At 51.0% G+C, this 62244-nt stretch overlaps 1 protein-coding gene across 2 annotated transcripts; it reads left to right on the top strand.

The window, feature by feature from the left end:
- The first annotated feature begins 32111 nt into the window (after positions 1-32111).
- On the top strand, positions 32112-60323 carry TP53INP2 (tumor protein p53 inducible nuclear protein 2). Of its 2 annotated transcripts, none has more exons than XM_067307566.1 (4): positions 32112-32335; positions 49998-50362; positions 55634-55766; positions 58027-60323. In XM_067307566.1, exons 2-4 carry the CDS (start codon positions 50239-50241, stop codon positions 58277-58279), a joined length of 510 nt encoding a protein of 169 aa, XP_067163667.1. In that variant the 5' UTR covers positions 32112-32335; positions 49998-50238; the 3' UTR covers positions 58280-60323. The 2 variants fall into 2 exon arrangements, with proteins under 2 accessions (XP_067163667.1, XP_013816986.2); XM_013961532.2 differs by having other exon boundaries at positions 55424-55766.
- Positions 60324-62244: the final 1921 nt, after the last annotated feature.

Raw genomic sequence — 62244 nt, 5'->3', positions numbered from 1 at the left:
GCTTGTAGTGGACAACTGATGACAGCCAGTGGCAGAGAGGCAAACAAATGTACAGATTTTTCCCTCTGCCAATGACCTAAACCTTGTCACCAAGCCAATGATTTGCATTCATTTTCATTGCAACATACCTACACTGTACAAACCCAATCACTGTTAGCAGTTGATTCGGTGTACATATGATGGCGTCACGAGCTGGATAGCTATAACGCTGGACATATTGTATGTTGCTACTGTAATTCTGTTAGGTGTAATTATACAGCCTGTGATGGCTTGGGGGGGAGGGTTGGGAGTTACTGGGGTTAGCAGTAGTGTGTAATACTGTCAAATCTTGCCAATCTTTTTGTATTGTAAAAGCTCAATGTTATTTTAAACCACTGGAATACAAATTTAGATTTTGTATTCCTTGGAAATAAAGGCAGTAGGAATACAGGTTCCACCCTGTTGTAGTTACAGTAGTTTTAGTTACAGTGAAAATATTACAGAATCACAGAATCACAGAATGGTTGAGGTTGGAAGGGACCTCTGGAGATCATCTAGTCCAAAACCCCTGCTCAAGCAGGATCTCACCTAGAGTGCATTGCACAGGATCACATCCAGGCGGGTTTTGAATATCTCCAGAGAAGGAGACTCCACAACCTCTCTGGGCAACCTGTTCCAGTGCTCTCTCACCCTCACAGTGAAGAAGTTTTTCCTCATATTCAGATGGATCGGATGCAAAAAGGATTTCGTTATATCTCAGGAAGGAGCCATTGTGGACTGACATGTCCTTCCTAGCCAAATCTTATGTTTGTATTTAAAAGAAAAGTTCTAGTAATGTCATTCTTTCTAAGTATGCACTACAAAGCCTGATTCAGCATTTTGCACAATTTTTGTTACATTATGATTTAGGTCATTACTAGTGCTATGTCATCCAGAGCATAGCTATAGTAGGGGTTGCACAGACACAGGCACTTGCTGTTGGAACAGGCAAGAGAAAGGAAGGGGCTGTTTCTTTCACAAATGGGAAACTAAAACAGGAAGAGCTGAAGCATCTTGCTCCAAATCACCCAAGGAGCCTATACTGTAGGTGGCAACTAAATCTCCAGACTGTGAGTCCAGCTCCACTCCACTACCCTAGTTCCTCCTCTTTAGGAGACAGGACACAAAGTGTGAGAATCTGTGCTTTGCACATGGGAAGGCAGGAGCACATGCGTGTGTTGATGTGTCCTGTGTGATGAGATGGACACCAGAGCTGGTATGGGTAACTAAAGACAAGTGTCATTTTCTGTAATGCTGCAGAGACAAGGGGAAAATTTCCAGGAAAGGCCACCAAGCTAAAATAGTATGACTGAGTCATGCCTGTTACTAAAATATGATAGCCTTTGACATTGCCAGCACCTGGGAGTGTGCTAAGGAACAAACCAGTGCAGAGCAGCCTCCACTTTGGACGGGATCAGCTTTCCAAGCACTGTGCTGGCAATGAGAGGCAGGCCATGCTAGCACCTGTGGTCTCTTATTATTTACGAAGAAAGAAAGAAAAATGCGTGGGCTGCAGGGTCAGCAAATATTCTCCCAGGCCAGTGCTGTCCCCTCCTCTTCTCCTGGAGCTCGGCTGTCAGGGCTCCTGTGCAGCCCAGCTCTCCCTCCAGGTGTGAGGCAGGTGGATGTACTCAGAGCGAAGGGAGAAGGCAGCTCTGGACAGTGCCCAGGACGTGCCACTGCCCAGTGCTGTGACAGTGCAAGGTAACAGGAAAGGACCTGAGTGGTCAGTGGGACTCCCTCACCCCTGCCAGGCTTCTCTCTGCTGCTGGCTTGCACGGGTGTGTGGCCGGGCCAGGAAGAAGTTGCCCTGGTGTCCACGACAGGAGGCTGTTGAGCAAGAAAGGCTCCCCTCAGAGCATAAAGTGCCACGGGGCATGGATTTTATTTCTTTTTTAGAGTGAGCGTGCCAAGGACTGAACCTGGGCTGGTTTCCTGCATGCATGGGTCCCTGAGGCCCCTGGATCAGTGCAACACTTGAAATCCCAACCTGCCCAGGAGCCTGGGCACCTGTCCTCCAAGCAGGGGTGGCACCCAGCCCTGCACAAGAAAGACATTATGCTTGTATGGAAGATGAACGCACCCACTATTATATTAGATAAAGAAGAAAACACTTGTTCAGGTAGGGCCAAGCTCAGAGGCAGCCAGTAGGAGCTGGGAGCCTCTTGGGGGGCAGGATATTCTCCAGCTGCCCATTACAGGGAGGCAGCACCAGCTGCAGTCGTGTCCAAGGATGGATAACAGGCAGGGCATCCATCCCGTCGTGCTGCAAAGCCCTGATGACTGGGATGAGACACCGTGTAGCACTGTATGTGACAGTGGCCTTAGCGGGCAGGCGGGGGCAGTCTGCCCTCCGGAGAGAAATTCAGACATTGTCACAGGGGTTACACAAGCTCTTGTGCTGCAGCGAAGGGTGCATGGCACTTAAGTGGCCACTTCTCCATTTGCTAGAGAGCGGTGGGGATGGATGCTGCAGGGTAGCGACAGCCCACTTGGGTTCTTTCTTTTTAGTTGTGTATGTTCTTCTAAACAAGCCACAGGAAAGTTGCTGGAGTTATTCTAGGAGAAGCTGTGCGTTTGCACAGCAAAACTGTGCTGCTTTCCAGCTTCTTCCTCAAGTGGAGTGAGATTTGTAACAAAAACAAATTCTCAGTGATTGTCAGTCGTGGCAGAGATTGCTCTGGCCTAGAAGAAAAAAGTTCAAGGACAGACATCAGATTTCTTAGAAAAAGTGTCATCTGTGCCTAACCATCAAACACCTTGGTCCCAGCATTAAACCTTTTGATTTACATATTTATTTAGCTTTAAAGATTTGTGCTTCTTTTTCAGACCTGAAGTCAGTGTGCCCAAAGCCTTTTTTTTCCCTGCTTACTCTAAAAAAGATATTACCTCTCTCTACAAACTGCTTCCCCTGTTTTCAAATGCATTTGTAGAAATTCCCACTGGTTATATGCCTGCCACAGCACTTAATATCTCTTGCTTTATGGGCTAACATGAACTTTACAACTCTCCTACATTATAATACAAGCATGAGAGGTTATCAAATGTTCACTTTCCAAGCATCTCAAAACATGGGCTATTTCACCAATGCTTTTCAAGGACAGTTGATGCAAAAACTTCCTAATTCTTTTCTTGTATTTTAAACCCAGGATATAAATGCATTGCAAGATTAATTGTTCCTCTTAACTACCGTCTTCACAGGAGCCAGGGTTCTTTCTTTTGTTAAAGTAAATCATTAGATACATATTCATTCTGAAGTCCAAATACCACCTATGTCTTACTAACAAACATTTTAGGTCAGACTTTTCAAAGCACATATTCATTTCTATTTGCATACCTATTACTGCAGAAAGCCACACTACCAAGAACAAACAGCACAGCCAGCTAATAGATGTGAGGAGGAGGTAAGGTGGGATTTGGGAGCCCAAGTCTGTTTAGGTATAGACTCAACAGTTTCTGTAACTGCTGGGCTTTTAGGGGACAAAAATTGGGCTAAAATACTGATTTCATCTAGCTTGCTAGTTAACTGAAGTATAATAGACTGAAACAATAATCAAAAAAGAATAAAAGCTTACCACAAAAACATCTGAAAGGTTAAAAAAAATGGTGATATAATTTTTCTTGTTTTTAACATAAATGTGAAAACTGAAAATTGCAGGTAATCCTGAGCCTTCAAATAATGAAACATTTCCTGGTTTGGTTTGCACTGAAATGGGAATGCATTGATTTCAAAAGAAATGTACATTTTGCTTGGAAATCTTTGTTAGGAAAAGCACTGCCACATTGTCACTCTCCTCTGTGTGATTCCTCTATGACTGCCAGCAATGTTGCAATGGGTGTGTTGGAGTAGGAATGCAGCAGTCCCATCTCCTCCCAGATGCTGCAGATCCTGAGCCTGACTCTTGCAGTAACATGAGTGTTGGCTCTACTAGGAGCTCTGAGGCTCAACTGCACGAAAGACACCTGCTGAGGTCTACTAAATAAATACAAAGACTCTCAGATGATAACTGTTGGGGACCAACAGTGAAAACTAAGCAAACTAGCTTATTTCTCAGGCCTGTCCCCCAGACACTGAGCAGAGCAGTTTTCCGGCAGTAAAACACTTTTCTTCCCCCCAGTATGAGAGACTGAAATTGCCAATGACTCTCACATCTCCGCTTCCCATCAGAGAGCTGGGGCTTCAAAACCAGGTGATGCTAACCCAACCAACACTTATTTTAAAATCTAAGGTTGAATAAATATATGTGCACACACATGTGTGCACACATGCACTCACAGACTTTTCCTGTCTCTTGTTTTCTTCCTTTTCATTCCCTGCATCTGTAAGGACTCACCGTTTTGCTCTGCTCTTGGGCAGACTGTACGAGGGCCGAGGCTGGCTCCATCAGGCGCCCAATAAAAAATTGCACTTGTTTATTTTTCCAGTGTGTGATTCAGAGTTTAGGAACATTTTAATGGTAAAAATAAAAGAGCAAAATGACGTTCACATAATGAATAAATAAACAGACAACTGAGGGAGCAGTTAGGAGAAAGGACTTCAGTTTGAGTTGCTTTGCTCTGGCTTTGGCAGTATGCTTTGGAGTAAGTGCCCGACTCATTCATTGTGTCTTCAAACTGATCCAAATCCACTCTGCTATTGTTCAGGACATTTCGTTAAACTGTCTTTGACAACACCTGTGTGTCCAGAGAAAACACTGGCAAATTGCAGGCAAAAATGGCTCTGTCACTTCCAGGAATGGGTCTAGTGAGAAACACAGCCGGGTTATACAGCGCTACACCAGGGTGCCATGCTTTCTGCATGGACGTGCTGTGTCCAGGGGATGTCTCCAAGGGGAAGTGGGACATGGAAGCACGTGCATCCTTGAGCACCGGATCTAAAGCTCACTCTCTCCCTTGATGCAGCTTGGGCAGGGAGGCGCTGGGAGCTAACTCGTCAGCACACTGCTTACACATGGGCCGTTTTGCAGGTGCTTGCTCCCTTTAGTAGCCTGGCTGTAGTATTTTCTGGCCACCATCCCTGCTGGCTGGCCTCCTCTCACCGGGACTCAGAACTGCGTCAGAAGAAATCACAGTCAGCTCTTCTCGTGGGCTGGCCAGGGCTTACCAACACCGCTAGCAATGATTCTGCCGTTGTTAAATCCTCGCTGGTGACCTTCTGGGATGTTAATCTGAAAGTCTGTTAAATTTGAATTAATTACTCTTGATGCTAAAACTGAGATTTGCAGCCACACTGAGATAGACCTCAGGGAGTTTAGGTCAGGGTTTCAGAGCTGCCTCCATAGTTAGGAGTGCATAGCAGGCCTGATCCTGAGTGCAGGCACTCTGCTGTGACCCTCTGGAGATGAGGAGCAATGGAGGGTCTCCATGAAAGGCACGTTCCTACATAAAAAATCCTTCACCACAGACATTTTTCGGGAGCCAACTTTTCCTTAGCCAACACAGTCTGCTCCCTCCTGGAGAAAGGGGTGAAGCTGGACTCCATCTGCCAGGCAGTGAAAGGGGCCAGGTCACTCCTGAGGGCTCTCGCTGAGCCCTGCCAGCACCCCAAGCTCCGGCATGACCACAGCCCCGTGCGACCACAACCTGCAGCTGCCCACTCCAACCTGCTGCCACCCACCTCTGCTGCTGCACTGCAGCTTCCGCCGTACACGCAGGGCCACATCAAATCCGGTCCCCCTTCAGATTGCAAGAAAACATGGCTGAGCACTTCTGTTTGATTTCCTCTCCTTTCCCCTCCTTCCCGTCAGCAACTTCCCCACCAGGGCTCCAGGCTAGGGTGATCGCTCCCCCTGGGCACGGCTGAGCAGGCCAGATGCTTCCAAGCATGATTCTGAACACTGGCTGCCTCCAGCTTGAAAATATGCTGGTATTTTTTATTAGAAAAGTCCCAACCCCACAAAGCTGACATAGAGATGAAACTAGGCCCCTATAATCAGCTCCCCTGTTTCCCAAGCAGGTGGGAACTTCAGCACTTGAGGGGACAGAATATTGTGGCTGAGATATTGTCTCCCTCTGTATATGACACCCTGACAAGCCTGTCAGACCCTCCCTGAGGTCCCAGCTTCTCTGGGTGATGTGTGATCCTGAGGACTTTGGGACTGAGGTCTGTGCAATGTTCCTAAACCGCAGCACCGTAAGGAGCTCCATTCCTGGCCAGTTTGGTTACACCAGTCAGGCTCCCGCAGATGACGGCATAACTCAGCTTCAGAGTAGCTAACATCCGCTCAGTGCAACCATGCTCAGTCCCACCAAACTGCATGGACAGGGCCACAGCCATGGGCTAATGTTTTATTCCTCTGGCAGCAGATTCTGTTTCGGACGTTACTGCCTTCCTCCCAAGGCTTCATGTTCCTGTCCCTTGCCACCAGCCAGATGTTTCCAGGCTTTTAGGGTTTCTGCCTTCCTCCAACCTGGTGTGAGGTGGTCCTCACTCACAGTCCAGCTCAGGGCACTGGCTGTGATTTTAGTGCCCAGCATTTCAAACCCGAACCGATGGGACTGTGATGCTGACTGAGGTACCTCTGTTGGCTGAAGTGCATAGGCGAGGGCTGCTGGCATGAACTATGTCTCACCCCAGCTCTCCCCATGGCTGCGCTTTCACTGGTGGGCTTTGGATGGGGAGGCAGGGCCCAAGGAGCCAGCCTGGCCCCCCCGTGGGCACTGGGTGGCTTGGGTCCTCTGAGCAGAAGACTTCCAGCTCCCTCTCCTGGTGCCAGGCTAGCACTGATGGGGAGTGCTCCTTTGCAGCATTGCAGGGGGATCCTGCTGGACCCCAGCCGCTTCACCCGAAGAGCCTGTCCCACCTGGGCACAGCTTTCTCTGCTGCCCCAATCCTGAGTGCTCGTGAGGGAATTCCCGTGTGTTTCTGGACGCCAGCCTGGTGGGGGTAGGTCCTCCTGTCACAGAGGAAGGTGTCTGTAAGAAAAGGAGAGGGACTCCCATTGCCAGGGAAAGGCCAGAAGTTTGGTCACAGTTGGGACTATGCCTGCAGGAGGCCTAGGAGGTGATCTTGGGAGCAAGGATGGAGGGTAGCTGAATGGCTGGTGCTCAGGAGCATCAAGTTGGCCCTTGGCTCTGCCAGTGACTCAGCTGGTGATCTCTGGTCCTTCTGTCTCTCCAGGCCTGAACCTGGGGCTATTCAGTCATGCACTTAGCGTTCGTGATGCTTGACTTGCCTGGCCGTGATTTTGTCACTGTTTCAGATGCTTAGCATCCTCTCTGGATGCTGGGCCTTGTGATCCACTCTCTCAGAGGAGTCACACACCTGTTTTTTCCTGTGGGACATGGCACTTTGAAGTCCATGCTGAGTCCATCCTTTGGTGTATGAGTCAGCTGCAGACTGCCTTGGCCTCCGATGAAACCTTTCGCTCGTGCCCATCAGTCATTGCCTCAGGTACCCACCACAGAGCTGTGCTCTCCTCCAGGGCTCGGCAGCACAATGTGACGATGCAGAGGCTGGCTGGGGTGGCGGCAGTGGGTGCCAGAGCCTGAGCTGCTCAGCAAGGGAGAAGGGTTTGCTGCTGCCTCTCTAGGAGAGGTTTACTGTGCTGAGAGCAAAACTCTGCCCGCAACATAAGTATTGGATAAAGGGAGGCGCAGACCTGAGCTGCTCTATCCCCTCCTGCCTCCTCCCAAGTCCAGTAATTTGCTGCTGGGCTATGCCTGGGGCATCCTAGGGTGGTGGATAGGTTTGTGCCTGCCAATGTCGGGAGCAGATGCAGCCCTTCACTCCAGCCCTGTAGCGCAGCAGCAGACGCAGGAGCAGCCATGCCCTGTCATTGCTGGCCTCGGCCACTGCCTCACGGGGTCTCTCCACCTCTGAGTGGTGAGCTCTGGGGAAGCAAGTGGGCATTTCTAGCTAGCACCTGGGAGTGTCCTCTCATGAATGACACAGCTGCTGTCTTCAAGCCCTTTAAGCTGTTTACTCCAGTGTCTTGTCTGCATCATTTCTCCTTTTCTCCTTTCATAAAGAGTCCCCCTGCTCCCCTTCCAACTGCGTCCTTTTGCACAAACACCCAGTAGTGAGGATAAAAAGCAACAAGCCAAATGAACAGTGTGGCTCCAGTTTATACAGTATAGCTCCTTCCCTCCATCACATAGGAGTATGTCTTACACTAGAGAGCTACAGTCCTCCCAGCCCTGTTCTGTGGATCCCCCTCCTTCCTGCCCTGGCCACCCACCCTTTCTCACCTCCAACAAAAGACAAGAGCTTCAGGGTGTACCAAGCCCCCCTGGAGCACAGACCAGACCAAGACAGCACATAGGCCATGGCTGCAGTTTTCAAAAGCACTCAGGATGGTACAGTGATGTTTGCAAATGCTGCGGGACACATACCATCTCTGCCTGTCAGTCAGGCAGACCCTCAGCTGCACACTGCATCAGTACATCCTGTACTTGGTCTCTTGTCTTTGGGCTGAACCTCCAAAGCTTTCAATTTTTGAGAAAAACTCACTGGAAAAATCTGCCAACAGGCAGCTTTTCTAGTGAAGAGATTCCTTCTCTCTCTTCCTAGCAGCTTCAGTGGCTGGGCAGCACAGCCCAAAACAGGCTCTGCTGCTGCTCTGCCTCTCACCAGTGCCAGGGCCAGAGTTCAACCAAGACCAATGTCCAGGAGCAGCAAACACCAAGTGTCACCACTGTCAAAACCATACAGCACCCACTCTGACCTGGCAATATCATAAAACCCTTTCTGCGCTGCCCTGAGGACACCTCTCCTGCTGAGAGTCCCTCTTCTTCATGGGAGCAGGAGAGGCACCACTGCTGCTTGGCAGACCTGTGGTGTCAGAGGTGGTGGGCTCCTGTGCTGCTGTAAGACAGCCATGCACGGGGATGCGGGACTGTGCTCTACGGAGCTGCAAGGCAGAGCCTGCCAGGGTCTCTGTGGAGGATGCCCCAAGGAGAACTCACTGTCACCCACTGAGCACCTGGCGAGGTTTGTGACCCACTGTGCTTTCTTCTGTATGTGCACACACATCTGTATGCAGTTTGTCTACTCAGCTCTACGCATTATTGTATTCCTGCCCTGACTGGGGTAGTGTCTCATGTGCAGGAGAGTGATGGGCCCATGGAGCATTAGCCCCATGCAGGACCTGGGTTAACATGGTTCACCAGGGTGGTGGGATTATTTCAGACACAGCACTGTGCCGATGCCGCTATGGCACATTTCATCCTGGTAAACCAGGAGTCGCCAAGTATGGGGGCTCTGGCTGGTGTGTTAGGCCACTCTGTGACTGTGTCCTCTTCTATTTGCTCCAGTGCTGAACTCCACCAATTGCTAGGATTTCTGCTATGATAACCATGGGAATCTGACTGCTGGAGCAAGTCAGTGGGTTTTAAGCTTAGGAAACTGTCTCTGTGCAGAGTAGAGGCTGAGGATCCCACTCTGATTTGCTTAGTGCATGTCCATAATCAGGCCCCACAATGCCCTCTTTTTCTGTTTTCTTGTAAGACCAGTTTAGTAGGTGTCCTCACTCTGGGACAGCATTTTCTGAGGGCCAAGGAAAGGTCAGTACAAGTTCAGCATTGCCCATTGCCAATGTGAGGCCATCTGCTCAGCTTTTGTGTCTCTAGTGTAGAAAAGGTTATGCCAGGAACACTAACCAATCCTTGTTACAGACATCTCCCAGCTGGAAGTGGCAGGCCTAGACCATGCAGGCACTCTAAAGGTGGGGGGAGGACAAACGGACACTGTGGGTCCTCTGCTGTACTCCTGCATCTTCCTGCACCACTTGTTTTGCTTGTTCTCTCCAGGGCAGCCTCAGTGCACTGGTGGGGCTTGATGGCAGGACTCAGCATGGACTCAATGTGTGGGTGATATCACCATGGAGGGATCAGCCCTGGCTGAGCATGTTGTTTGTGAAGAAGCTCTAAGTAGGAGCCATTCCTCTCCCAAACCTGTCTCTCCTGCTCCTCACCACCTCCTGGCTTTACTTGCCCTTCTGGATTGCTGAGTCCTTCTCTCAAGTGTCTCTCTCCGTTTTTTCTCTCCAGGGCAATACAGGTTATTTTGGTTTGAGCCTGTCCTGGCTCAACTCCACGCACTCACAACAGCAGGAAGAAGCAAAAAAATTGTTAGACATGGACTTTGGTGGTGTCCTCACTGCTATGGGGCCACCAGGCACATCCAACACTAGCAGGCCCCACAGTACCTCAGCCACTGTGACATTACTGGAGTAGATATTCATGGAGAGGATCCTGAGCTGCCAGACCAGGACTCTGGGCTTGGCTCAGACACTGACCTGCTTTCTCACCTTTGACAAGCTCTTAGACTTCAGGAAAACAGGGACAGGATGTGCATTTCCCTCCTACGGAGTGTTAGTCAAATTAATTCATCTTTATTCAGGTTCAGCTTTATTCCTTAGCCCTGACAGAAAGAAGTAATGAAAATACCACCTCTACCTTCCTAGCGCTGAGTATAGGAGGACACATGAGCACACGGAGTCCTATTGACTTCAGAAATAAGTTCCTAAAGATAAGCATGTATTTAAGTGCTGTCCTGTATAATGGCAACTTCTGTAATCAGAGTCACTGATACCAGTCCCAAAAGGGAAAATGGTAGTGTTAGAGTTACAATATTACAGTTTGATCCCAATGCAGTATTTGGGATGATGAGCCAGACACATCCAAAACCCTTCTTGTAATCAAAAGCATGGTTTCTACCCTCCCCATTGCTTTCCTGTGTCCTCTCCCTTGTACAGAGGGAAGCAAGGTTTGGAAAGGATCTCTATTCCTAGCTTTACTTTCACACCAGTTCAGAAAATACCCCTAGCATTGGCTTTGCCTACCTGGGGCAGGAGAGCTGAGCTAGCACCAGTGGTGTGTGCCTCCCACACCTGCAATCAAAGCCAGGTCTTGCATCATCTGGACAGCGGCCCTCAGTTGTAGAAGAGCAGGAAGTAAAAAGGTTTTTTTAGCAACCTGACTTATATACACACAAATTATCAGACGGGGGCAAAATGGGTTTTGCAGGAGAATCAGTTCTGCAGAAGCCCATTACTTAAGTGTGTTTTGGTTTAGAGGTGAAGAAATTTGTAGTCATAAATGCACTAGCTGTCCTAAAATGTTTTCTTTTTGTTGCTCCCCTGGTGTCACTGCTTTAATTCAGATGAAACCAGGGAAAGATCTTATTGAAATAATATTCTTGTCTAAGGCCAACCCTGTTGCAGGGACCTGGGGTTGCTGAAGCAGGGACAGGAGCTGGGGATGGGGTTAAGGATATGGGTGTGATTTTTCCCACTGGACTCCCATGCTTTGGCAAGTCCCTCGCGTCCTCCCCCCCACCATGGATCAACCCCTCTAAGAAACTCACTGTTTTCTGTGCTTGCTCAAGGGAACCTTTTGCCTAAGATTAACCTCACCCTGGACACATGGGCCTGATCCCATCTTAGCTATGTTGTTGGGACACCAGTGAAAGAGTGATGGAGTGAAGCAGCATCATGGTGGAATTACTCCCAATGTTGCCAGTAGTCTGGTATCAGCCCAGCCCAGCCCCAAACATCAGCAAATCTGACACTGTGCATGTGCTTTTCTGGCTTAGGGTCAAGGTGCCCTCTGTAAGGCAGAATTGAGCCCCAGATTAGCCTCCCAAACTTTCAAAGGTGGATGGCTCAAGAAAGCAGGAAGCAGAGCTCTTGGTTTTCTGACTCAGAAGCTGGGTGCATGTACAGAGCAAGGTCCTTCCACCTCCCCAGGGCAGGACAAGTCACAGAGCATCAGCAGAGCTCACCAACAGGGTGGGAAGAGCCTTTCGTGCCCCTGGTGAAGCACTGGCAGACCTACCACTGATTCAGTGCTGTTTCTCTTCGTTCCATCTCCAATTTTGCTGAACAACAGTGGGCATCCTAGTCCCTAAGCCCCGTCTTGGAAGAGAAATAGAAAAGGCCTCCCTAGGCCCTGCCAGCCAGCTGGCTTGCAGAAGACACAAGACCATTTAGCCTTTTGCCTTTCCCATCCAGGAAACCTGGGGGAGGACATGCACTGAAAGGAGGCCCTGTGAGACAGTGAACTTTGTGAAGGGGGCAGTTCTGCGAGCCCAGCTGCCCCTGCTTCGTGCTGTTCCCTCCTCCATCAGCAAGCTCTCCCTGCCATCTCCCTGCAGCACTGCGAAACCCTCTGGTGCCCTTGCAGTGAGGTGACGTGCTCAGGAGCACTGGGCCAGTCATTGCACAGTCATTTGCCCTTGCTTAATTACTCACGTGACTGCAGTGTTTCTCCTCCCAGTTCCTCCTCTGGGTTGCTGGTGCGTGTTAGCTGTCTGCCAGCCACCTGCTGCAAGCCAGCAAGTTGCCTGTGGCAGCATATGAACAAACCTGCTGGATGATTCCCTCCGCCTGACCTCTTCTCTCAAGTCCCTTCCTGGACTTAATTATAATTACAGGGTGTCATGATCCCATCAAGGATGGCAAGAACAGGAGTGTCTGACACTGTTTGTTGGAGCTAATCTCTATGATACCGTGACACAATTTTTAGGAAAGAAGTAATTAAACATGCGAGCCAAGCCCCGATGTCTAGGAGATCAGGAAAAGGCCTGGTCACAGATCTTAGAGGTCTGTTTGAGTTTCTGACGTCATAAAATGAGCTTCCTTGGTGGCCAAATCTGTGCTGCTGTGCTTGAAATCAATAAGAACGGATGTGAATTGAGACCAGAAATGCAAGGAACACAGGTCAACTCTTTAGGGAAATACCATTGGGAAATGTTGCCTTCTTCACATTCCCCATATGCTGAGCAGTCTGTGACAGACATGCTTGGCAACAGAAATGTGTATTTATTTAAAATCTGTGAGCAAAGTGCATCTCTAAGCATTAGCTGATTAAGTCAGCCTCATGTTCTAGGTGTGACTTGTTCACAAAATAGATCCAGCTGCAGCAGATTAAGTTGTTTCTTGACAGGTTTCGTCCAATGCTGCATGCAAACAAGCAGCAACCCCATGCCCAGAGAGTGTTCCTCCAGCAGGGGCACATGTCATGTGCTACCCACTGCCTGGGACGTCAGGGGCCCAAACCAGATGAGACTGTGCCTGTGTCCCAAAGGAATGATTTACCTGGGGGAGTAATACCTGGTGATGTGTAGTGACAGCCAGCAGCAACGGAGAAAGGTGCTGAGCTTGCTAAGGCTCTTTCTGACTACAGTTAATGAACCTTGAGGACTTCAGATGATCTGGACCTGTTTCAGGAAGACCTCCCTATTTCATTTCAAAGCCTCTGTGTCAAGACCTGGCCCTGTCAGAGACTGTTTTCTGAGCTTCCCTCTGTCATTGCCTTAGTTCTCATCCTCGGGGGAGTTCCCAGGAGCTGGTAACTGAAAATCAGGATTATCTTTGGAGCCCACATGGGGCCCTGGAGATGAACTCCTGGGCAAGCAGTTCTCTGGTGTCTGGGGACTGCCTGCATGGGGGAAATTGCCTTCCTCCCTCCCTATGTCAATGCCCCATAGGGTTGTGTGGTAGGAGCAAGGAACAAACCTCCTCCCCTCTGCCTGCTGTTGTTTACCTCTGTTCCCCCAGGCTGCACATATCCTGCCTCAGCCCACTATGTGGCTTGCCTCCTGGATGGCCAGGTCACTGCTGTGCTTGAATGGACCAGGAGAAGGGCAAATAGCATGCCTATCAGGCAGAAATGCCAACCAGGGGGCATAATTAAGCTGGCAGGCCTCAGGAGGAAAAAGCACCCCGACCTCTGGCTTCAAAACACCAAACTGGGCAAGCAATTTTTCTGGGTCACCAGTCACCAAAGCCTGGCTCTTCTGCCTGGTGGGCTGCCTTGTCAGGACTGCGAGGTAACAGGCCAGGCCTGGGATGCTCATGTAGCAGGAGGCAAGTTAGGTGCCCTTCAGCCAGAGGGAAATACCTGTCGGTGCTCTCCTGCCAGCCTTGCAGGGAGATGAGAAGGGCACAGTCCTTCAGCATTATGGTTAGATGAAACATTCATCTGGTGCCAGAAGCTGCCCTCACCCATCTCAGCTAGCAGCATCCTTCTGCTCCTCCTGGAAACACACAACCGCAAACCCAGTGCAAGTCCAGAAGGGAGACAAGCGGTCTTCACAGCCCCTGGGGAGAGCTCGACTTCACAATGTCAAGGACAGCAATCCCTCTAAGACCAAAGAAGCCCCCTGCGCACAGGGCTGCCTGGGAACACCCCTCCTCGGGCATTTCAAAGCGTTTGCACTGGGCCATCATTTTACACCATGCATGGCAGAGGGCAGGGTGCATTTCCTGCCTCCGAGGTGTTACAGCCAGGGAGTGCTTTTACAGCACTGTAAAAGCATGGAAAGTTTCCTGCTTCATGTTGTAAATGGAGTTGAATGACCTGCCTCAGATAAAAGGAGCCCCTGCCTGCAACTTGCCCTAGGTTAAACTGTCAGCAAAGGCATTTCTGAACTTCAGACTGATTTGGGAAATAGTGTTGTGGCTAGGGGACATGATTCTTGTGCAAAATCCTGTCACATTGCAACAGCAGAGACACGGCAAGCAGCAGCAGAGTCCAGCTGATATAGCTTGGGGGGATCAGGAGTATTCCCTCCCAGCAATATCACCAAGTGGTTAGTGTGGTGGACAAAGACCCTGGAGGGTCTGCTGGATCTTGACAAATCACTTCTACCTCAGAGGCCCTGGTTGTAAAACAAAGATGATGTTGTTCCTTTGAAAAGCAAGTGCAGATCTGTTATTGAAAAGCTCTCTCTATAGGAGAGGTGTTCCCATGCCATACTCATATTTCTTCTTTGACCTTGGAAAAGTCACATGGGCTTTAAGGAGCAGCATCTCCTTTGGGCACTGAGGGGAAATGCTTTAGGCTGAGTTTCCAGAGGGCTCAGCAGGCCTGATACCAAGGAAAGTCAAGGGGAGAGATAGCACTCTGGGAGCCCCAAAAGTCAAAAGATCTCAAGTTCTCCTGCCCATCACTGCAAACAGACCCCTCAGCTCATTGCCTCAGGTGAGATGTTCATGCTCTTTGTGCTCTGGTATCTTTACAGTGGCGACAGTGTTAATTAGCCAACTTTCTGAATGCTCTGAGACCTGTTGCAGAGCAATGTGAGGCTTTATCAGACTGTAGCATTCCTGGCCAAGTCATGAGCAGGAAGGCTTAGCAGTTGCAGGAGTAATTCCAGTCTAACGAGTAGATCGACTGAGTCCCTTTGGGTCTTAACCCTGCCATTGCCTCAACATCCTCCAGCCACCCTCTGCTTTCAGAATCAGCATTAAAAAGTTTTGCACCAGGATACCTTCTTCCTTGATCCCTGTGGCTACCCAGAGCCCCTTTTCAGCCTCGTGAAATTCAGTCCACTGGATTGCACATGCTTCTGTCTGGACTGGCCAGTCAGGCTTCAGTGGCAGGAAGGTCCCGATGGCTCCAAGATGGACAGCACTCCTTCCCATGGATGTAACACCTACTGCAGCCTGCTTCTGCCTGGGGCTTTCACAGGGAGATGCTGGTGACAGAAGGAAGGTCTGCATCCTTCGCATTCGTGGTTTATCACCCAAGCGTCTGCCTGAACCTTTGCCTGTCACAGATATGAGTCTGTTCCTGTGCTGCTGAGCACATCAGCTGGGATGGACATAGGCCTTTAAAAAGTGCGTCTGTCTGCAAATGACACTTAGCTCTGTGAGAGAGCTGGAGGCCAGGCTCACCAGCACTGCAGCTGGGGGCCTAAACTTTTTTGTCTATATTTAGTGCATTTTTCAGATAACCCTCTTGTTCTATTTTTGGACCATGTGCTGGCTTATGGCCCCTTTTTGCTCTTGTGCTCAGTTATACTGCAGGTTCAAAGCCTTTTAGTTTTTAGTATCCTCATGCAAGCATTTGAAAGGGATTTGAAAAGAAGGCAAGCAAATGTACTGTTTGGCTTCCTTATTAGTATCCAGATAAGGCCAGAAAATAATTTTTAAAGCACTCTTTTTTTCCTCCTTGGATTTTCCATCAGAAATTCAAGCCTGGTTGGCTCTGGTTTTCCCAGGACTGTCTATCAGGGTTACCAAAATGATGGCATCAGAGGTACCCCAGCAATGAAGCCCCATTCAATAAACAGAAGTGTTATCTTCATTCAAGTTGTTTAAAATAGTCTGTCTTCCTGTGGTTATCCTATTTAATGCCAGTGCTTTACAACTGAGGGAAAGCAATTCTCATTGCTAAAGATGAAGCAAAATCATCTCTGCAAAAATGGCCATGCAAGGCCTCTGCCACTTCATGTTCTTCAAAAGACTCTTTCAGCAAGAGTAATGAAAACCTGAGGTTCAACATGTGAACGAAAGTGAGAGGGGGAGGGAGTTATTTTCTGACTTAAGTGGGTTTTCAAACAAAATTTTTCATCTCCATGTGCATCATGAAGAGAGGAAAAGGGTCACAGTCCAGTTTCACTGTTACCTTTGTGGGTCAGCCTTATAAGGCTGCTATGAATGGGATTGGTAAGAAAAATCCTCCTGGTGGGAGTGCTTGGCAGAGATGGGGCCAGGATGTCTGCCAAGATGAATGGAAAAGCTTGAGAGCAGAAACCTTCAAACCAGCAAGTGTTTTGCTCTTTTTAAGGTCAGCTCCTTGGAAAGATCAGTGCTTGGGCAGGCCACTGTCTGAGGTGAAAACTGACAGGCACAAATGCCCACACCAGCCTCTTGCCGATGAGAAGGGCCACTTCGGGTGGGAGCTGCTAGTTCGCTCCTTGGATGGGCTAAAGCAGTGGGAGAAAGTCATCCTTTGACCTTTGTGTCAATGGAGTTTCACCCTCTCTGGGACCATTAAGGCTGGTTGTGCTTTCCCTATTACACCAAATTTCTTTAATGTTTCCAAAGCCAGTTACACCAGCCAAGGTCATGGGGAGCAGAGACCTGGGGGAGTGCAGCACCGTCAGCACAGCACTCCTGCAATTCAAAACAAACCAATCTGCCCATCCTGCCAGCCACTGCTTCTCATCTGATACTGGCATGCATCAGCTCCCAGGGCTAAAACAAGCAGAAAAGACGTGTGACTATCTCCCAAAAAAAGCATCGTGGGTTCAGCTCAGCAGGGTGCTCTTGGACTGTGAACCCAGAAAGATCCAGGGAGAGCTAAAGCTGCACGCAGGCATACATTGCAGTGCTGAAGCTGTGTCTTCCATCAAGTGCTGCATTTGACCTGTAACCAGTATCCAGACTGCATATATCAGTGACCCAAAGGCACACTGTGATAAGAGATTATAGATATTTGTTTAAAATCTTCTGTATATGTCAAAGGTCTTGGGATGGTGCCCAACGAGGCAAGGAAAGATTGTCCCCCTGTTCTCTTCTATCCTTGAATTTGGAGTCCCAGTCTTCACTGTCACTGTGTTGCTGTGTCGCTGTGATCCTACCTCCTCTGCTGGGTGCCTGCAACAGTGACGCAGCCCTTCAGTGAGGTGCCAGGGTACACACGATGGGACTCTGACTTGCAGGTTACTGCTTACATCAGTCATCTGGGGGAGGATTTTCAAAATGCCTCAGAGTCCTCGAAGGCTTTCAGTCCTCTGTCACTGAGCTCTGTGGTGTTTATTACCATCCCAGTTTGTGTGTGGTGAAAAAGGTTTCACACAGCAGAGGTCAGCTCAGGACTGACAGAAGGGCAGAATTGCTTTATCTCATCAGTGCTGCACAGTAGTGACTTAGGTCCCAACCCGCAGCACCCTGGAAAGGCCAGTGGTGGCACAGCCCAGCTCATTCTATCACCCAAACAAGGTGGGCCCTCCCAGGAGTCCTCTCCAGCCCCAGAGCTGGGCTGCTGGAGGATCCCCTGCAAGCAAGACTAGATGCTTGGCAGCATCTGGAGCAAACACGGCCATCACACTGTCCTTTTGTGATTGCAGGCAAAAGGAAGTGGCCTGCCCTCAGTCTTTGAAGAGTCTGCTGATGATAATAAAGCGTAGCTCTCTGTGGAAGGGCTTGCAGGAGAAGGACACCGGGCTCTCGGCCAAGCACAAAGCAGCCCAGCTGCAACGTGGTGGCAGTGCCTGGGTGCAGCCGTTCCTTGGGAGAGGTGCAACAAGAAGAGAACTGCAATTTAGAGCCAGGACAAGGGTGAAGGAGGAGACCAGGACCCAGCTCTTCTGATGGGACTGAGTGTCTTTCATTTGTCCCAGTTTGTCTGGGATCTATAGGCCCCACAGCACTATGACTATCAGTTCATTTTGTGTAAGACGCTAAATGCACAATGGTGTTGGTAGGAAGTTTCGCTGTGATGGCCCTAATGTAGATGTGAACCACGGTGCTGTCTCACCCCTGTTGACCTGTGTGTGCACACAGCCATAGTTTAATGAAAGGGATTGCCCAGAAATTCTGAATGGCTTCAAGAGTGCCAGAAAATGGAGCAGACTGGCCATGCCAGGGATGGCTGCACTCCTCAGCAGTGCAGAACATGTTCAGACAGGCTCCCAACCTGCCTGGCTCTGGGCAATTTGCTCCATGACTTGCCAGTGAGGCAACTGGATCTGCAGTCCATCTCTCCTGGGTGCAAGTCTCATGCCCAAATATCTGGAGACATGGTCCCAAGTTTCATATCTGAGCACCTGCAGGAGCTGTACTCACTCTATGGGATGGGGCTGCAGCCATGGTTCACCCAGGCATGCTATTTTTGTTGCTGCCAAGCAATGCCTCTGGCCTGGCTGAAAATATCCCTAAGCTAATTTTAACCTCTATGGTGTTACATTTTTCAAGTCAACGAGGAAGTGGTGGGGAGCACAGGGCAGGGGCATGCTAAGGACATGGTGTCTGCAGGGATGTGCACACATGGGCATTTGCACACACAAACTCAGGGGAAGCATCCTGGGTCTTTTAATAGGGAATCTGTTCCTATCATCTCAGCACAAAAACAGACTGGATTAAGAGAAGACTTTAGTGTTCCCTTCCTCTCCTCAATAGAGAGAAACCTGCTCAGGGCAGGACATTTATAGCTGTCCTACCTTATCAGGAGCTCTCTTGGGTTTCATTCTGCGTGACACCTGTGTGTGTAGGTCTCTTGCTGGCTGTAGACAGCTGGTAAGAGGATGTGGTAGTCTTGCAGCCCTGAACATGCTGCACAGACCTCAGCTTTGCAGTGACAGTGGTGGGCAGACTCCATGGCACTGCTCTGGTTTGGAGCAGTCTTTGTGCTAAGTGCTGGCATTGTTGTGATGCTGGGCATCTGCAGCTTCCATTTTGTACCCCTCTGACCTCTGAGCCACCCCACCTCTCTACTCCACAGCCCCTCTGCTCCAGCAGTGCAGAAGGGGTGGGAGATGGGTTGCCTCCCCTTCCTACCCTGCGGTCATGGGCTCCGCATCCTTTCTCCTTCATGGGGTGAAGAGTGTCCTGAGAGGGGTATGAGTGAAATCAAGAGCTATGTTGTGGCAGAGGCTCCTGTACCCAAAGGATGGAGGATCCCATGCATGAGCTACTGCCATTACCAGGAGGGATCTCCCTTTCAGGGTGGGATTACTGAGGCACAGAGAGCAGCAGGCCAAGGAGATCCTTTGTCCAAAAAGCTTCCTGATATCATGATTCTTCTGTTGGTATCTGTGCCATGAGACTCTACAGACACTGATCAGAGTGACCATAGCCTTCACTGCAGCTGTAGGAGCTCAACAAGAAAGAAAGCCTCTCCTTTGGAGAGATGCCACATGCAAGGAGGTGAACTTGCTCCAGGCTCTCCATCAGTTCCTCAGGTTCCTCCTCTATTTTTCAGACCTGGCTTATCAGTCTTGACCAAGAAGGACCTAATAACACTGCTAAACAGGGTCCTGTGACTAAAAGGGTCTACATGGAGAGACTCTTGGCTCAAAGAGCCTAAAATGGACAGAGGAATCCTAAAGGGGGACAAAAGACAAGAGGTATCAGAACTCTTCCAGAACCACTGAGCAGCACATGGGCAACAATGGGAAATAACGCCAGGTATCCAGTCCCATGTCTACACAGCCTCCATCTCTCAATGTCCTCGCTTCTCCTTTACGTGTTACTCTACAGCCAGATGCTGTGGGGTCAGGGCTCTGCTGTGAGTGGCACATTACCGGATGGAAAGCAGCTGGCCCTGCTCCAGGCCATAGAGAAAGGCAGGCCAGGATTCATTACTGCTGCAACACAGTTCCTTCTCAGCCCAGGGTTCCAGCAGTTACAGAAAGCAGAGTCCCACTTGGCTACTCTCTTATGACCCAGGGAACAAGGAGTCAATGTGGGTTTGAGACACTAAGATGGGAGCAGCCATCTCTTCTGGCTAGCACTTTGCAGTTTGTAGACAACATAAAAATGGTCAAGACAAACTCTCCACAAGGAGAGACATCAACGCAGAGCTGAGAAGGAGCCTGGACACTGCCTGGAACAGATGTTCCAAGATTATTATTTAAGGCTCAGGGTCAAACTCAGTGCTGGATAAAACTCTTCTTGTCCCAAGGGATCCTACTGCAGCAAGCAACTGTTAAGCTTGCAAAAAACTCACAAATGAGAAAAGAGAAAGTAGGGTGGGCTTAATGCTGGTGACATGGCCAACCAGCTAAGTGCAACAAAGCCTTCCCAGAGCCAAACCCATCCCTCCTGTGGTTGCCCCCTGCCAGCCCGTCCCAGCACAAGGTACATGGTCCCTTCCCAGAAGAGTGCAAAGAATTCTTTCTCTCCATATCAGAACAAAATCAAACTTCAGGACAGAAAACTCCTTCAGCGGGGTGGGAGGAGGCTCACTTTTCCCAGCAGTACTTTGACTCTCCAGGATGAGGATGACCATGATTAAGCTTTGACCACTCAGTCTGGATGGGAGAGCACCCAGGGAGCGTTGGATCCTGAGAAAAGCCACAGTCTTTGGAATCACAAGAGTGCAGCTGTGTCTCAAGCCAGAACCAGACCCATGTCCCCGGCGGGGGCAAGCGGCAGTGTCCCCTGCTGACGCTAGCTGCTGGTGAAGGCATGCTGTGACTCTCTGTTGTGGGTTAATAGGGAACAAAAGGGAAGAGGCACTAGCAAAATGCAGGACAACAGGTCCAGCTGGGATACACTGCTCTGACTAGGCCCACCACTCCAAAAAAAACCTTAGCAGAGCAATCAAGGCTGGACACAATCCATCACACACACAAGAGTGAAATAATTTTCTCACCTATAATTTTGTCACTCTCTGAAATGGAAGACACAAGTCTGATTTTATTTGTTTTAGTTAAAGTCAGTTAAAGTCCCAGGGCTCCAAATCAAACAGGCAAGTAATAAGCAGATCCATACTGAAATTCCTGTGGAGCAGCCTGGCTGGATGACTGAAGGGTTGCTCTCTCCTTCATCTGCAGGCTCCCTGTAGTCCAGCATCATTTTTCCCTCCTGCCATGGGAAGGCCGAGTTTCCCCCTGCCTGGCTGGATCTCCTTGGGCTCAGTGCAATTCTCCAGCTTGACCAAAATCCAAGACCTGATCCTGCACGAGACAAATATGTGGCAGGAGTCAAAAGAGCCAGAAATCCTCTCCTGTGAGAGCTGACAGCTTGCAGGTTGATAGATTCTCCCACTCAGCCTGGGAATGCAAAGGGCCAGCCCCAGTGGGATATCCACACGACCTGCCCTAATTCACTGGCTGTAACACCAAGCATCTGGTGAGCAAGGCATGGCCAGGCTTGAACTTGCACTGACCCAGGGTCAGCTTAAGTAGGGTTTAATCCTGACACTGAGGAGGTCCTGAATGATGGTTCAAATGCTCAGACTCCTTCTGGGCACATGGTTGAGCCTGGGGACTTGCAGAGGAAGTCAGGAGCTCTCTTTGCAGCTGACGTGACCCCAGACCCCTGCCAGGGCCATGGGTGCCCCTGGCCAGCATCTGTCAGGCTGCAGCTGGACCATACCTGGGCGTGAGACTGCCTTCCCTCCTGTGCATGTGGGAGGGAGGCTGGGAAGCTCAAGCGGAGTGTAGCCTTGGCACGCTCTGAGCAAGCACCTGCTCTGGAGGACTGCGGTGTGCAGAAGCACTTTTGAGTAAAACACTGGAGGGCAGAGCCCTGGTCACTTCATGACACCTACTTATATGGTGTTACTTCCAACCAGGAGCAGACAAAAAAGCCAAGAGACCAGGAAACCTGAGAGACCAGAAGCACAGGAATCAGCTCCTGGAAAATCAGACTGCCCTGATTTATAAAAGGCTGCAAGTGTACAAGACAGCTCCCAGCAAAGGGGCAGACTGAGGGACCGGAGGGGCAAGGCTGGTTGCCCCCTCTGCCCACCTGCTCCCCTCTTGCTGCAGACACCCAGCATCCCCAAATTCACCTCAAGCACTCCCTCGTGCGGGAGGGAGCTCCCTCCAGGTGCCTGGCCAGGGCTTCACTAAGAGAGGGGCAGAGCCGCTGCCGTGGGAGAGCACACGGCTGAGCACCTGGGAGCTGGTCCCTCTGCAGAGTCCCCCCCCCTCTGCAAAACTCTGGAAATCTCCTCGCCGCTGGCTCCCAGGCGGCACGTGTCATTGCTAAAGCTGCTCAGGGGTGTCACAGAGACAGGCAGGCACCCGTGGGACGTGAGGGTCCTTGTCCGGATGGGTTCGAGCAAGCATAACCGGGGGCAGCGTACCCTGCGGGGCTACAGCGACCGGCCCCGGGCAGCGGCTCCTTCCTCCCGGATCCTCCCAGGAAGGGCAGGAATTAGGTATCTGAGCCAACGGCAGGCTGGGCAGAGGCAGTTTGGTTGGACGCCGCCCCGCGCTCGGCAGCAGGGACAAGGGACGCTACCGTGCGCCGTTATCGCCGTCAGCACAGGGCAAAGAGCCCGATGCCCCTGCGGCGCTCTGGAAACCAGGCAGCAGCGGGAGGAGGGTGAGGGAGCGGGTGTTTGCGGGATGCCGGGAGGAGCGGCGCGCTCAGCTCGCCCGCGTCCTGCGCTTCCCGCCCGCCAGCGCGGAAGGGAGACTTCCCCGCTCCGGCGTAATTCTCTGCTGGGCTCACGGTTATTTGTCTGGCTGGAATTTTCGCAAAAGCTGCAGATTTGGGTTAAATGAAAAGTTAAGACATTTTATAGAAGCAGGTCAGCGAGGCCCTCCCTGGAGCTGGCTTGTGAGAGATGTTTGTCTGGCTTGTTTGTACCCGAACCTGTTCTTCAACGAGGGAGCTTCTGTCTCCTCCCCAGGCAATGCCCCACTTCTCTACTGCGAGGGAGAACTGCCTGATCATCTTAGGAAATCGTTTCAGTTATATAAAAATAATAAACAGAGGTGATTCTGTGCAAAAAAATAAAAAATTGCTTTAGTTCTTTCACAGCAAAATATGTCACAACTCCACTCAGGGTGTGAGCTGCTTGAGAATCTCCTTGCTTTTTAGTTTTTAAAATCAAACAAACAAACAAAAACATTAAAAGGTCAAGACAAAGTATTTCCTTTGGGGCTGAACAAAAAGTTTTCTTCAGCATAAACCCCTTCCCCTCATTTGCTTTCAGTTCTCAAAGAAACGGAAAGAACAATCTGTTCTTTGTCCCAATGTCCTAGATGTCTCCCATCTGCCCGTGTTTCAAGCCTCTAGACAAGCTAGTTGGATATTTATTTCAATAACTAGCATTACAGCTACAGCTTCAGCTAACTTTACTGCTATTAATCATTGGCTGAGGCTTGAGAAGCAGCTACGCTGCGCTGCCGCCCTCCTGACCCCGGCCAGCAAAGGTGGCCTGGTTTCAAAGCCATCGCTCAGGCGGGGGCTGCGGGGATGCACATGCTTGGGACTGGCACTGCCGTCCCTGCCTGGGCTGGCACCGCTGCTGCCGACACAGAAACAGGCAGGACGGTGCCGTGGCTGAAGGGACACAGGGCTGTTGCGAGACTTCTCCCAACACTGGATGCAGGTTCAGCATTTCCCCCGGACTAAGGCACTTCTCTCTGGCAAACCACATTTTGGGTGAGAGGAGGTACATCTTGAACATGTTCCCTCCTGGGCTGCGGTGTGGGGAGCTCCTCTCCCCCCTGCCCTGTGCTGCCCGGGGGAGCAGACCGAGGCCTGGGTGCAGCAGCTAGCAGGGCAAAGACTGGGGCTTTTGGCAGTTTGTCCCAGCTCACCTGGACACCAGTTTTGCTCAGCTCAGTTTGCTCCTACCCCTGCATTAGGCAGATCCTTTCCTGAGGGCTCCCCCTTTCTCCAGGTACTTCAGGAGAAGGGAAGGGCCACCTTCTGCACCTGGGGGGCAGGTGGAGGGCCAGGGATCAGGGCCACGGCTGGATTTCCAGGAGGGAGTCTGGTGGGAGAGCAGCTCACAATTCTAGTGTCACGTTGCAGACGCAGAAATGTCAGGACTGCGCAGCTCTCGTTCCAGTAAGGACAGCTCTGTCCTTTGCTCCCCCAAGGCAGCTTGGAAACTTTAACTGCACTGGAGCTATTTCCACAGGAGGTCTGAAAACACCAGGGCAGCACGCTGGAGTAACCACCATGTCCTGCGGCCAAGGCTGCCCTTGAAGACCCCGCTGGGCTGTGCACACGAAGCCATGCTCGGTGGCAGGGCTGGCTGTGTTTCAGCTGGAAGCAATTCCAGCGGCGGCTGTGGAGGCTGCTGCATTGACACAAGACACAAGGCCTCTGCGGTCGGAGTCTTTCCCTCATCCTTATTCCCTCCGCTTTCCTTCCAGCTGCTGCAGTGCACAGTGGAGAGAAGCTGGCAGCGGGTGTGTTTGAGCGAGGATTGGAGAGGACAAAGTTACACAGTCGCTACCTGCTGCCCAAACTGTTTTGATCAAGGCTAGAGAAAAGAGCTTCCTCGCTCCCCTTCTGGGCTGCTGCTGTTACAAAATCACTCTGTTTACCCCACTTCCTTGAACAAGTCTTAGTGCAGCAAATAAAACCCATTAGTGCTGCCAGGAGAGCTCCAAAAGATGCAAAGGCCGTTTTTGGGGGGTGAGGCCAGGGTGGGGAGCCTGAGGGGTAAATACTCTTGTACAAAACCACTCACCCAGCCCCACACAGGGAAAGGTGAGAGCCAAGAGGATGCAAAGACTCAAATAAGCAGTGGGAAGGAAGAGGCAGGCAATTCACCCCCAGGAGGCAGAGGGGAGCCAGGGTGTAAGGTGGGAAGGTCCCTTTCTCCCAGACCTTAGGGAAGATGGAAGCCATATATCAGCCACGTTTGAGGGGATCTGTCACTGAGAGATACCACTGAGGGCAAAATTTTCCTACTAAAACATGTCCTGTGGCCTGTGGCTGTTACTGGAACAGGAGCTGAGTTCCCTCCTCCTTTTTCTGCAGTGCAGGCAGGGAGAGGGCAAAATCTTGCCTGGTCTTCTTGTTTGTGAAAGCTGCCTGCGCCCACCTGCTACTGCCCCAAACTCTGGCAGAGGAGGGAGAACTGGGGCTGCCGGGGTGCTGGCCATGGCAGCTGGTGACAGGGCACCTGTCCCACCCCACCAGGACTGACGGCCAAGAGCCACATGCTGAGCCGGCCGGAGGGCAACGAGGAAGATGCTGTGTTCAGTCCCTATGCCAGCCCATCACTGTATGGGAGACGATTCCTGGCTGACTGCACTGAGGGCGGCAAGGTTATTCCATGCTGAGACACACACCCCAAAATTGCCCTGGGTAAAATTACTGGGCTCATCATAACATCTCCTATTTCCTTCTGTCCTAAAGCCAAACAAGAGTCTTGTAAAAAACAAGAACGTGTCAATCAAACCATCCACTGAGTCAGAGAACTCCTGGGCTTCGATCACGTGTGGGTGCTCATCAGGACGTCCTGGCAGAGGCCATGAGTGGGCTTTCTACAGCAGTCCTAGCTAGGAGAGAAACCCCCACTGCAACAGTGTATGATTGCAGAGGCCAGCCAAAATTTCCCCTGATGAATTCCCCAAAGTATCTGCCTTCCTGGGCAGCCTTCCCAAAGGCGCACTGCTGACCTGCTGAAACCCATTTTGCAATCCTTGTTTCAAAAGACATTTTGGTGCTGGCTGGCAGAAAGTTGATGGCTTCTTACACAAATGGATTTAGGGACAACTGACCCAAATTCTAAATACAGAGCAAGTCCATTTTTTTGTAATGACTGGAAAATATACATACCACATTCATCTTCAGATAAATATGTCTTTTTTTCAGAGAAGTGTAAATGTAACACCCAGATTTATTTCAAGTGAGGTCATCTCCTGACTGTGGGCATTTTCTGAGTGTTCTCACAGTTATTTGTTTTAGGTAAACTCCTCCGCACTCTTTCATTGCTGGAAAGCCATGCTCAGTACCTCCAGCAATGCCTCCAGGGCTGCAGCACTGAATATGCTGGGCATTGCACCCGTCAGGCAATGGGCAGCTCCTTCCTGGGAGCAAGCACGGCGTGCTGGCTGCAGCTCACACTCCCTGGGCAGAACGGCCTGGAGAGGGCTGGGCCAGGTCACCCAACTCTCCCTGGCAACCTTGGGCACTGCACAGGCTACTGGTGTCTCCTGCCTCTCAGAGACACAGGAGCTTTTTTCAGGCCACAGGACTGCAGTTGCACCACAGTGTGATTGCTGGGAAGCAGCATCTGTGCCCTCCTCACCTCTTTCCTTTGCTCAGGCTGGTGTTTCACATCCAGGCCCAGGAGCAGGAGCAGGTAGAGCAGGTCCTGCTCATTGCAGTGCAGATCAGCTGTTGCAGTCCCGCTGGCAAACATATGAGGTGGCCCCAAAGGAGGAGCTGTTCCCAGCCTTGAAATAATCACTGGTTCCCTCCTGCCAGGCTCCTCACAGAGCCAGAGGGAGTTTCAGAGCACTTCTCCTGCATGGGCTGAGAGGGAGGGTGGGAGTCAGCACCCACCAAGCATGGGCTGAAAGCCAACACCAGCAGCGGAGAAAGAGCAGGAGGAGACTGGAAAGCTCAGTGCCTGGAGCAGGAGGGCCCTCAGTCCCCAGAAGCAAGTGACTGAAGGTCATAACAATTCCAATTTAATGAGCACCCGGGGCCACATTGTATCCACACAGTCCTGGCTCCCTCAAGGACTGAATCTAGCCCTTCATCTGTGTGTGTCAGTCTGGCCTAACAGAGTCAAGTTTCCCTTTCAGTGACCCTTTGATGGCAGAGGAAAAGGAAAGCAGTGAGGCGAAACTGTTCTGCTTTCAGTACTTTGAAGCCCAGTAGACCTGGGATGGAGAGAACTGGGGACAAACTGGGTCTTGGGCAGCAAGGAGGGAGCAGAGTGGTAGGAGAGAAGTATGCTGGGCCTGTTATCCAGAGGTTGAGGGACCATCTTCTGACCACTAACCTCCAGCAAGACTCCACTGAGATTTCTTAGGAGCTGGTAATTTTGCCCAGTTTAAGTGAATTTTGACAAGAGTGACTAGAGGCAGAGCTCAAACCCAAGGTGATCCCCATGCACGTTTCCTATCCTGGTTCCAGAGCACAAGGGGCCTGAGCTGCTCACAAAGAACAATGAGGATTTTTAATGTTGTAAAACAACATATTTTCCCCTAATCTTGATCTAGGAAACAGATTAATAACTTCAGCTAAGAACTTCCAGGAAATTTCATCCCAAGAGACATCCAGCATGAAAATATCAGCCTGAAGAATTAAAGCATGGCAGACACAGAAATGACTGAAATGAGGTTTATCGCTGGAATCTCCCAGACCACTGCAGTGGGGGACAGGGAATGAATAAGTGGTTAAAGAGTAAGGTCACGAGGCACAAAATCTGGGGTTACTCTCCAGCTCAGGAAGGCAGAGCACATCTGTGAGACCAGGCAAGTAATTTCATCCCTGCTTTCAGTTTCCTTCATCTTTAAAGATGCAGCTAATAATCCTCTCTGGAGCTCTTCTCCAGGTTAAACCTTCATCTCCCACTCCATTCCCACACTGTTTTTTGGCTGCATGTTCACCTACTGGGTTGTGGCTGTCCAGCAGAGTGCAAACTCCTGAACAGGGCTCTTTCCTGCACTGCAGTGTGGCGCTTGGCCCCAGTGCTCTGCTCCTGCGCCGTGCTCTGTGCACTCCCATCACACTGAGGCTACTGCAGCTTCCCAAGCTGAGAGGTGACCAGGCAGTGAGACAGTTACAGATCCGAAAAATCAGTTCAGGTAGGGAAAAAAATGAGCAGTTTGGTCTTCCTTCAACAGGTTCCCAATGGCAGAAGAGATGGAAGGGTTTCAGGCTTTCTGGGCACCTCACAGGCCACTAGAGTCAGCGCTCCTGAGGTTTGCAGTGGAATCGGGGTGACCTGCATATACAGTGTACCTCCTTTTGGAAAAGCAGAAACTTCTTCTCATTTCGTTTTCCTCTTTCTCTACTGCCTCGTGTACTGCATGTGTTTAAGCACTGTCTTGGTACGTCACACACACTTCTTCATTGACCGCTGTTCCCAGGTCCAAACTGATGAGCATACAACTCCCAGAATGGGAGCAAGCCACAGGGCTCACATTGATTGTGACCTGCAGGCACCTCAGACCTGCAAGGATTTTGGCTTGCTTTTGACTTATATCCCCAGGACATACAGGGACATGGTTATGAAATCCTTCTTCATGGTGCTCAGCAGTTACTTACATGATACTATCATCAGCCAGAGATATAACTGGGGCACTGCTCACCAGGCTTAGGGAAGCCCCATGCCGCTGATGCCATGACCAGCATCTGCTCAATATGCAGCGAGATGGTCACCCTGGAGCACTACAGGAAAGTCAGAGCAGACAAGCCAGGGTTAAGATGCCTCAGGCTTGACCTGGATGGGCAACCTGCGATATTTTGCTCAGTCCATTCTGATCACTGGGGTCATGTTCTTGGAGGATTTCGCAAAGATCCAGTCAGACTATTATTTCCTGATTTTTTATTTCTTCAGAAGTTTTGGGTAGCTGGACCCAGCATCATTTTTTAATAAAGGACAGGAAAATAATATAGAGAGCCCTGACTGATTTGCATGTCATTTGTTGGGTTGCCAGTGCTGAAGGGAAGCACATGCTTTACATTCTGGCCCCGGACCTTGCCAGCATCTGTCAGTGCTGTTTCTCAAAACTGCTTCAGTGAAGCAGAGGCCAACCTGACTAGCCTATTTTTAACAAGAGTCACCCAAATACACAGAGTAACACTGGTTATACATCTTTGAGAAGCAGAATGTTATGCATCTGCTGGCTAGGAAGTCTGTAGTTTCAGGCCATGACATACCAAGGCTACAGTTAACTCTCCATTACCTGCAGGCAGGTAATTTGCAGAGTCACGTGCTTGCTTGCTCTCTCCAGGTAGAACCATCTTGAGTCTTGCAGGTCTACTCACTCCATGTATCATGCCTTTCAGAGCCCTGATGTCCCTGGCTAACCTGGAGCTGAAGTTAGGTTATCCCATTTGGTAGGGTGGGTGTCCCTGCATCCCACCCCTGGAACACCAAAGACAAGTCACTGTCTGATCTTCTTTCCCTTATTTGGTGTATTCTAGAGACTGCAATTGCAGAGAGCTGAGCATATGGTCCTCACAGCAAAGACAAGGGCCACTCCAATACGTGTAGATTCTCCCTGCTAGGCCGGTAGCACATTCACAAAGGCAGAATGATGTGGACACGAGCTCAGGGTGGCAGCTCAGTCACCGCAGGCCTGTAGACACATGGAGGCTGTGCAACCACAGCTTCCTGACCGCTCTTCCCTGCACTAGTGAGATTAAAGTCTGCATTTCCTGCTGCCACATAGGCATGACTTTCAAAATTAGTTTCAGCCCAGCAGCCCCTGGCACCCAGGCCCCAACCCAGCAGCTACCAGCAACCTCTGTTTGAATGCTCTGGGCTATCTGCTGGTGCAAAGTTCTCTCTTCTGCTTTATCACATTTGTGGCAGTTTCCCTCCAGCAATAAATCACAGTAGCTAATAACTACCCCTGGGAGCCCCTGGAACTGCCTCCTTTCATGCACAAAAAGACCAGGGCAGGATGCAGCAGAAACAGAAGCATTTCCCATCCCAACAGGGAGAGGTAGAGTCCCTCAGTCATCCCATTAAATCAGTCTTTTAGCAGACCTGCCAGCTTTAGTGCAACAATTTAGCCTGGGATAAGTTTAACTCTAGCAAGATTTGTTCCAATGTTGTATTTATTTATACCCACTCCTGTCCAGCAACAGGATTAAAGGGTAATTTCTACCACTCCTGCTATAGCCAATTAGAACCATATTGTAATCTTTCCATGCAAAACAAGTAAGCAGCCAAATGCAACCCCACAAGCAGTGTCACTTCATGTATTCAAGCGGGAATCAGGGACAAGACCCCTTGATCCCAGTCCCTGCTCTCCCACTCCCGTTTGGAGTCATTCCTTGACCGTTACCATCCTTTCTGGGTGTCTCCTGCACACCACACCTACGTTCAGTGGTACTGAGCACCTCCAGCTCTTTTTGGCATCAGTGGAACCTATCATTGCCAGCCCCACCATTATTGTGCTGAAGATGCCCTACATGGGACATCGCCAGTGAGTAGATTTTTGCCTTAGAAATATTGCAGACTTCACACACCACCTGTTTCTGCTCACCTCCTAGCAAAGTGGGGTAAGAGCTATGCCAGGTGGCAACTATCCTTCAGAAAGGGTTTGCATGCTTCTGCAAGATTCTTCAATTATAGAAGACCAAATATTATTTAATTTATGACTGCAGGTTGAATAAGACTCAATTAAATTCTGCCTCTTGTGAATTCATGACAGGGAATTCTCACCTGCACTGCCAGATGAGTCCTAACTGTACACCATGCATGACTCAGACACTTAAACTGCTTTATTAATGACTGTTTCAATAAATGTTCTGTCTTTATATGGACAAACAATTTCCTTCCTTCCTCCTGCCATGTAACAGGCTTGGGATGATGCCAAACAAAGTCTTGGTCCACGATCAGACCCTACTGAGGATGAAGGCAACCTGATGCCACTGAGCATTTTTGGGGCTGCAACACTCGTGGGATACCCCTGGTTACAGTTCACACGTACCAGTGATTGCTACGAGCCACCACAGCTCTTTAAGCAACGCAGTTGTTCTGAAGTCAGAGGGCCATTGCCAGGGACTTTCAGCCCGTCAGTCCTGTCCAGCCCTTTCATTTGTGCCTGATCAAAGTTTCTCTCTTTGAATGAGGCCTCATCAGCGTAATGGGGAAAAGGGGAAATGAGTGACCAACTGAGCCCAGAGGCTGCTTAACCTCAAGAAGCCTCACGCTTCTGTCCCTCATACCCTCTGTCGTGTAATGCCCCTTGCAGTCGTTTCCTCCAGCATTTGGTCCAGGAGGCCAGGCACATCTTATCGTCCCCACCGCTTCCTGCCTCCCCCCGCTTCCTTGGGCCACTGCCTTCCCTGACACGGGCCTGGTTGCAGTGGGATGGGCTTTATTTCTTCAGCTGTTCTTTTTTTGATGCATTTCCTCCTTCTCTCCACTCCCTTTGTTTCCTGACTCAGGAGGTCTTTCCTCAAATAGACTTAATGTTCTTCCTGCTCTTAGCTTGCTCCCTGTTCAACAGCAGCTGTTCCAGAACCACCTCATCCCTTTCCCATGGAGTTTGCCATTGAATTCCTAGAGCCACACTCTGGCAGCACCCAAACTCGGAGCCAAGACCAGGCGCCCTACGGCCAAACGTTCAACACCAGCCTGGTGCCACCCAGCTCTGGCGCGCTGGTGCCCCCATCCCTCCTGCTCTGCTCCAGAGCTGAGCACCCCAACGAGGCAGCTCTGCTCCAGCGGCCGGGGGGAGCTTTGGGCTGGGCTCCCCCCACGGCCCTTTTGTCCCCCCACTTGCTAGCCAAGCCCCCGAGCCAGGAGACCCACCATGCTTCGGCAGGCAGCAGGCGAGGGCAGGGGGTGCCGCGCCCCGGCGGCATGGGAAACGGGGAACCCAGCACCAGCCGGGGCTGCCCCATGGGCAGGGCCGGTCCCTCAGGGGCCACATTGGGCGGGCAGGGAGAAGGAGGACAAAGAAAAACCACGGACCGCCTTCGGCCCGGTGCCCAGCGCGCCCCGGGCGATCGCGGCAGCTAGCGGTCACGGTGCCGTCCCGGGCGCCGCGGCAGCCCGCGGAGGCAGCGCAGCCCCCGCCGCGCCGCGCCGCGCCGCCCCCCCCGCGGGCCCCGCGCTCACGTGGGGCGGTGCCGGCTCCCCCCGCCCGCGGCTCCGCCCCGCCCCGACCGACGCCGCTCCCCATTGGCTGCTCCGCGGCGGCTGCTCCTCCGGCGGCGGGCGGGCCCCTTTGTGACGTCACAATCAGCTGTTTGAACGTTCTAATTTCTGCTCCAGGATCAGCTGGGCGAGGAGCGACACCAGAGGATACAGCGGCGGCTCGGGCGCGCCCGCCGCTCGGCTCTTCTCGCCTCTGCTTTGGGGGGTGTTTTTGGTTCGTGTTTTTTTTTCTTGTTGTTTTCAATTAAAACTACCTCAACAGGCTCTACCTGAAGCTGGTGCTTTACTATATTTAAAATCTCGTAGGCTTTCTCGTGGTGTTCTTGTTTACAAAGCAGCCGATGATATTAAAGGCAAGGTAAGTGTCTCTCTCCGTGAGCCGCGGCCGTGCGGGGCCCCGCGGGCGGGGGCCTCGGGTGGGCGCTTCGGCTTTCGGCGGTTTTGCTCGGTTGACGCTTTGGGGTGTGCGGAGACGGGGCCACCTCTCCTCCCGGTGTGCGGAGCCCGGCAGGGGGCTGCTGGCGGGGCAGGGCAGGGGGAAGCCCGAGGGGCTGCTGGACGGCAGGGAAGGGCGGGTGGCCTCCGGGTGTTTGCAAACAGAGCTCCCAGTCCGGATGACCCGAGGGAAAGGAGCGTTGTGCGTGCGGGGAGAGGCTATGGCTGACCTCAGAGGCCCCCTTCCGCTCGGTTCGCCGGCAGCGACGGAGAGAAGGAGTGGTGTCACGGCAGGGTTGAGGGCAAATCGCCCGGTTAACCCCTAAGCCCCCCTGCAAAGGGCGGCGGTTTTGCCTGGCTTTAAACAAAAGGATCACTTGGTGGGCAGAAATAAGGCACGGCGGCCCTGTCCCTGCCTGCCTCGGCAGCAAGCAGGGACCTTTTGTCTGCTTTCTCAGAGGGGGACGCGGCGGTGTCCAGGCGGGGGCCGAGCAGGGACCCGGTCGCCGGCGGCGAGTGGGAAGCGCCCGTCGGACTTAGCCGCCGGGTAGGGTGGGGGGGCGCAGCGCTGGCCCGGGGCCGGGCGGGGGACCGGGGGCCGGGGCGCCGCGGGGCAGCGCCGGGGGTGCCGCCGCGCCTCCCCTCCCCCCCCCCGCGCCTGTTGTTTGTTTCTTCATCCCCGGATTAAGACTCGAGGCTGCTCTCTGCTCCCATTGGCTCCTCAGTATTGGAAGGCTATAGTGACGTGTGCGTGATTTGCATATGACATTGAGACGTCACAAGGCCAGCGCACCCCCCCTCCGCGGCGCGCTGTCCCGCCGTGACCCCGCGGCGCAGCCCGGCCGGGGGCCCTGGGCGACCTGCTGGCGGGCAAGCCCGAGCCGCCCGCTGTCCTCCCCGCCGGGAGGCTGCGGAACAAGAGCGCAGCTCCGGCAGGGAGCTGGGGCACGGGGAATGCCAAGAGAGGCTGGAAAATGTCCGATGGTAAATAGTGTTTAATGTATAACCAGCCAGGCTGCCCCGAGATTGGATTGCACCAGTAGCGGCATGCTGCATAAATAGAAAGTTATTTTAACATCTTTCCGGTGTCTGTACAGCTGTTTCATAGAACTGCCTTACCAATGTGTCTCTGCAAATCCAATCTAAAAATTCTGTGTTTGTTCTCTCCCCCTCCCCCCAGCAAGTTTCAAATGTACAAGTGTCTCCCACTTGAGCTCAGAGTTGACAGTGTTTTCATTAGAGATTTGTTTTGGTAAAAAATGCTGCTTTTTGAAAATGGAATGTAAATATAGCTGTTTGTATTTACATATCTACACTTTGTATTTAACTAATTGCTTTCTAGCAAATAGTTGAAGTTTTGAATACCTAGATCTTTACATCTTGATTCAGCAAAATACTTAAGCTTGTTCATAAATCCCGTTAGTTTTAATGAGCTTTTGGCGTGTGCATGAATGTTTCATTAAGTTTAACTACCATGAATAAGGAACCATGAGTGTGTATTGCTTGGGCCAGGTGAGGAAAGATGCAGGCCCTGGCAAGCTCAGATGGGTGCTGCAGCCTCCCTGGTGCTACAGAGGCTTACTGCAACCATCGCAGCCACATGCCTCTCTGCACTGCAGCTGTGTTTTGGGGTGGTGAGCCTGAGATGTAGCGGATGCTATTCTTATTACCATTCAAAATACACCTGCTTTGGAGTACATCAAAAATGCCAGAAGTCTCAGAGGGCTGGCTTTTTTTAATGGATTTTTTTTTTGCCTCTTAGCTAGGTACCTAAGTGGGATGGCCAACACTACAAGTCCCTGGGAACTAGGTGGGGTTTTTTTGTATGTGGGTTTTTTTCATTTTTTAACTTGCTCCCACCTGTGGGATCTCCTCAACTGAAAAATTGACTGCTGGACTCTATGGCGTGTAACTTTTTTTATGAAACATGTTAAAATGGGCATTATTGCTCTCACTTTTTATTCATACATGCACACACATTTCTTCTTTTACAGGCAAGATACAGTCTTCTTTAGAGACCCTAACCAAAGACACAGGCACCTTGGCTTGAAGGTTGTTCAGAAATACCCCTTGCTGACAATGGACACCAGCAAGGGCTGAGCTGAGCAGGTGCCAAATGCTGTGTCTTACGAATTTGGCCAAGGTATTGCTGTGATAGGAAACCATTACTTTTTCTCCACCAGGCTTGGTTTCCGAAGTGCCGAGAACAAACTTCTCTAAACCTTTTCCTCTCTGCTTTTTTGTTTTTCTTCCTTTCTCCAGACAGAAAGGAGAGATCTCTGCTTTAAAATCATTGTCACCATTAGTAATACTTGGGCTTGCATTAGATTAGTGATTATCTGGAGGAATACAAAGGGAGGAAAAAAAATAGTGGAAGTTTTTCCTTCAAGAATAATCTTAAACCAGTATCACCTGCTCATACCAAGACTGGAAAAACCTGAGGCATTAACTCTTAGATAAGAGCTTTTTAGTGCTAATTGTACAGCATGTCCTGCATAGGCAAGTCTTGTGCTGACACATGTGGCCCCAAGGAGGCTCAGAACAGACCTTATGGTGAAATTAGGGCTTCTGCATTATGGAAGTCCAGCTTTCCAATTAGTATTCAACCTCGCGTGATTTACATAGGGTGTAACTTTTGGGCTGTTCACCTCTTGATATGTATGCACACTCCTAGCGATATTTTACATGGTGCATCCCAGAGAGGAAAATATCTGGGCTTTCAAAAAGTCGTATGATGACCCCTGGCAAATCTAAAATTTCTGCTTGTTGAAATACTGCTGGCCACCAATGTTTTTTTCCAGGGCTCTGTGTAGTTGTATGCAAGGGCTTCAAACAGTAATAGATTAAATTTGTCCTTGGGGCAATGACCTTTCCTGTAGCAGTGTTAGACAAGGGACTGAATATGTGTTACGCTGTAAGTGAATGCCCAGGCATTTACACCAGCTCCAGGAGGAACACCCTCCCTTTCTACTACCTTGAGCCCCTGCTCTTCAGGTGAGATTTGGAGGAGCCTGTAGGGAACACTGACAACACTAAACTCCTGGGCAGGGCAGAGCAAGGAGCTTTCTTGTATTGCTGCCAGCTGCATAGGCCCTTTTTGCAGAGATTACGTTGGCACTTGGGTACTTTCTGTGCTGTGTGGGAGGTTTGTTTGTCTCGAGTTTTGCTTGGTTTGTGTGGTGAAACTAGATGATCGGTGCGATCAAAGCCAAACAGGTTGCTTCCCATTCATGGTAAAAGTCTAGCAGTAAAAACTTTTCTTCCTCTCATATTTTCTATTACCTGCCTTCTCTCATTTTTCACTACGAGGCAGTGGAAGAGGCTCCAATCCTGAACTGGCCTCTGGTTTGATGGAGTCTGTCTGCACATGCCAGCAGCAGGCTTGGGGTCTGGCTCTGCCCATCCTGCTGGTGTGGCCAGAGCTTCTCCAGGGAAACCCCTTAACTCAGGCTGCTAGGGAGGCAAATGGATAAATGCTGGAGCTGTGGTGCAGATGTCTCCAGCAGTACCCAACTCACTGTGTTAATCCAGCCCTGCGAAACTCTCCTGAAGGTGTACAAGTCCACAAACAGTTTGGTTCCCTTCCCTTGGCTAGTGAGGGACAGAGGACAGTGCCAGGATGCTTTACTGGCCTTTTCTGGGGTGGTGAGCAGAGCTCACCCTCTGAGCTGTGTATCTGAGCCCTGCTGGGCTGGGACAGGGCCCTGATGTGTCTGCTCTGTGTCCCAGGCACGTTGCACAGAGCTGCTCCTCTCCTGTGAGGCTTGGGGCTGCCTGCCATGGTGTCTGCAGGCCCATGTTGAAGAGCTGCTGTTGCCTGATGGCCACTGGCAATTCTGCTAGTGCTTCTCAGACGTGACCTTTAGGATCCTGTGGAGTTAATTTCCTTCCCAAACATCTCATCCTAACTGCTTTAGGGGGGTGAAGGGGGTTGATCCAAGGGGTTTCCTTCTCTTCATGTTTCAGTGATGGTTTTAGGATTTTGATTAGCACTGCAGGGAGAGAGCAGCCTAGGATGCACATGTCTTAATTTGGTAAAATGAGTTGAAAATAACAGGCATTGGAGGTATAAATCAGGTGCATTCCTCCAACACACTTGGGAAAGGTTGTGATGACTGCACAGGGTATTCTTAGCTCTGCTGAGGAAGGACCATTTCTGCTGTTTGTCATCAGTATCCCTCCTGCTGCGTAGTATTTATGGAAAGTTTCAGGGAGCCTGATGCCATTTCCAAGCAGAGTTGTTGTTACTGCAGCCTGTGACTAGGGATCTGCCATTCCTGATAACTGCAAAGCTGAGACTCCCACTCCAGTGGGATCCTTGCACATCACAGGGCTTTGTTGCGGTTTCTTTTGCCTATTCTTAGCTCCCAGTGTTATTTGCAGTGACAGTGACTCAGAAAAACTAACTATTGTGTAGAGGTCTCTTGGAGGGGAAAAAAAAAACCTCAATACATCATGGTTGTCTTACTCCTACTTTAACTCTTTTTTAATATCCTCCAAGTTTTAAGAATTTGACAGTTGGAATTTCTGGAAGAGTTCTGATAAACTCAGTTCTTTAAAAAAAAACCTATCTGTCCCCAGGTGAGTGTCACTTGTAAGCTGTCTCCCCTTGCTGACAGTAGCAGGCCTGGAATAGGGTTGCTGTTCCAAGTAAGGGGCATGGTCTAATTGTAGAAGCCCAATAAGGTTGGCAGCTGTGCCATGGAGGTGACCCAGCCTTGTGGCTGGGAGCCAGGCAGGGTGGAGGGACAGCCATGGCAATGCAGACAGGTTTGGAAATCACAGCACTAGGACTGTGGCAGAGGAGCTCAGAAGTGATAGCAGCCTCCTTCTGCTCACACTGCTGAGGGCAAGGAAGGGTTAAGACAGGCCAGGTCATCTCTTGAGACAGGACTTCATTCCTCAGCAGATGCCAGCCTCAGATGGAGGCTGTAGTTGTACCCTTGCTTGGGAGGAGAGCTGCTCTGAGGCCTTGGGTCTCAGACCTTTCCCAGACCCCTTATTTCATGCTAAACAGCTTGGTGGCCACTGTGTCAGGGCTGAAGGTGGTGGTGGGGGGAGTAAATGAAGCTTTTGTCCATCCACCCAGTGCAGCACAATGCACAGATCCCCTACTGTTTAATGCTCCCTAGACCCTTTCTCACATGGGGTGCAAGGATCCTGTCGTTATAGCACACAGGCTGTGTGGACTAGATGTGGAAGGGGGTGGCTGGACTTTTTACTGAGTTGCAGTGCTCCCACAGGGCCCTGCTCCCTGGTGAAGTCTGGGTTCCACACAGGACTCCATCTCCTGAGGAGCACCATGCAGGCCTCCTGGGGCAAGGCAGAGCATGTGGGCTCACCCAAGCCTGCAGGGTGCTTACTACCCAAGTGCTGGTGCTGCCCAGCCCTGTTTTGCCCTGGAGCTGGTTGTGTTTCCTCAGCAGATATAGTAAGTCTTACAGATACAGCATGAGATAGAAGAACCCATCTGAGCTCTGACCAGCTCTGGCCACTGGAGATGCAGAGAAGTTGCCTCCCAGCCCAAATTGATTCTGTAGGCACCTTTTCTGCCTAGTTACAGGTACTGCTTAGACAGCAGGTTAGTTGTAACTTAAATCCAGTTCTAGAGACACTTCCAAGTCCCTTCCATGAGGCTGCCTACCCTGGTTCCACTGGTGTAAATGGGGCAAATGTCTGCTGCAAAAAAAGCAGAGGCTTTCCAAAAACCTGAAAAAATTAGGAGCTTTATCTGCTGATGTCTGTGTTGCATCCCAGCCAAAGAAGGGCTTGGTGATAGGCTGTGCAGGGACTGTGATGCCTTGGGGTTGTCTTGCTGTCCAGATGCTGCTGGCAGCAGCTGGCCAAAGAGTCTTTTGCTGTGTTAAGGGGTGAGAGAGCCACTCCCATCCTTCACTGACAATGATGCTGGATATTTGGTATTTTTCTGTGGCCTGGAGCTAATTAAGGATGATGCACTAATCACATTGGCTAGGAGCTGTTTCCAGTTAGGGTGGAAGGGCAATAAAGAGTCTGCTCCTGCCTCTTTAATGCAGTGTTGTCAAGAATTTCAGAGTGAATGGAATAAAGTGAGGGTTAGGATTAAAGATCATTTTGGTACCTGTTGGTCTGCTAGGGTCTAAGTACTGTTTTCATCCCTCAGGTTTTATTCCAAAGGCTTTCCCAGCTGTGCCTACAGGAATATCACTTGTAGCTCCCCAAATGCAACCACTTCTCAGATGGAGAGTGGGGCAATGGCCAGCCCTGGCAGAGGTGCAAGGGCGCACATGAAGCCTTTGCACTCTTCCCATGGAGGCCTGTCTGATCACACTGTCTGTCCATCTGCCCAGTGCTTGTGCTCTGGCTAGGACAGGCAGCCAAGGCAGAGTCTGGCCAAGCAACCCAGGGCAACCCTTTCTCAGGAAATTGCAAGTCACTGTGCACAGGAGAACATCCTGTCTTTGAGGCTTTGCCTGAAAGCTTGCGCACTACAGGGAGCTAGTTGTCAGTCTTTCAAGCTTTACAAGATGAGCCAACCTACCCAAGGTCCTGTTTGGGATCCCAGGGTCCCCAGGCGTTTCAAACCTGTCCTGCAGTGAACTGAGCTGTCCCTGAGGCATCTTGTGTTTACTTTGGATTATGTTATAAAAACCCAGGCCTTGTAGGATGTTCACTGCCTCCCACTTGGATGCTGATAAGGGGGAAGAGATTAGGCTTTAAAATGATCGTGTTGCCCAAAAGGACTTGCTAAGCTATTAGCTGTGGATGTGTCTCCACTGCAGTGCTAGCTTGGGAGTTTCCAGGGTGAGGGAGCTCCCTTGCTTTATCTGAGGGGCTGATTCTACAAGCTTTGCCCTGTGTGTGTAATTTGGCCTTGCCATGTGTGCAGCAGGGTGCAGCTCTCAGAAACAAGCACATGGTTTGCCTCCAGAGAAGAGCTGCTGCATAGCCACCAGCACAGGATGCTCCTCTTGTCCTGTGGGGAGCCACAAAGGTGGGAGCTGGCACCCCAAAGTTCTCTTCAGAGGCCCCGGGCCATACTCAGTTATGAACTTGCTGCAACTTGGCATAAAGAAGCTGTTGAAGCCAAGAGGAAACAACAGAAATGCAGCACTGAGGTGAAGAGATGCCAGTGGGGAAGCAGAACAGTTAGGATGGGCAACTGAAGTTCATATGTTTCAGCTTCTGGCTATTCCATTGATATGCCATATGATTTTTTTGGGGGGACCAGTCTCTAAACATCCTGGTGCCTTGGGAAATAAATTCATGCCCAAGAGTAAGGAAGATTGAGCATCAACTAATGTCTGAAGTACTTTGCTATTGTCCAGTGAAAGTGGCTGTCAAATTTTTTTTTAAGGAGGCTTTGCATTCTCTATTTTGACTGCCTAGTTTATTATGTGACTTTTAAAACCCCCCTAGAGGATGAACTTCTTGTCTGGAGCCCTCTCTAGGCAAAGTCTGTAGGGTGTAAAGGAGAGACCCAAGGGGCAGCACTCCTTTGCTTCATGACAGGCTGTCAGACAGATTCTTTGAGCCCCAATGGGATGTCCTGGGGGAAGGCAGCACTAACTGCTGACTGGGTTTTGGCAGAGCTGTAGCTTGCAGAGGCAGCCAGTAGTCCAGCAACAAACTGCTAGACTGACTTTCTGAGATAAAATGGAAAAATCTTTCTGACTCAGACCTTGGCCTTAAGTAGCTACTTGAGTGTTTTGCTGGATGAACTTCCTCTTGCAGCAGTACTGGGACTACCAGCTTCCTAGTCTGCCTCAGATATGCCAGCTCTTCTGTCTCCATGATCTCCAAGAGCTGTTAGTTGGCAAAGGACTGCAGAGGGAGCAGGGCGTTGAGCTGTCTTTGCTGTAGTTTGACATAAAAACCTGAAAAAAGTAATCTGTCTGGAATTTTTATGAAGTCCAGGCATGTTTTCAAGGTCCTTCAAGGTGCCCTCCTGAGAGAGGCTGGTTTGGGCTCTAGTATCCCTGGCTCTTCCAAGCCCACTTCAGCCCTGTTGTATCGCTCTGAGAAGCTGCACAGTTATGCTGAGGTCATCTTTGGCCTGACGCTTTTGCTTGCCTGGAAGTGCCACTGGGCACAGCTGCCCCCACTAAAAAAGGCACATAAGCCTGCTCTTGGGAGTCTCCCACTTGAACCTACAACAGGATGTGGCTACCTGTGGTCCTGAGGGCTTGGAGTCCCTGTTGGTGCCACATGCAGACTGGCCCAGGATTCTGCATGCTCCCTGCCCTGTTCCCCTTCTGCTCAAGGTTTTTAGGAAGATCAAACATCCTGAAGTCCTAAGATATCAAGAGTGTTTTTTGGGGGGCACTAGAATTTCTTCCATGAACTTTGCCCACACTGCTCCCTGTTTCCCTTTTCAGCCTGAGACCTGGCTGTTGGCCACGACCTCTGCTTTGGCAATTACTGGGGCGAGATATGCTGCGCAGGGGATGTGATCCATCTTCAAGGCTGTGTTGACTAGGAAAATCCATGCATGTGGCCCCTGAAGAAACTCAACTGACTTCTGCCCTTGGCAAGCTGGAGTATATTTAACAAATGTGCTCCAGCCACCTGCTAAATTTCAGATTGGTTGTAATGCCTGCTTGGAACAAGTAGGGAGCTCTGAGAAATGGCATGGAACAAAACCACTGGCTGTGACTGTTTTTACTGCTGACTGCAGGGCAAGCCTGGCTGTCCTTCTCCAGCCTGGCTCAAGGAGGGCAGACTAGAGCTCAGCTCACTCTTCTTGCTCCTAATGCTCACATTTTTCCCACTGTGTGGAAAATCTCCACCACAGTCAGTGTGTAGAGCATTTGAGATATAGCTGAACAGTCTATTTTCCATTCATTACTTAACAGAAATATTGGCCCCTGTCTTTGTTTCCCTAACTTATATTGTCAAATTCTGTGCTCCAGGAAGGAGGATGTCTGAGTAGTTTAATTGTGATAGCACTCCAGAAGGACGACTGAAACCCCATGGGCTTTCCTCATCATGGCTATGATCAGGGTCCCAGGGTGAGGGGTGCCTTAGCTCAGCTCTGCCAGAGCCTGCAGATCTTTCTGTAGTCAGAGAAAATGACTGTCATTTCTCAGTGCCCCCAAACCACCCTCCTCCCCCCCCCCCAAAAAAAAAAAAAAAGTTTAGTGCTTTAAAGGGAAGCCAGAAAGCCTTTTAGGACAAGGAGCGGGGAATCCTTGCTGACCTCCAATTCATTATGCCAGGAGACTCCTTGAGTCCCAGCCAAGTGCGTTTTGAACAAGCTGTCCTAGCTGTACCCATCTCATTTAACTGCAAACTCTTCCCCCACATCAATCTCAGCACAGGATGTGTGTGGAAAGAATGAATCATGGCTGTGGCAGGGGGAGTGGAGATATCCCAGAGGGAACTGGGCCTGTTTAGCCTGGAGAAGAGAAGACTGAGAGGGGATCTTATTAATGTATACAAATATCTGAAGGGAGGGTGTCGAGAGGATGGAGCCAGACACTTTTCAGTGGTGCCCAGCAACAGGACATGAGGCAATGGGCACAAACTGAAACACAGACAGTTCCATCTGAACATGAGGAAATACTTCTTCACTGTGAGGATGAGAGAGCACTGGAACAGGTTGCCCAGAGAGGTTGTGGAGTCTCCTTCTCTGGAGATATTCAAAACCTGCCTGGACGTGATTCTGTACAATGTGCTGTAGGTGACCTTGCTTGAGCAGGGGGGTTGGACTAGATGATCTCCAGAGGTCCCTTCCAACCTCAACCTCTGATTCTGTGTGTGGAGCCAGAGGGAGATGCAGGCTGGAGGGACAGGCCCACAAGCATCTGGGGACCTGGAGCTGTGCACGGCAGACCCATGTGTGCGCACATGTGTGGGTCCACCTGGCCTGCAAGTTATTCCTGTCCCAGAGCCTGTTGTTCAGGTATGGTACCTGCAGGCTGCCCTGGCCTGTGGGGAGTGGGCAAATAAAGGTAACTAGGGCCTGAGACATTCTAGAGAGGACTGCTAATGTCACGCTGCTGCCCCAGCTCTGTTAGGGAGCAGACATAGCTGGCCCTGAAAGCCAGGCAGGAAAAGGTATACAGATGATGGGTGGGATTCAGGGCTGCTTAGTGCTTCAGCACCCAATTCTGCATCCACTGAGGTCCAGGGCATCAGACTTGTGGGAGAAGGTTCCCGTGGGGGGGGGGGGGGGGTTATAAATTATTTTGCCATGTGGAGCAGGTATTGTGCCTCCTAATGCAACTAGAAGTGAGAAGCCCAAATGCATGGTTATCCCAGAATGGATAAATACAAGTGTGCCAGAGTCTCAGAACAGGAGCAAGCACCCAAACTCATGGCACTAATAACCATTTTGTGAATTTCTGCTGGCCCTGCTGGTCTGGGAGGGGCTGGATTTAAATGGCAGCAAAGATGCAGCTCTGCTGTGCAAGCCCTGCTTGGTCTCCCATGGAGCTGCCTTATGAATGAGCTGTGTTCCCACTCTCATCAACCAGCTAGTAGTTGGGGACCCTTCTCAGCACCTGCAAAGCCAAAATGCACCAAGAAAACCTTATCTCTGGCCTGGGAAGCTCGCAGGTCTTGTAGGAGGTCTTGAAGTACTGTGTCCAGTTCTGGACTCCTGAGTATAAGAGATATGGAACTACTGGAGTGAGTCCAGTGAGGGGCCATGGAGATGATGACTAGAGCATCTCATATGAGGGAAGTCTGAGAGAGCTGGGACTCTTCAGTCTGGAGAAGACTGAGGGGGGAATCTTATCAGTGTGTATAAGTATCTGAAGGGAGAGTGTAAAGAGGATGGGGCTGGACTCTTTTCAGTGATGCCCAGTGACAGGATGAGAGGCAATGGGCACAAACTGAAACACAGGAAGTTCTGTCTGAATCTAAGGAAAAAGTTTTTTACTGAGAGGGTGACTGAGCACTGGAAGAGCCTGCCCAGAGAGGCTGTGCAGTCTCCTTCCTTGGAGATATTCAAAAGCCCTCTGGATAGATTCCTGTGCAACATGCTCTAGGCGACTGCTTGAGCAGGGGGTTTGGACTAGATGATCTCCAGAGGTGCCTTCCAACCTCAACCACTGTGTGTTTCTGTGAGACTGTATGCTGCCTGGCCCAGCCAAGAGGTCCCACAGCTGGGTCCCATCTCTCTGCTGGCTCTAGCTCTGTGCGAGTTCCCCCTTGCTTGGAAATACCCCCAGGCCAAGTTGAGCTTTGGGGGACAGCTTTGTCCCTGCCCCAGAGAAAGTTGGAGGCTTTGTCTCATGTGGATGATGGAGCCATTTTTCATTCTCCCTTTCTTTTTCAGGGCTGCTTTGTGCTCTCACCAGAGCCCTTCTCTGCCTCTCCTGATGCTCCAGCACAAAGAGCCACCCCAGTCCAGCCATTCCCAGTTCATGAGCAGTGGGAGGAAGATGTTAATTAGATGAGCAGGTTGTAAATCCATTATGGCCCTTATTGAGAACAGACTAGGACTGGTGCAAACCCACCAGGAGCTGGGGCCTGTGCAGACATTAGGAAGCTCTCATGATGAGAGATCTCTCTTCCCTGTCTTGCACCTTTCCTCCTAATTGCATCTGCATGGATTGCAAGGGTATGGTAGTGTCAGCTGCAGTGCTTTCCTTTCAGGGCCATGGTAAAGCTCTGTTGCTCTCTGATCCCCAAGTGCTGGAGAGATACCTGGGGCAGGAAGGCATGTGTCCCAGGCAGAGTATGGTGCTGCTGCTTACCCCAGAGGTGTCTAGCCCTAGAGCCTCCCTTCCTAGCACAGTTTAGCTCTGAGTGGCCCCTTAGCCCTACTTTATAGATGCCTGAGCCAAAGCTTGAACTGTTGGAGAACTGGGACTCATGTGGACCCTCAGTGAGGCTCCCTGAAGCCATCTGCTCCCCTGAGTTGCCCAGTGGGTTCCTGGGGCCTCTCTGTCTTTCCTTGCTCTCCTGGTAGCTCTCTAGTGCCTGGCAGCCATGGGGTTCCCTGCCACTATGCCAGCCCCAGGCACTTTGTACCCCTCTGTACCCTTCCCATCCCAAGCTGCTTGGAGAAGCAGATCTTGACTTCTCCAGCAGGAACAGTGGGGTCCATTTGCTGCTGTGTAGGCTGGTGAAGAAGAATCCAGTACCCCATCCAAGTCCCACAAAGCCCTACAACATTCAGCTGATCTTATAGTCAGAGGTGTCCACTTTCCCAGCGCAAGTAGTGATGGGCTATTCCCTTCTACTATTGCTTGTTCCCAGGCCTTGTCAGAGGGTGAAGAGATGCCTTTATTCATAATCAAAATCTCTTATTTTGGAGGCAGGGAGCTGAAAAGTCCCTTTAGCCTGGGTGTTAAGCTCACTTTGTGAATGGGGAAGACCTGCTCCAGGCTTAAGCACAAGCACCCTCATGAAATGAGAAGGTTGCCATAAGCCAGCTCTGTGCTGTGGAACATCAGTAGGCTGAAATGAACAGCGGGGCTTGAGAGGACCTGGGCTGCAGGGCACTTGCGCTGGACTGAAATAGGGGACCTGGCAAGTGCTCTGGGTTTGGAGGGCCCTGATGCTCAGGGTGTGGAAGGGCCCTGTCCCAGAGCTGTGGCTCCAGGTTCAGGACTGCAGAATGTTTCTTTGGGACCTCAGCTCTCCATTTCTAGCCCTAATGGTTGTGAGAAAACCTCCAAAGGCCTTATGAAAACCTCTAATGACAGCTCTGAGAAACAGCTGCCCGCTTCACCTTAATGGGCTCGCTGTCTCCTTTGCTTTCTATTAATTTTTTTTTTTTTAAAGACACCAAACTGATGAAATGGGATTCTCTCACTAAAATGAATTTTGAGTCCTGGCAGCAGGGCCTGTAGCCTGGCTCTGTTATTTGTTTCAGTCTTTGAAGAGCTATAGCGTTTCCCAGTCAGCTGCACTGAAGCGTGGTGGCACCCTGACACCACTGTGGTGCCAGGCTCCTGCTCATCTCCCCAGGCCGTTGGTGCTGCTGCCTGACATGATGCTCCCTTGCCTTGGGGCTAGACCAAAGACCTGCTTCAAGAGCCAGAGCCTTTCCTCCTGCTGAGGGATTCTGACAAGCCTCTGAGCAGCCTTCTCCCAGCCTTCCTCCTCTTCTAGAGGGAATGTGGCAAATTTCCAGCCCTGTCTCCATCATGGGCTCATCTGGGGATTCCTCAGACCCAGGCTTCAGGGAGGACCTGTAGAGCTGCTTGCAGGCTCTAAGGCACCTTCCTTCAGAGATTGACAGAGCCATAAACCAGGGATTGCCCTCTAAATACACTAATGGCTATGGGCCAAGCAGGGCAATGCACACAGCTGTCCCAGCGAGGTGCTTTGCTTTTCCCTCTGTCTAGCTCTTGATGGCATTTTAATGCCCTTTTATGTCACTCAACTAAATACATTTTCTCCACGCTAATAATACTTTGCACCTTGTGTCTGCCATCTGTCTGTAGCTCTCCAAGAGCTTTAGGAACATTAATAAAATTGGATTCCTAACCTCTCCCTAAGCTGTAAGGACTTTGTTTCCCCAGCAATAAAACTATAGCGGTAATGAAGCATAAATAGCTAAGAGACTTGCCCGGACCCTGGCAAGCCAGACCCAGACAACAAGGCTGGGAGAAGGTAGTTCTTATCCTGCCTGGTGCTGTGCTGCTGCTGACAGGGGGTTGGCCCCTCACTGCTGCTGCCCAGTCCCTCCTGCACACTAGTACTGGTGTGGCCAGAGGACAGGACTGAGATCCAGGGCTCTAAGGCTGCCCCTACCTGCTCTGAAGGGCCTGCATGTGCATGGGGCACGCAGAGTGCATGTGGCAAGGGAGCAGCAGCTCAGAGCACTGTCTGCACTGGGAACTCCTGCCCTGTTGTCACTGCGTGTTTCCTGTCCCTTAGCCTGGTGAGACCGGGTTGGGGGGGGCCAGCATGGTGTGGCTGCCTCTGCCCCTTTGAGCCTGTGTTTCTGCCCTGTGGTGCTGGGTGGTGAGCTTTGGAGACTGTTCTAAAATAAGAGCATGGTATTGTCTCGGGGCAGTGTTGTGAAACAGCGGTGTGGGGAGTGGGGCTCATGTGTGACAGTGTCATCAGCCGCAGCTGGATGGTGGCAATGAGAACATGTGCAACTGCATTAAAAGAGCATCTCTGCAAATACACACAAAAATAACACATGACAGTAATAATTTTTAGAATTAAATCAACCTAAAGCAGATATCAGCACAGACAAATTTCAAGCAAAATGGTAGCAAGGTCTTTTGATGGGGAACAGAGCACTCTCTCTGTTTGGTGTCCCAAACCTCCCCAGAGCTATGCGGGGTGGCTCTCCTGATCTGCACTGGGACAGCTCCTCCCTCTGAGGCTGCTGTGTTGCGTTCCCCTGTTACCAAGTTGGTATCCAGGGCTATGAGGAGCCCTGCTCACTGCAAGCTGAGACAGGCCCTATCCCAGCGCTGGAGGACAGCGGGAGGTGGGCACAACCTTGCCAACAGCTTTGTTAGCTTTACAGATGAGGACTGTCTTGTGGCTACACTGAGCTTTCCTGTGCCTTGCTGTATGGGTAGGAGACACAAGAACGTGTAGTTCCTGAGGTTCCCCAGTGCTGGAGAAGGGCTAATGGTCACTGTGCAAACTGTTGAGATAGGTTAGGCTGTAACTGTCACTCCCTCCTGTTACTAGGCTGCAGGGCAGAGACTGGGCGTGCAGATCAGCCTCAGCAGTGCTGCTGGCAAAGGCTGTGGCTCCTGACAGGTGTTACTCACCTCTTGCCACCCTTCCCTTGTCCTGGTACGACACTGAGCTGAAAACTCCCGCCAGAAGGGAACTGGCCTGGTCACCGCTGGGACAGTTCCCCACTCTGACTCACCGTGAAGCACTAGTGCCAGCCCAAGGGAAGGTGTAGAAGGCTTGGAGTCTGTTCCCAGCCAGCTTTTATTTCTAATTAAAAAAAAAAAAAAAAAGTGTCCTTTGCAACTTCCCATCCTCCAGCTGCACAGTTTTGGTCCTTACCACATGCTTGCTAGTTTTTTTGGAAAGTAAGAAGCAGCAAGCCTGGCTGGACCATCTGGCAATCCAAGTGCCTGTTTTCTCGCTGGTCAGCTGCTGCCCACGTGGGGAGGTGTATATTCACAGAATGGTTGAGGTTGGAAGGGACCTCTGGAGATCATCTAGTCCAAAACCCCTGTTCAAGCACAGTCTCCAAGAGCAGGCTGTCCAGGACCATGTCCAAATGGCTTTTGAATACCTCCAAGGATGGAGACTCCATGATCTCTCTGGGCAACCTGTTTCAGAGCTGTCACCCTCACAGTGAAGAAGTTTTTCCTCATGTTCAGATGGAACTTCCTGTGTTTCAGTTTGTGCCCATTGCCTCTTGTCCTGTCGCTGGGCACCACTGAAAAGAGTCTGGACCCATCCTCTCTACACCCTCCCTCAGACACTTATACACATTGATAAGATTCTCCCTCTGTCTTCTCTTCTCCAGGCTGAAGAGTCCCAGCTCTCTCAGCCTTTCCTCATAAGAGAGAGGCTCCAGTCTCTTAATGACCTTAGTGGCCCTTCACTGGACTTGCTCCTGAAGCTCCATATCTCTCTTGTATTGGGGAGCCCAGACCTGGGCACAGTACCCCAGGTGTTGCCTTACCACTGCTGAGTAGAGGGGGAGGATCACCTCCCTTGACCTGCTGGCAATGCTCTTCCTAATGCAGTCCAGGATACCATTGACCTTCTTGGCTACAGGCGCACATTGCTGGCTCATGGTCAACTTGGTGTCCACCAGCACTCCCAGGTCCTTCTCCGCAGAGCTGCTCTCCAGTAGGTCAGCCCCCAGCCTGTCCTGGTGCATGGGGTTATTCCTCCCTAGGTGCAGGACCCTGCACCTTCCCTTTATTGAACTTCATGAGGTTCCCCTCCGCCCACCTCTCCAGCCTGTCCACATCTCTCTGAATGGCAGCACAGCCTTCTGGGGTATCAGCCACTCCTCCTGGTTTCATATCATCAGCAAACTTGCTGAGAGTGCACTCTGTCCCTTCATCCAGGTCATTGATGAAGAAGTTGAAGAAGACTGGACCCAGTACTGGCTGACCCCTGGGGGACACTGCTAGCTACAGGCCTCCAACTAGACTTTGTGCCACTGATCAGAACCCTCTGAGCTCTGCCATTCAGCCAGTTCTCAATCCACCTCACTGTCTGCTCATCTAGCATTACTTCAGCTTGTCTGTGAGGAGGTTATGAGAGACAGTGTCAAAAGCCTTACTGAAGTCAAGGTAGACAATATCCACTGCTCTCCCCTCATCTACCCAGCCAGTCATTCCATCATAGAAGGCTCTCAGGTTGATTAAGCATGATTTTGCCTTGGTGAAGCCATGCTGACTACTCCTGATCATCTTCTTGTCCTTCATGTGCCTGGAAGTGGTATTCAGAATTAGCTGCTCTATAACCTTCCCAGGGATGGAGGTGAGGCTGACTGGCTTGTAGTTCTCTGGGTTCTTCTTGCTCTTTTTGAAGTCTGGAGTGACATTTGCTTTCTTCCAGTCTTCAGGTACCTCTCCTGAATGCCATGACCTTTCAAAGATGATTGAGAGTGGCCTTGCAATGACATCAGCCAGCTCCCTCAGCACTTGTGGGTGCATCCCATCAGGTCCCATGGACTTAAGCATGTCCAGTTTGCTTAAGGAATCCCTAACGTGATCCTCTTCCATTAAGGGAAAGTCTTCATTTCTCCAGACTCTCTCTGGTTTCCAGGGCCTAGGTTTCCTGAAGGCCAGCCTGTTCAATGGGCTGCTTTGCCATCTTGCTATGAGTGAATTTTTTGGACCAACCCCTCTTGCACTGCAGCAATCACACTGACCCCCAGAAAGCTCACACCATGTAAATTCACATCCTGCAAAGCTTGAGGGGTGACCGATCAACCCCATCACATAGCTGTGAAGCATATCATCTCCAAAATGCAGACTACTTCTCTTGGAGGAAAGAGAAAAGGTGGGGATTACAGCCTTTTGGGCAGAGGGAGATGGTCTGCCATGGAGCAGAGAAACCCTTTTCTTGGAAAGTTTCCCCAGAAAGTCAACTGTGACTGATGCTTTCCAAGTCCTGGCACACTGGGGTCCTGGCCAGTCCCTACCCTTCCTCAGCACTAGCTCTTCATAACAACAGCAGTAGCAAAGATAACGTTTGACAGAAGAGTATGTTTCCTAAATGTGAGTGCCCCTTTCGCTGTTTGCCAGGGCAGGACAGAGAGGACCAGGGGCTTTTCCAAGGTCAGCTAGAAAAGCTAGAACAAGGCTGGGACCAAAACCTGCCCTTCTCCCCCACATCTGCTCTTCTCACATTCCCCATGTGTTGGCTGGTACAAATCTGAGTGTTGGCACAGCAATGGTGCTTGTTTTGTTGTCTAACATTGCGCAGGAGCAGCTGGGGCTGAGGGAAGAGGCTCTCTCAGGTCACAGTGTGGGCTTGGTGCAGGAAGCGGGATCCGGCACCAAGCCCGTCGCAACTGTGCTTTCAGACACAATATCATGCCCTCCAAAAAGTGAATGGCTGGAGCTACCAGTGGCAGAGATCAGTGCTAGAGTCACCTCTCTGTCCTCCACTCCAGCCCATCTGAGTCCGATGGGGTGCAGGAGGGTCAACCTTTCCAACGAGTCTGAATGAATTTCTCGTTTTTCTTACAGGCCTTTGCACTGAAGCCAAGTGAAGAACCTCAAAATTGCACTATACATCATTTAACTCAGCTAAGATTTTGCTAGCTGTGAAGCATCTCCTGCCACCGAAAAGGACTCTTCCACCAAGATAGATACCCTAAGCTCTGTTGTCCTTCCTGGCCCCTGCCTGTGACGCCTGTCTTCACGCTTTGAGGCCAGCACTCAGTAGTAGCTTCATTCTTCTTTCCTCCCATCAGACCATTCCCCAACCATGTTCCAGCGTTTCACCAGCCTCTTCTTCAGTGACAGCAACACACCAGAGGGCCTGGAGGAGCCCAAACACTTTGTCTCTGAGGAGGAGGAGGAGGATGGATGGCTCATAATTGATCTTGCAGGTGAGAAAAGCAAGGGGGATTGGTTTCACACAACCTGTGATGTATCTTGTTTCTCCAGAGCTGGCCAAATCCCTTCAGACGACATCAGACCTTGCCAGCAAACTCCAGCTGAGCTTCCATGACATGTGGTTAGCTCTGCCCTTTATCCCTCCTTCCCTGGTTCCCTCTCACCTTGTCCTGTACTCACGGCTCCCAGCCTGGGCCAGGCATAGAGATCTCTGTTGTCGTTGCAAAATACCCCAAGCTGACTCCTCTTCCTTTCTTTGCTCTCCCAGTGGTGATTCCTGACTGTCAGCCAGCTTGGGAGAAAATGAGTAACAGCAGCCACTTCCTGGGCCAGGCCATGGATGCTGGCTGTCTGCCTGGGAGCCTTCAGGCACTGCCACCCAGCTTCCCCAGGGACAGGAGTATCCCTCCTCACTCCTTTTTTATCTCCAAGCAGGCCCAGGGGGAAAGGTGTTCATAAAAAGACCACCAAACTTCAGATGAACAGAATGTGTCCCACTGGCCCAGCTCTTAACAGGGCACCCTGGACAGGATAGTGAGGGAGAAGGTCTAATGAGACCCAGCAGGAGGGGACAGGCCTGATTTTGCACCTTTGGAGGCAGTGACCAAGCTGTGCTTGGCACCAGGATGGTGCCTTCACCCAGCAGCACTGACCCTTGCCTTTGCAGGAGTCAGTGAAACCCTTTCATTAGCAGTTTTCAAATAGCTGAGAAAAGTATTCCTCTCAGAGCGTGCAGCTGGGATAAAATGCCCGATAGCTCTCTTCATGTGGCTGTAATCAAGGACAACCTAGCTTCAACCAGGCACAAATTCTTTAGCACTTAGAGGAGCCTGTTTGTGGATTATGGACCAGATCCAAGGATCTGCCCTGAAGAACAGTTTGCAGCTCCCAGAACTTACTCCTGTCCATTTAAACAGCAAGAACTAGAGATCAGGGAGTTCACCCATGATTTTCCAGTTCGTTCCTGCCTGCTGGGGGCTTGGTGGAGTGGAGAGATGCCAGCGCACACAGGCTGTTTGCCTGTGTGCTGGGTCAGAGTGGCATGACCTTTGCTAAGCAAGGCTGTGGCGTGGGCAGCGGTAGCTGCCGGCACACCTCCAGGTAGGAGCTGCCAGCTGCCTGGCTAAAGGCCAACCTCCATTGGCAGCCATGGATTGGTGTGGTGCCCAGTGTGGTCAGCTGCAGTGCTCAGCCATGTGCCCCTGCCCTCCCTGGAGCTAGGCTCTCTGGTTGTGTGAGTGCAAGGAAGAGTTAGGGCAGCCTTTTTTGCAATTTGCAGAAGATGCTTTTAGGGACAAGTCATGCCCTGTTAACTATCTCCAGAGCATTCTGATCGCAGCATGCCCTGCTGGGGTCTGCCCTGGCAGTCCTGCTTGGGGAGCAGCACTTTGCCAGGCTCAGCCCCAGAGGAGCTGGGCTCAACCTCTCCCCTGTGATACCCTGGCTGCAGTCAGTGCTTCCAGCTCCCCAGCCCAGAGCCTGCCTAGCAAGGGGGAAGGAAGGCTGGGTGTTCACCTTATGGCCTGCCAAAATGCAAACAAACCTGGAGTCTGTTCACCAGTGGGAAACCCTACTCCCCGGGCCCTGACAGTGAGCCAGGGAGGCTCACACAAGGGAGGGCAACGGCAGGTGATACTGCAGTGGGCAGAGGCCTACAGGGCTGTGTGCGGGACCCATGTATGTGTGGCTGCAGTGCTTTGTGTCAGCTATGGCCTCCTGGCTGAGGCTACGTCACTCCAGGGCCACCCTAACCTGTAGCAATCTAGCAAGCTCTGCTCCAAGTTTGGGTCATTTGGGGCCATCCAGGAGAGCAAATCTAGAACCTGAAAGCTCTTTTGAAAGGCTTTATCTTCACAAATCATTCCCAGCGCCCTTGCCAAGAGCTCTCAGACAAAGTTTGTTTGAAGCAATGTCATCGTATCTAGAGAAACCCTTGCCCTCTGGGGCTACCTGTTCTCAGGAACAGCTGAGACCATTCAGAGTCCCATTTGACACCAGACAGAGAGGTCAAATTCCTTGCGTGGAAAAGGGCTTCTTAATCTCCGTTAAGACGGTTTCTGCCTTTGCCTATTGTAAGCCTGATGACTCAACCATATGCAATGATAATTTTATGACCTTTTGCTTGCAAATTAAGCAGTGAACTTACACAAACAAGACTGTGTGCACTGCAGCCCCAGCCCTTGGATTTCTCCTTCTCAGCATTCAATGTTGTTTTTTACAGACTCTTGTTAGTCACAGTGCCCCAACCCAGGAGACTACTAATAGGTTTAGGAGGAGGGTTTAGTCCTCCCTGTTGCAGGCAGGGAGCTGTGCTGTTCTCTGCCGGCCCTCTGAGCAGCTTCTCACTGCCTGTCCCACATGTGCTGAGCAGAGCTCATTCTCAGGATGTGAATGTTCTTTAGTTTTTTTCCCCATGCACTGAGCTGGACAGGGCAACAGAGCACAGACAAGCCTGGGTTGGGGAGACAGGGACAGGGAAGCCCCACATGTCTGCCTGGAGCACTATGGAGCCCAGATGGAGGCAGAAGGGTGACCTGGGCAGCAGGTTTTCTTGGTGGCTTTTTTTAATCAGTTAGCCAGGTCCTTGGTGCAGGGCCAGCTTTCAGTAGTGTGTCATGGGGCCTGGCACCCCTGCTGCTAATCCCTACTGGCACCACTATTGCATTTTCCCTCAGCATTCCCCCTCCAGTGAGGGATCAATTTATTTCAGCTTTCTTCCTGAGCCTGGAGTTATGCAAAGCACTTCAAAAGCTAAGCCTGTTGGCTCCAGCCCCCATCCTTCAAGTTAAAGCCATGATGGCAGGCAAGCATGGCCCAGACTGGCTCACTCCCAGCAGCGAAGCAGCCTAGCAAACCTCCAAATAAGTTCAACATCAGCCAGGTCTTTGACCCAACATGTTGCAAAGTGCACCTGAATTAACCAGATCTCTTGGGAGCATTTCAAATGCCCCCTCTCACTCCATCACTGCCTGTCTGGCTCCAGTCAGCACCCAGAAACCCCTTGGAAGAGGTGGGTCGGAATGAAATGAAGCTAGTCCAGTTTGTCCCGGACAAAGGGAAGAAGAGGGGAGGTCTCAGGCTGGGAAAGCACAGTTTGGCATGGCCAGGCAGCATCGCAACTTCTGGAGCTCGCAAGGAGCATTTCTCTGTGCTTAGAGATAAGACTCCCTGCTGCAAGTCACCCAGGAATCTGGGAATCCTGAAACATTCCTTGTGACATTAAAAAGCACCTTTGTGAGGGATCTGGACAGATAGGCATGCATGGCTGGGGCAGAGGCTCAGCCAAGCTAGTTCCACACCCTTCCTTCTCCCCACACCCACAGCCCCATGTGTTGTGGGAGCACTGCTGAACCTAAGGAACAGGGGAAAACACTCAAACCCAGACCCCTGTCTCTCTGTCTCCAAGCTGACAAATAATCTCCAGCCTGGCATGTCAACAACTATTAATAGCCTGATATCCACTGACCTGAAGAAAGACATTCTCCTGTTCGCAAGGCTAATTGTGGCCTGCCCTAAGCTGCAGGCTGGGGCATCGTCTGCAGGATGAGCTGGTGACATCCATGTCATGACGAATGTCAGCCCCTTCCTTCATGCATCCATGTTTCATCCTGCCTGTTTGGGCACTGCAAGAACACATTAATCTCTGATTTCTTTTGCACCCTCACCCAGCAGGAGGGTCACACATGTTCATAGAAATACTCCACCAAATCCACCCCAACAAGAATGGGTCCCTCTAATTGCCCCCTGCCAAGAAGCCTAAAACAAACTGCTGAACCTGGGAACGTGTCTCAGTTCCCTGCTGCATCCAACGCTAAGAGCAGACTCCCTTCCTGTAGCATAGCCAGTAACTTCTGACACGTGAGTCTCAGAAAAGCGCCAATCCAACTGACTTGCCAAGCAGAGGTGAGGAGGGCAAGGAAAATAAAGGCTGGAGCTTCAAAGTGATGCATGCGGTTAGTTTGTATAGCTCACCAGCTGAAAATCTGCCTCCTACAGACTGAAGTCAAAGGCATTGTGAAAACTTTTGGAGAACGATTTATGCACTGAGAAAAAGGTTTCTTCCAAGAAAAAAAGCATGAACTTTCTTTTATTTTGGTCTCAGTGACTGGTTTCAACATTTCCAGGAATTAAGTGTTTGTATTTGCAAGCAAAGATTCACTTAGTAATTCAGCTATTGTTCTTTTTGAAAGATGGGGTTCAAATCAAATAACAGAAATACAGAAAAAAGCAATGTTTCTTTCTAGCTGAATTTCTTCCTTCATTTCATGAAGAAAAAAAATTGCTTCAGTAAGCCCTGGTGATTTCCCCCAATTTTTGGTTAAACCACTTAACCAAAAATATTTGCATGCTTCTCTTGCTTGCCATTTCAGCAAAACAGGGCATTCTGCTATTTCCACCTATTTGAGTCCCCCTCAGCCCCATAGCATCACCGGAGCCAAGGCCCGGTGAGAAACTGGTCTAGCAGCCTTCAGTGCGAAGGGTCCCAGCCCATCTTCGAGGACCAGCCGACCCTCTGTGCCGCCCGGAAGGCACTGTCTGTGCGAGCAAGGCCCCATTCAGCCTCTTGCCCAGGATGGCAGCAGTGCTTTGGGGAGCTCGGAGCAGCCGCCCCTCCAGCTGCGGGTGCCGTTTCCACCATTGCTGCTGGTGAACAGGGAAGGAAGGCACCACCCCAGCGTGGGCTCCTCCGGCTTCCCCGCGCAGACGTTGCCGCGGTCCTTGGAGGTCCTCCACCAGCCCGAGCTCAGCTGACCCTTGTGGTGGCCTTGCTGTGCTGTGGTGGTGGTTTTGTTTTGCGTGGTGGTTTATTCTTCAGTGAGAGTTCCTGTATGTTATACTATATACATTTATAATAATATTGATGCTGTTGGGGTGTCTTTTGTACTAATAATGCCCCCTTTTTCTCTCCCCTTCCCCTCTCCCTCCCCACTGTATATCGTATGTGTGTGTGTCTTTGCTCCGTGCTCCTCCCTGCCCTCCTCTGCATGGCTTCCAACTCTTGTGCCGCTCTTGGCCATCCCACCTGCTGGGCGGCAACTCTTGTCTCTCATTAGGTAGTTATGCCTCAACCTCTGGTGAAGAGCAGAGGGTAGGTGAGAGAGCTCCCATTTGCACGCCCCGACGCTGCCCGGGGTCCTCCCTGCCTGCCACTTCTTCATCCCACTCACTCCGTGACTGCGTCGGCAGGCCTGTGCCCTCCCAGCCTGACCCCTGCTTGATGGACGAGAGTTGGTTTGTCACCCCTCCCCCCTGTTTTACTGCAGAAGGCCCCGGCCTCGACAGCATGGAGAGCAACCCCATGGAGGATCTCCTCATCGAGCACCCTAGCATGTCCGTCTATGTCACCAGCAACAGCCTCGTGGTGGACAGGGAAAGCCCCGAGGAGATCAGCGAAGGGTGAGTTTATGTTCGCGGGCAGGGCTGAGAGCAGCACCGGTGTCCTCCGGGAGCCTGCAGGGACAGCACGAGGCGGATGTCCTTGGCTGGGCTTCACAGACCAGACGGCCTGGGGCTGCTGGTAGCCCTTGCAGAGCTGCTGGGGGCAGAGATGTGAGGGACCAAGGCACTCAAGCCGTCAGCGCCAGGGCAGCCTGACACCCCGGCCTCCCGGGTCACTGCTGCCCTTCTCACGTCCAGGAGTGTTTGACCCCGCTGCCCTGCAGCCCATGGGACAGAGAAGAGTTGCTGGGCACATCGCAGCCTGCCCGCACCTGCCCAGTGATGCCATGGCAAACTGGGGCCCAGGCCTCCTCTCCTCGCGGGACCAGGTGCCCACACCAGCAGGCTGGCCCCCCCGTGCCTGGTGGGGTGTCAGCAGCACAGCGGGCAGGAGGGAAGGCCTTGGCACACTGCACGAAACCTGGCATGCTGCAAGGATGGCAACCCCTGGCTTTCAAAATATGTCACTAAAACAACCTCAGTGTGCACCAGGACTTTCAGGATTGTGTTAACAAGCCCTTGCATATGGGCCAGGCCTGCCAAAATCCTCTCTCTGTGTGCTTCTTGCTGAGCTGCACTGGGAGAGCCTGGAGTAGCAGAGCCCACAGCCCCCTGCCATGGCACTGAGCAACCAGCCTCATTTCCTGGCTAAAATAGTAACTCCTGGCAAGCATCCATCTGCTGAGGATGCTGGACGTCACATCCCACTGGTGGGCCCTGAGGAAGATGTGGGTCTGCCAGCCTGCCAGTCTGGGCTTAAGCACAGGGCTTTGCATGGGCAGCGTACAAGGAAAGAATACCAAATACTCAACAGCAGCAAGACGACCCTCGGGCATGCTGGGCACCCCCTAGACCCCCCAGTTGCAGGGATGCTGCAGGCACAGGGGTGTCTCACTCTTGGAAAGGTCAGTCTCACAGCCCCTGGGTAACTGGATGTCGTTCTCTTGCCTTTACCCACCAAGTAAGGCTTGCCCGTTCCCACGCCCTTCTTCAGGAGCTGGGAGAGATGGAGACCCTCCATATTCCTTCAGCCTTTTTGCAGCCCAGAGGGGGCTCAGCCTCCTCTCCTTGTGGGTGCTCTCAGCTGCTGGTGCCCCATGCCACCCAGGAAAGCCCTGACGGTGCCCACCTCCCTGCTCTGCGTACATCACTCAGACCTGCCTCTGCAGTTGAACCCCTGGTACCACCCTGACACGCTCCAGGGCGCTGCTGGCCCCCTGGTCCCCAGCCCTCCAGCCACCACGCTGTATGAGCCCTTCACCAGGAGGGACGAAGCTTCTCCACCATGCTGCAGCTTGATGACCTACCCAGCACCACTCAGGACAGAATGTGGGGGCAAATCTGCTTCAAGCTAAGGGACACTGCCTAGTGCTGTCTTTTCTCTGATTTTCCATTTGCTGTCTTCTTTAGGACCATGATCTGATCTCAAGGGTATAAGAGGAACCTCAGTGCTGGAGGGTGAAAAAAGGGACCCAAAGGGAGCTAGAAACATGCAAGCAAACAAAATCAGTTATAAGCAGGATGGAAATGAGAAGCCTGTGAACTCTGCTTGGGTTCCCTCTGCTGTTCTCAAGGAAGTTGGTGGCAGCACAGCCACCGTGGGTCTATGGGAATGGTCCTGTTTCTTTTTAGCAACTGGATTTACTGCAGGTCTCCATAGAGCCATGTTGTGCTGGATGCCTTCCCCCCATCATCACAGAGCTTGCTACAGACTGAGATCTGCAATGGCTGAAAGTCCTTTGGAAGCAGTGCTCCTAATCTGGGGACTGTGTGCAAGCAAAAGGCATAAATGATGCTCTCATAAGTGGGTGTGATCTGAGTATGGAAGAGAGGAAGGGACCAGCTTAGTATCTTTCTAGGTTTGGCCTTGCATGTACGCTCAGCAGACAAATGCTGTCTGCTAAAGGGATGTCAGCTTGGCTGCTGTCACCATTTTGAAGAATTAAGCTGAGAGGCTGGTCTTGGCATTGGAGAGTTTTCCCATGGACCTTGCATTAGGTCAGGTCTATCCTGGGGGCATGGCACGACGTATGAGCACCTCAGCCAAGCCTGTTGTCATGGGGTGGATGGGAGCAGGGCCCCACTGCCTCCATTCAGCAGCCCCTGGAGACACCGGGCCCCTTCTTGCTGAGGGTTGTTGCAGGGAGTGTGACCAGTGCCACTGTGCAGCGCCTGTGGCCGGGCAACAGTGGCTGCTAACAGGCCTGTCTCTCCGCAGGGAGGTGCTGGAGCCCCGGCTGGAGCGCCATGCGCCGCACCACAGCACATCTCTTACGGTGAAGGCAGCCATCCTCGAGAAGGTCAGCCAGGCCCGGCGGGTGCAGCGGGCCAAGCAGCTGGCAGAGAAGCACCGGCTCAGCCAGAAGGCCCTGCAGCGGCAGAACCGTACCCGTGAGCGCCCGTCACGCAGGATCAAGCAGCAAGGCGGGAGCTTCGTCCACCAACCATGCCAGCGCCATTGCAACTACTAACCTCCGTTGGGAAGCCTGCACCACCGGGGCATTATCCGTTCAGCTCTCAGCTTCACCTCCTCTCTCATAACACTTCCTTCAGCGGAGGGAGGCTTCTGCCTTCCTCTGATATAAACCTCTCCACAGGGAGAGCTTCTCTGCTCTCCCCACTAGGAACACTAGTTACACCAGCCAAGCATTGCCAGGCTGCAGTTTCACTCCACCCCCTCTTACATCCATGTACTCGACCCCTCACTCCTTACCTTCCTCCCCTCCCTCATTACCTTCCTCCACTCCCTTGTCTGCTGCTCCCTCCTTCCTTCCCTCCCTGAATGCAGACTGAGCTGGACCTGTGAAGAAGTCACCCAGTGCAGTGTGGCCTCATGAGGCTGCAGGTCTGCTTTCAAATATCAGGAGTTACTCAAGCCCAGTTAAATTTCATGAAATAACATGGGTGTAAACAGTTATCCCCAAGGAAACGAGGCTTTCTAGGTCACGTTACCCCTCAGAGCATACTTCTCTCCCTTTTGCCCCCCAACTTGCATGTGTTCTTCCGTCTACCCTTCCAGTGATGCCAGTATTTAAATGGGAAATTGGTATTCCCGGTGAAATCTCCCATTTCCAAAACTCAACACCAGGGCTATTCCAAGTTTATGGAAAAGCCTGTCTTTTGTGTACTAAGGAGCCTGTGACATCAGTGCCTTTCTTTATGACATCATGCTCTTCTCCATATAAACAGACTGTGATGTCACAAACAGAGATATCAAGCTGAAGCAAAAAGAGGAACAGAACAACAAGATTTGGTATTCTGAGGAAAAATATAATCAATGACACTAAATAAGAATATTTCTTCCCCTCGCTGCCTCCTCTTCTCTCTCCATCCCTCTTGTTGTCTCTCCAAAGCAGAGAGAAAACCTGACTCTCTTTGAGAGAGAGAGGCGCTGCATGGTAGCTGGGCTCGGGTGTCACCCCCAAGCCTGAGGCTGAGGACACTGCTGCTTCACGCAGAGGCACCCCACTCGCCGGAGTGAGCCATGGCAGCTGGACACTGCTCTAACCTACATCTCAGGCCCAGTGTTGAGATGAGGTGGTTTAGGCTGTGACAGCTGCAGGTTGCTGCAGCCTTGCAGGAGATCCAGCCCATGTGATGCTATGTCACCTCTAACCCCTCTCAGCCTTAAAAAAAAAAAAAAAAAAAAAAGAAAGAAAAGGAAAGAAAAGTACCAAATCCAGGCTGTTCTTTGGCAGTTTCTGGGTTGCTGTAGGGAATCTCACTGTGCCTGCTCTGCCTGCTCCAAACTAGTCACGACTCTTAGGCAGCTCATTGCCCATGGGGAGGCAACCAGGACCTCCCAGAAGCATCTGAATAAACCAGCATTGCTCATGACAGGAAAATTCAGTGGTTCAGACAAAAACAAAACCAGCAACCTGCCATTTCCCCTTTCCCTCCCAAATTTCTTACTTACAGTTTTACCTTGATAATACAAAATCGCAACTATCCTTCCCGAAAGAGCTTGTCCCAGGCAGAAGGCTGATGGAAATAATTGTGGGATGGTCATCCAAGTGACTGAAAATACCACAGAGGACCTTCAGAGCCAACGTTTTGCTACTGATCAAGAAAGCACACAGAGGAAGAAATCTGAAATCTCGAGAAAAGCTGTGCCCACATGGCTTGGCCTCCCTCCTGGAGCCAGTGCCCTGCAGAAATACAGGCAGGTCTTAGTGTTTTGTATTTTTAAAGGCAACCTTAAAAAACAAACAAACAAACAAACAAACAAACACAAAAATCTCAGGAAACAAAACACTGACCCAGCTCCAAGAACATGCCAGCGCCTTGCAGTAGCAGTTCAAGCCATTCCTCACTGTGAAGACAGAGAAGCAAGCCCAAGGGAAAGGGAGGCCAATCTATCTGAGAGGCAGAGGTCCAGTGCAGATACATCGGTAGGACAGCAACAACCCCAGATGAGCATTGATCCCACTGAGCTGCTGGTTGTACTTGTTTGAGCAAGCCTTGTCCTTTCTGTGCTCCCCACTCCTGGAGCAACTCACCTGCCCAAGCCGTGTGTGTGTGTGTATATATATATATATATATATATTTAAAATATATATATATATATATATATAAAAAATATATTTACAAACATATACTTGAAAGAAGCACTGTTTAAGCTGAGGAACATTGGCCCGCCAATGTTGAGGGCCTGCTGTCCATAGCAAGGCCTTCTGGGGTGAACAGCAGTGCCCACCTCTACGGAGGGGAGTGCCGGTTCCTCAATACCCTCATAGTCCCGAGAGATTCTCCCCCTTGCTGCTATCACTGCCGGACAGCTGCCCTGCATTAATCCCTGGGAGGAAAGTGGAGAAGGGGACTTGCACAGCTTCTCTGAGGTGGTTAAGTATGTTGAAGCTGATGGTGAAAGGATGTGAGACAAGAAGAAGTGAGGGAGATGGGATGTGAAAGAGAGGTCAGAGGAGAGAGGCCAAACTAAAGGAAAAGATGTGAATGGGAGGAGCTGAAAAGTGCCAGGAGAAGAGCTGTAGACCATATTCCTGCCTCCCTGGCAGGAGAAGACCAGGTTGCCCTACAGCCATGGCAACCCTGCTGTCCAGTGCAGCTGGGTTCAGGCAAGAGGTCCAGTGCGATGAGAATGTCTATAGGAAACCCAGGGGTTTGGCACTGTTGTTGGATGCCCTTTCTATCCCACTAAAAATTGTATCCTTTGACAGGAAGGGCCAAATTCAGTCCTGGAGTAATGCTGATTTTTAATGCAAATCTCTCCCCTCCCCATGATGGACTTGCCCTTGACTCAGTCTACCTTTAAAAGGACCCTGTCAAGACTGACAAGAAAAAAACCTGCTCCAACAACAGCCAAGATCAATAAACAGGCAAAATTTGCTAAAATTCCTTGGCTCCACTCCTGTGCTTTACTGGTTTTGCCCCCCCGTGCCTGGGGTAAGGATCCCAATCTGCTCATCACGTCCTGCTCGTGGTCAGTGCTGCTGAGTTTGGATTTCCACCACCTGAGACAATAAATACCCAGCCCCCCCAAATCATGATTTCACTGACGTTTCTTCCATTCAACATTGCTAAATCCTTTAGTGTCACTTTGTGAACTGTTTTTAAGTGCTTGTGTTAGGTCCAACCTCGGACTGCTGAAAATCTTTTTTAGTGAGAGAAAAAGAAAACCTCTTACCAGCCTCCAGGATCTGTGACTGAGAAACCTGGATAGCATGGGCAGTGGTTGATATTGTTTGTCTGCAGTTTTTCTGTAGCTCTGATGACACAGTATTTCCAAAAGCACAGAGAGTGAAAACTATTTCAAATATCTATTTTAAGCCACGCTTTGGAGCCTTTCAGTTTCAATTCTTCCGGGCCGGTTTGTTTTTAAAATCCTACAGGGATCTGCACAGAGACCTGGAGCCCTCATAATACAAGTGACCCAAAAGTTCTTGTGTGATGTGGAAATGCATCCTGCACTGCCCTGCTAAATAGCAGTGGTGCATGACAGAGAGCAAAGCACAGTGCTGGCTGCTGTGCTAATGGAAAGAATGTGTTGGTAGCTATGGCTGCTGGCAAGTCTGAGAACTAGGCACAGGTCCCGATTCATATTTTGGATCTGACACATCCTCACATATCTGCAAAGAAGTCCCAGTTCAGGTCTAGCTTCTGTAGCTTGGTCCCATTTGTAACAGATTTACATCTTCATAGGCAGAAGTGAGCTGTTTGTTTCTCTGCTTTTTCATCCTTTCTGGTAAATAAAGAGGTACTAGGGCTTGTTTTCACAGAGGAGAGTTTATCAGCAGAGAGACAAAGAGACCTTGTGAAGCCCTCAGTGATCTCCCACCTCTCATTTGGCATCATCACTTGTTGTCTCCAGGAGCTGGAGCGGAGAGTGGAGGGGTGAAATCATGTTTCCTTGCCGCTGAAAATAACACCAAATTGGAGACAAAGACGTGCTATTATTTCATTTGCAACTTATTCTCTA

The sequence above is a fragment of the Apteryx mantelli genome, chromosome 18, assembly GCF_036417845.1.
Source record: "Apteryx mantelli isolate bAptMan1 chromosome 18, bAptMan1.hap1, whole genome shotgun sequence".
In the NCBI taxonomy this organism is placed as follows: domain Eukaryota; kingdom Metazoa; phylum Chordata; class Aves; order Apterygiformes; family Apterygidae; genus Apteryx; species Apteryx mantelli.
This window is presented reverse-complemented; position numbering and strand designations above follow the sequence as displayed.

Bases quoted from the DNA above. Each gene is read 5' to 3' on its own strand.
- TP53INP2 (XM_013961532.2), top strand. From the start codon at position 50,239: ATGTTCCAGCGTTTCACCAGCCTCTTCTTCAGTGACAGCAACACACCA. The intron at 50,363-55,423 runs GTGAGAAAAGCA...GTCTCTCATTAG, and splicing joins GCTCATAATTGATCTTGCAG to GTAGTTATGCCTCAACCTCT. The intron at 55,767-58,026 runs GTGAGTTTATGT...GTCTCTCCGCAG, and splicing joins CCCGAGGAGATCAGCGAAGG to GGAGGTGCTGGAGCCCCGGC.